The sequence below is a fragment of the Cupressus sempervirens genome, chromosome 7 (assembly GCF_028749045.1).
Source record: "Cupressus sempervirens isolate cs-2001-9-10 chromosome 7, ASM2874904v1, whole genome shotgun sequence".
In the NCBI taxonomy this organism is placed as follows: domain Eukaryota; kingdom Viridiplantae; phylum Streptophyta; class Pinopsida; order Cupressales; family Cupressaceae; genus Cupressus; species Cupressus sempervirens.
The window spans coordinates 9160372-9232460 of record NC_143124.1 but is presented as its reverse complement, the minus strand read 5'-3'; positions in this window follow the sequence as shown (position 1 = coordinate 9232460).

Here is a 72089-nt window from a genome sequence, read left to right as displayed (position 1 = left end):
GATTAAATTGTCCTCTAAGGCTTTCTACTTTGGCTCTTCTTACATTGTCATCTCCTCCATAGATATCTTTCAGTTTGTTTCACATTTCAAAAGTAGTTTTGAAATCCTTTACCTCATCAAATTTAGCATAACTGGAGCAGATGCAATGCTAATCATCATGATATTATGATTCTTCTTTTCAGCAATATCTTAAATTGATAATGTTCTAGTGGGAATTTTGTATTTAACATCAAGATATTTGCAACCTAAATCACTAGTGGTAGCTAGATGTAACCTCATTAGTCCTTGCCATGCTGGTTAATTGTCTTTGTTCATCTTGGGAATCTCTCTTTTGTAAGACATCCTAATCTTTAGATTAGGTCCTCGAAACCTTCTCTGCAAGCACCAAAATCTCTGATACTAATTGTTGGAAATATAAGAGGAGTAACTGAGAGGGGAGGGGTGAATCAGTTACTACAAAAATAAATCACAGATCCCTTAGATGTCAGTACAAAATGCAAACAAATAACTAAATACTGTTAAAGCTCAGTAAACACACAGAATGTTGTAACTCGGTAATAACTGGATTAGTTCAGTAAATGATTAACAAACAAGCCTTTAGATGTTATCTGTTATTACTATTACTTTAACTTAGTTGAAAACACATAAAAGAAAATAGCATGAACACATTTGATACCAGGATTTAATGTGGAAACCCAATTTGGAAAAAACCACCAATTACAACTAGTTACTGTTTTCACTCTTCTGAAGTGAACCCTATTAGGAGCCAATTTTGTTAAAGGTTACAAAACAAACTATTTTGTGTGACCTTGTTAAAGTATTTAGTCATGCTTTAGGAGTGGCCTTGTTAGAGGTATTGAGAGCAATTCAATGGAATTGCCACCTTATTAGAGTATTTTAAAATAGTTGTTACACCAACTCTCTTACGAGATTTAGATCACTACTACAATGGTTAGAGAGGAACAATGAGATAACCTGATTTGAGTGCAACTAAATTGCTGATTTTAGATCTCTGTTTTGGCTTACACTTGATCCTTCCTGATTGAATATAGCTTTTCTGCTCCACAAGGATATTATGCTTATCCTTCAAATTCGCTTCCTCTACTCATCATTAAATCTTCAATCACATCTTCATGAATTACACACTTTGAAATCACAACTTGACCTTATACTTATATCTTTCACTTTGTCAAGTTGGCTTAAACACAACTTAGAATATTAAATATTCATCACCTTAGTTGGCTGGAATCAATAGATAAATCAATTAAGGTTAATATGCCAAAATAAGAAAATCATTCATTAGCCAACACAACTCAGTAGAAACTAACTCAAAAATGATTTCTTTTGTTAACAAATAGAAGCTTGGTTAACACTGCAAACTTGCGAAAATCATTTGGGAACAGAGTTAGCTCAGTTAGCACTGGTTCCATCTAACTTTCCTTCATTAACCAAGTGAGCTCGGTTAACACTCACTTTTTGCTTTTTACTTTGACACCTGAGATAACTTGGTAGACACTACCTTCTAAACTAGGCAAACATAGGAACGCTCGGCAAACACTAAGAATTGTCTTCACTACCTGAGTGAGCTCAGCATATACTAACTTATAATGATATGACATTTGTGTAACATCAAAGACAACACATAATTAATTAATTGTATCCAACAAGAGGGATGATTCATTCATTTGGAAGAGGAGTGAGTGTGGAGAGTAGTTGAAGAGCAAGTTTTTCCTGAATTTGTGGACAAATTGCCAAATTTGAGGTAGTTTATAGCAGGATTATGATGGAGTTGTGAGTGTATGGATATAAAACCGAAAGTGAGGTAGTTTACACTTGGGTCTTGGATAATGTTGGAGCCGAGCTAGTAGCTATGACTTGAAAAACAAGGAGATTGCTTAGTGGGCTTGTGAGCACAAGTTTGGATCTTCCTTGGAGATTTCTACCAAAGTGTGATCTAGACTAGCTAGAGTTTGGATTGGATCTTGAGGGATCTTACAGTGTTGTTATTGTAATTTCTTTGTATTTGGTTGTAACCGGTAAGGCCTTACAACCCTACACATTACATGTAATCAATTATATCTACGAATAAATTATTATGATTTGGGATCATATGTTGCTTCTTGTTATTTTGTTTCTACTATGTGGTTATTTTTTGGGGGCTAGGACATCTCCTTTGGGGATTCTTCGACCTTGCACTGTGTCAGGTGGTATGAAAGCGAAGGTTGTTCCTAAGCATTTAGACCAAATTCGTAGATCTGGAATAGAGTGATGAGGGCAATGACGATGATGAACTCCCTCACCCTCTAGGTATTTATTTTGTATCCCATGGATAGGTGTTTATACTACTGGTATGCAATATGCCTAGATTTTTTAGTCCCTTCAAATTCTCCTTAAGGAGATACACGAGATTAAGGATAAGATGAGCCTAGTGATGGCTAAGGGTATCCTCACTAGAAATAGTCTCATTTATTTTCTTGGATTTCATATTCAATTTGCCTATATAGGCATACACCCATCTACTAGTTAATTAAGGACACCAAAAACCTATAGGATACCCCCGTCTACAACCATAGGTATAATAGGAGCCTAATATAGTAGCGTTGTCATAGTAGAGATTGGAAAAAGAAAATAAATCTAGGCCCAAACCCAAGTGCTTTAAGCATCATAAGAATAAAGGGTCATTCAATAAAATCATAAGCCTTTTAAAAAATAATTTTAACAAAAAGGGCATTTTTTTAGCATGAAAAGTTCATCCCATATCCTCCTAGACAATAATAATGTTTCGAGGATGAATTGTGACTTGATAAATTCAGTCTTCTTAGGTCAAAAAGTGTGAGGAAGAATATGTTTGACTTTTAGAGACAAGACTTTGATCTTGTAAGAGATATTGGGCCTCTAACAATAGATGTCCTTTAGACCCCCTTCCTTAGGGGTGAACTTAATATTTCCTTTCTTGATAATTGTTCCAAAGACTGAACATGTAAGGCCTCAACATAGACCTTATGAAGTTTGAGACCAACACAAGAGCATAAGGCTTTGTAAAATTCACAAGGAAAGCCATCAAAACTAGGAGTCTTATCATTAGCCAAAGAAATAACAAATGTTTTGACATCATTAAGGGTTAGCATCTAATCCTACAAGATTATTTAACAATCTAAAAGACAGGAATAAATAGGTATAAGGAAATTGATGTAAATAGCATCAATGGAGTAAACGACTCAGTGTGATACATGTTTATCCATTCAAAATTCATAAAATAATTTCATTATATCTAGGAATCTCATGAGGAAAAACAAAGCACTTTCCAACACAAAAACATCAACCCTTCTCCATTTGCATATCCTGATTACTATATCTGATTCCATTAATCATAACTTCTTTTCTAAAACTCTTCTTGCAAAACCCTCTAGTGGAATTTTTCAAAATTATATCTATTAAAACATATCCAAAGCTGAGCCAAAAATAATAAATTATTTACAGGTTATAGTCTTTTCATGTAGACCCGTTTTCTCTGTCATAAATCAAAAGTAAAACCAGTAACCCTGCCCAGGGCATCTAATAACTTCCTTAAAAAAATCAAAATGAAACCAAACAAATTATCAAGAAACCTTATATGATTCTAGTTTTTGAATTTATAATCCATTAATTTTTCTAATTCATAAATCATTCTATAAGCACAAATCATTGTCTGCAACTTCAATAGAGATCCTTAAAAACTAGTCTTCATTAAAATGAACATAACTTACACATATCTAAATAAAAATGACTCAAACAAATTGAAAATGAAATATAGTTCATATACCCTTCTAGTGAATATGACTAGATTTTTATTTTTTATCTAAATCTGTCCATACCAAACATTTAAATCCGACCATAGTTGGGCATCCTCAAATATGAAAATAACCACTTTTACCAAAACTAGCATAACTTCTTCAAAACTTAACAAAATTGCTCCAAACCAAAAAGAGAAAGAATATTATTCATCCTAATATTCAAATGTTTAGAATATACATGGGTTCTAGGATGTAAATGGCCATACGAGACCTATAACCAACACAAAAATAGTTAACACCAATCAAAATGACAAGTTCTTAAGAACCCAATTGTTCCAAAATGATCTCCTCTTCTTCTCATTCATTCCTTTCTATTTGGAATGATAAATAAAATTATTTTAAAATGGTTGTGGTTGTTTACAACTTCCCGACCGCATTTTAAACCAACCCAGAATATTCTTTTAACCCTTGTACATTTTTCAATGCTTCCTTAAGGACTCCCATTACAATGCAAAATTATTTTTTCTAGTTTTTAATACATCATAATGCAAAGTTAAGCATTTTAATCATTTCTTTAACATGGCTTATATGAAATTCTAAATGACTTAAATATTAAAATATTATGAAATTCATCATAATGTCTGAAGGGTTCAGATGCTCCTGCATCATACTCCTTGGCTTAAAAAATTTCCATGTCCCATGGAAATGTGTAGAGGAGAGTTCTACAAAAAAAATCTTTCACTTCCTTGTGTTTACCATTGGTTCCATGCTTCTATTGTGTACTCTATCTTTTTCAAATGACTCCCATCAATGGAGTGAAGACTAGCTGCTAGCCATCATGCTTCATGCTATATTCTTCATTACACAACCTTATTATCATCTTAACCATACAAGATGCTAGAAGATGCTTCCCACCCTTCTCTTAGTGGTTGCTCTCATGCACCTTCTAACTAGCTACAACTTAATGGAGATAGTATCAAGATCCCGACTTGAGATCTTCACATATGCAATCGCAACTACGTCCTTCTTGCAACTGTGATGAATTCACATCCCACTAGTTATATCTCTACCCACAAAAACACCAGATGTTTCACTGGCTCTGATACCAATCTGATGTAAATGGCATCAATTTAGTAAACCAATTAGCGGGATACATTTTTATCCCTTAAAAATTCATAAAATAATTTCATTATATCGAGGAATCTCATGAGGCAAAATAAAACACTTTCCAACACAAAACATCAACCCTATTCCATTTGCATATCCTGATTACCATATCTGATTCCATTAATCATAACTTCTTTTCTAAAACTCTTCTTGCAAAACACCTCTAATGGAATTTTTCCAAATTATGCCTATTAAAAAATATCCAAAGCTGAGCCAAAAATAATAAATCCATTACACTTATAGTCTTTGCATATAGACCCATTTTCTCTGTGATAAATCAAAAGTAAAACCAGTAACCCTGCTTAGGGCATCTAGTAAATTCCTCAAAATGACTCCAAATGAAACTAAACTAATTATCAATCAACCTTATATGATTCTAGTTTTTGAATCTATAAGCCATTAATTTTTCAAAGTCATAAATCATTCTATAAGCATAAATCATTGTCTGCAACTTCAACAAAGATCCTTAAAAACCTATCTTCATTAAAATGAACATAACTTACACATATCTAAATGAAAATGACTCAAAAAAATTGGAAATGAAAGCTAGTTCATACACCATTCCAATGAATATAGCTAGATTTTTTGTTTCATCCAAATGTGTCTGTACCAAACATTTCAATCCGTTTGTAGTTGGGCATCCTTAAATCTGAAAATAACCACTTTTACCAAAACTAGCATAACTTCTTCAAAACTTAACAAAATTGCTCCAAACTAAAAAGAGAAAGAATATTATTCATCCTACTATTCAAATGTATAGAATATACATGGGTTCCAGGCTGTAAATGGTCATACAAGACCTGGAACCAACACAATGGAGTAAATAGCATCAATGGAGTAAACCAATTAGTGGGATACATGTTTATTCCTTCAAAATTCAAAAAATATTTTCATTATATCGAGGAATCTCATGAGGCAAAAAAAATCACTTTCCAACACAAAAACATCAACCCTTCTCCATTTGCATATCCTGATTACTATATCTGATAACGTTAATCATAACTTCTTTTCTAAAACTCTTCTTGCAAAACCCTCTAGTGGAATTTTTATAAATTATACTTATTAAAACATATCCAAAGATGAACCAAAAATAATAAATCCATTACACGTTATAGTCTCTGCATGTAGACCCATTTTCTCTGTCATAGATTAGAAGTAAAACTAGTAACCCTGCCTAGGGCATCTAATAACTTCCTCAAAACGATTCCAAATGAAACCAAACTAATTATCAATAAACCTTATATGAGTATTTTTTTTGAATCTATAAGCCATTAATTTTTCCAATTCATAAATCATTCTACAAGCACAAATCATTGTTTGCAAATTCAACAGAGATCCTTAAAAATCAATCTTCTTTAAAATGAACATAACTTACACATATCTAAATGAAAATGACTCAAACCAATTGGAAATGAAAGCTAGTTCATATACCCTTCCAATGAATATAGCTATATTTTTTGTTTCATCCAAATGTGTCCATACCAAACATTTAAATCTGAGTAAGTTGGGCATTCTCAAATCTTAAAATAACCACTTTTACCAAAACTAGCATAACTTCTTCAAAACTTAACAAAATTGCTCCAAACCAAAAAGAGAAAGAATTTTATTCATCCTACTATTCAAATGTATAGAATATACATGGGTTCTAGGCTAAAAATTTTTGTTCAAGGCCTGGAACCAACACAAAAATAGTTAACACCAATCAAAATGACAAGTTCTTAAAAACCAAATTGTTTCAAAATGATCTCCTCTTCTGCTTATTCATTCCTTTCCATTTGGAATGAACAATACAATGATTTAAAAGTGGTTGTGGTGGTTTACCACTTTCCAACCATGTTTTAAACCAACCCATTACATTCTTTTAACCCTTGTACATTTTTCAATGCTTCTTTAAGAAAAGAACCAAGATTTGTAGCTGACACAGTTGAATTCTTGAAGTAATCAAAATGTGTTGATGATAGGGATTGATGAGCTACATTATTTAATAAATAGAAAGTATTAGTTGAGTTATCAAAGGCTAAGATTTGAGGAGATGGCTAAATTCATTGAATTTTTTGAATCTAATCGCAACCCTAAGATCTATGGTTATGTTTAAAAGAAAAAAGGTCAAAGCTACCTATATAAGGAGGCATATGAGATGTTTTCAGTTGTTGTTGGATTGGAATTTGTGAAGAGCAGCGGAGAATATACTTGTGAAGGAGAAGTGTGAAGTTTGTGATGTGGGAGATTGCTTGAAGAGTTTCAAAGCATATCTGAGTTGTTGAGAGAGACAGAGTCCAATCTATGGACTAGTATTGAGCTAAATGGAGATCTAAATTTGCAAAGTGAGTTGTATATTATTAGATCAAACCTAGCTATTACTTTTGAATTACTGTGGCAATAGTAAAATTCTTTTGATTAAGGTTGACCTAACAAACACTTGTAAATCCTTTAACAAGGTGACATTCTAAGGAAATTTTCTAAAGACCTCTAACAAGGCTACTCCTAATAGGGTGATTAAATCCTTTAACAAGGTCACACCTAATAGTATATTTTGTAACCTTTAACAAGATTGGATCCTAATAGAGCTCACTTTAGAAGAGTGAAAATTTGTAGCATGTTACTAGGTGGTTTTTTTCCAAATTGGGTTTCCACATTAAATACTGGTGTCAAACATTTGTGTGAATACTTGTTATGTGTGTATGCTACTTACTATTTTAAGTTGGAAGCTTATTATTAATTGTGATATTATTTTTCTATTCGACACTTACTAAACAAAAAGAAGGACAAAATGAATAAATAAGTTGAATGGTGATGAACAATTTTATTTGATATGTTATTCATGACTTTGATTGAGTTTTTTAGAGTTGTAAAAGTTGATTTTATGCATCTAGACCTGGGGTAACTGATAAATATTTTAAAAATTGCTATTAGAACATTGGTGCTTGTGAGAAAGTTTGAAGAACTTAAAGGTAAAGATCAAAATGTTTAAGAGAGAGGTACCCAAGTTGAGCAAGGAGAACTTCTTAGCATGTAAAAGGCTAATGAAGTTGCATCTATCTAGTAGTGGAGACTCTACACTTTACTATCTAGAGAATGAGTACATTGAGGTTCCTATATCTATTACAGTTGAGACATTGAAAGAGAAGCAAGAGCGTAACCAAATGATGGTTGAACTCGCATCCTCCTTGAGCTATTCTAAATTTGAAGAACTAAAAGAATGTGAAAATGTAAACAAGTGTGGGATAAGTTGGCATTGATCCATGGAGGAGACACAAATGTGTTGAGAGCCAAGGCATAAAGTTTAAGAGGAAATTTTATGACATGAAGATGAAGGAAGGTGAGAATGTGGCACAATATATTGGAAGAGTCAAAGATGTAGGGAATAAAATCAGGAGTGTTGGTGGTATCATATCTGAGGAAACAATGATCAACAAGGTATTGATAACTTTACTTCCTATCTATGCTATTAGAGTTTCTGCAATACAAGAACTTAGTGTTGGAAATGTAATGCAAGCTGGGGGGAATCAAGAACCACTTAAAACTCCATTCACTTAATCCACTTTGTTATTGTTGTCTAATCTACTTTCATGCATAGAACATAAAGCAACAAAGTAACAACATCATAACACAATATTTGTTAACCTAGAAACCCTCCAGGTAGAAGGTAAAACTAGGGTGGGGATGACACCCATAATGCTTCACTACTTTAGTAATAAAGTTGGTCTATTAAGGCTTACAATTGATCACTTCTGGTGATGTATTTAGTTAAGAGTAATAAAGACTGCTAGGTCCACCTTGTGAAATGATTTATACAATACAATTATGTATTCTATTAGGAGTTGCTATAAAGGACTACTAGGTTTGCCCTGTTCAAGGATTTAGGATTGATGCACCTGTTAGGATGAATCAGTGGATTGATCTCTAGTATGCAACTTTGTTTGTTGATGAAGATCATTTGAAGTAAACCGATCACCTAACTATGATAGATGAGTCTCTACCTTTCCTTATGCTACTTTTAGCCTTCTATGTACTCTGCTCTTTCATACTGGCTTGTACATAATGTTATTCTATGTTTTGGTTACATTCTTGGACAATCAAAATACCTTATACTTATATCCATCCAAATAATTACATTATAGGTCAGCTACAACTTCAATAGTTCCAAAAACAATTACCACATCAACTAAGTGCTATAACTTGGGTCCAATGGCTTACTCGGGTGATATTATAAACACTCGGGCAACATTGTCACCTTGGCTAACTGTAGCACTTGGTTGATACTAATCACTCAAAAAACACTGTTGGCTCGGTTCACACTACTCTGCCTGATAAACAAGAATACTTTGCTGACTCGGTTTACACTGGAGCTCGATAGATATTATCAACTCTATTGACACTATAACTCGGTTGACACTTCTTTCTGCATGCTTCGGTGTTGTTAGCTTGGTTCATTCATGAGCTTGGTTAACACTTCTGTCTAGTAGCTCGATCACTACAGACTTCTCATTACTTCCCATAATGACTAATTGTTTTGGCACTAATTGACAATATGTCTTTCCATGAGGTTAACAATCTCCCCCTTTGACATTAGTGACAAAAACACTTATCGTGCACAAGATCTAAAATCAAAATTCTTCAGTCAAACTCCCCCTTAGAGTGTGCTCTATTATGTAGCTAGGTTTGTACTGAGGACTCTACAACTTAGTTTGAACTGAAAGCTTTATTTTTTATTTTCCAAAATTGTTTTTGTTTATCTTCTTTTTACATATCTTTTTGTAGTACACATTTTCTTGTTCCTATACATATCTTATGCTCTAAGAATTCACAACTATAACAAGTATTGGGTAATTTCAAATAAAACATATTCTAGGTGAAGTGTTCACCACCCGCCTAAATATCAGTTGTCTCCATGAGATCTTGAGATAAATCAACGTAAAAAAAAAAACCGTCTTTTGGGAAGAGCATGAAATAAATGGTTCGATTCCATGCAACCCACCCTACCAAGGCTTTAAGCAACATTTTGCAGGAACAACCAATAAGGCAAAGGAAGATCTAGAATCTCTATTGAAATGAGGACCTTAAGCCTTTTTTCATCTGAGATAGTGAAGTCTCGTGACATGGCTGGAAAACAAACAAGGATGACCTAACAAACTAGGGTCACAAAGAAACCCTTGGTGATATAATTTTGGATGACATCAAGCCAAATCCAATGAGGGGTCCAAGCTTTGGCCACTTTCTTATGAAGCATGCTTTCAAGTAGAACCCTCCCCACAAAATATGCAATCAAAGAAAATTTCTCAAGCCAATCCTAAGCATCATAAAAATCTTGTAAATGAGCATCAACTTTCAGGAAAAGTCATACCTTATGAAACACCTTCAAATTAAACTTGTGAGGCTACTTGTTTAGAGGAGCCATGATTGTTCATTGCTAAACTCCAACACCAACATCGATTGCCATGCCAAATTTGGTCAAAGACATATTAAAACTTGAAATCTTGCTATAAATGTGAAATGAAGACACATAGGCTCAAGGATTTAGAGCAATAGTACAATAGACAATAAAACCCTATGAAAGCTCATTCCCACAATTTCATATAACCATCATTTTGAGTATTTTGGTCTTGAAGAATCTCACCAAAAAATGAGTAATATTATAAGTATATCTTAAACTATAATTTTTTAATTTTTAATTTTCATTTTGACTATAGAAAGTTAATAATACAAATTTATTTTCATCTCACTTTTTAAATTATATTTATCTTAATTTAATATAATTGGTCCAATAAATACCATTCATTTCGTATGACATATTTAAATAAATTTGAAATAGTGAAATAGAGAAAATATGAGATTGGCTAAAAGAATGAATATTTGCATATTTTTGTTTTGCGGGGAGGAATAATAATGCATCTAATACATTCAATTTCCTTTATTAGTCTATTAATAAGCATATAGAATTAAAAATAAAAGAGCAACAAATGATAAATACGAGATATAATATCTCACAAGTCAAGTTATTATATCACTATTAGGCTATAACTATGTAATTTTGAGTCATACTCGTTAAACCATACAAAAAAGCCAAAGACAAATGCTTCACTTGTATGAACATTAAATAAATAGAAGAAAACTAAATGTGAGAAAATGAATTTTGTTTGAAAGAATTTTAAGTGAATGAGTCTGACTTACATAATAGGCATAACAATATTACAATTAAGCAACAATAGCATATTTTATATTTTTTAAATTGAAATAATAATAATGATAATGAATACCATTTCACCAAGGTCTTACATGTCATTATCTCATATATGAGAGGTGCCTTAGTTTAATGACTTTCTTTTTACATATTAAGGAAAAAAATTGATTGTCAATTGTTTTTTAGTTTTAAAATAATTAACAAATTATTTTAATTTACATTTTTAAAAATTAAATTCCTGCCTGATTTCACTTTTTCTTTTTATTGCTCTTACTTTGTTTTTTTTTCAAATTTTTTTATTGAAATAAGAATCTAAGAATTAGAAAGCGATTACAATTAGCGTATCATTACCTCATAAATCCAACGTCATCTGACGACATGTGCCGAATAAAATCTGCAAAATGTCGTAAAATCAAAGATTTCTATTTCTCTCCCTAACCGTGCACGTGTCAACCATTCAGCGATCTCTTTTTCAATTGTCCGTATCATACTTTTTGACAAGTTGCCTTGATGATGATTTTCAGAAATCCGATCTGGTCAAGTTGCATGGAAAGTAGCGAATTATCTGGTGACACTTGTCAGAAAAATGTTCGATTAAGAAGCACTTCATCCTTTCGGTTGTTCAAGGCAACGTGTATGCCGCATCTAAGATGTAACGTTAAAAATTATTATTAGCTAATTAAAAATTAAAATACAATGAATATACTCTTTTTAATTATTTTATTAGAAAATAAATTTTAAAATTTAAAGGAAAAAATTAAAATGAGTTGTTTTTAAAATTGAAAGTATATACTTTTACATTATATTTTCATTTGATATTTATAAGATATTTGTCTTCCATCAAATTTTATAAATATTTAAATGTAATAATGTTTGGAATAAAAAAAAATACTTTCAAATAATATCATATAATATGAAAAGATTATTTTTAATTTAGAAAGAGACATAATTGATATATTATATTTTTCTTTTATTTAGAAAGAGACATAATTAATCTATAACAAGTTTTCACATCAATGACCACACTTAACTCATATTTGTTTTTAAAAAATACTGAAAAAGAAATGAGGTGAAGAATGAAGAGAGAACACCGGAAAAAATTGTCTTCAATGTGATGGCATGGAGTGTGATGGAGTTAAAATTATCTTATAGGTAGAGGCAATAGAAGATGATTAAGTCCACAAGGTAGAGATGAGATTATAATATGGGTTGATTGGTGAAGATTGTCTCTAATTAGAAGGCAGAACAAAATTATTCAAGAGGCAAGATTTAGATTTTTTACTAACTATTACATCTATTAATTATCATTTATTTTAATGATATTACTAAAAAAATGTCAAATATAAATCTCTTAAAAAACTAATTTTAATAAAAATTATATATATATATATATATATGACATAAAATAACCTTTCCCTTACCAATTGTGGATTTTGGGGATTTTTATTTTTTACTTAGGAACATATTATTATGATAAAGCAAAATTCATTACTTATAACTTCAATTATTAAGGAATGGTGTTTTATTAAAAAAAAAAAATCTAGATGTTAGGTAAATAGATAAATTTAAGTTATTTAATTAATTATTATTAGATTAGTATAATATAGGCTTAATTGATAAGTGATTATTTGCTAGTCAAGTTGAGACATTAATAATTTAATAATAAGATTAGTATGAATCTTATGTCTTTCATGTACTCAATTTTATTTGACTTAGGGAAAATTAGGTTTATGATATATAAATAAGTTAAATTAAAATTCAAGTATTAAAGTGTATTTAAATTTAAATTTCTATTAAATCGAATTTGAATTTAGAGTTGCATCTTGGCCTTATTATATTGACCATATTAGTGAATTCCTTGTGATACAACCTCACATTAGATAGTTTAAAGATTTTCTATTAATTAATTCATAATGAGATATGCTCAACTGAAATGCTTTGTAACTTGAGATGAAAATAGACAAATTATATAATATTTCTACCTTGTTAAAAATGAAAATAAATGAATCAATAATACACAATCCTACACAATTTGAAAATTTGATACACATTACAAATAGCATATATACCTTAAAAATAAAATAAAACTTGAAAAACTCAAATCCTAAAGATACTATTTAAAATCTAATAAAAACCGACAGCCTGCCGACACATGTCGTGAGCTAATTCGTATCTGCATTGCAACTCCCAGAAATTTGGCTCTGAATATCAACTCGAATAAAAATTCGTACGGAGACTACCACGTGGAACGTTTAAAATTATATTCGGGAACATGTCAGCAGAAGGTCTCGTGGGTATATTAAAATATCAATCGATAATGTTATAAATTCAATACTCATGAAGAAATGTAGAGAGAGCGTACAAACAAAACAAAACATGTAAATTAGTCTATGGAAAAATTAATGTTTTCTATTTTATAATAATTATAATATAATAATTATAACAAGAGACGCAATGCGTCATAGTTTCTGCCTAATGCATAATGGTTGTAGTTGTAGATGAGTGAGGATCTAAATTAAGATTATGAATGCATTAATTTTTGCGTAGAAATGCACTTGTGATCTGATAGGATTGCTCATATTTTATAGTCAAAATAAAATCATGGTTATAGTAAAAAATTAAAATATATTATATTTTAATTAATGAAACTAAGAATTTAATTTTTATATTAAAACTCACATTTCTATAAGAAAAAATGAAATGTATTTAAATATAAAAATATTTTATAAGTAAAACTAATTGTTTAATTTTACACAATTAGAGAAAGTTTACTATTTAATATTTTGAATTTCTAAATTTTTCATAAAATTAAGTAATTTTTAATTATGAAATAATATCTATATAATTTAATATGTACATTTGTAAATAATAAATAGATGTAATACATATAAATTTGATGTTGATGAATAAATATGATGTAATAAATAGAAAATAAAATATAACTATTTAATTTTAATACATAGTTTATAAAAACCTAATAATAATTTATATATCTTTTAAAATTGAATTATTTCTATTTTGTGGTTATTTCTTTAGTATATTTTTTGATATAGAATATAATTATTAATTTAATATTAAAATATATATTTAAGTTTTAAATGTATTTAAACTAAATAAATGATAAATTGTTTAAATAAACAATATTAATAATAATAAATAATATAATTTAAAAATTGTAACAATTATCAATTATACATATTACAAATACTATTATAAAATATAATTAAAAAATAATATTGTTTGATTTATTTTTATAAAAGTAAAATAATAGTAATAATTTAACTACTTTTGTTAAAAAAGAAAAGATTTAAAAAAATAAGAAATTCAAATACAAAGATATAACATATTGAAATTATATTAAAAAGACACACACACACACACACACACACACACACACACACACACACACACACACACACACACACACACACACACAAATATATATAACTTATGTATTATATGAAGTTTTAGGAACAAGTTATATCAAATAGTCAAAAATAAACATCAATGTAAAACTAATACTTAATATATTTAAAATAAGAAATTAAAAATATTTAACAGATTGTGATAATCAATATTGATTAGACATATTGTGTGAGGTGGAAGATAAAATGATTGAAAAAATAAAATCTTATCAACTTGTCACAAATGTGGAAAAGATAAAGTTATAATTAATACATTCATTAATGCAAGATGAAGTTTTTTTTATTGAATAATGCAAAAAAAATAATATACAGAAAGTCAATCAAAAGTTCATAAAGTGGACAACATGATCAGCAACTAATCGGCTCTAAAGAGCTACAACCAATCAGCAACTAACCGGCTCTAAAGAGCTATGACCAAACAAAGAACATTACAGCTGAATGTTAACACAACCAGCTCAAAAGAGCTACAACCGAACAACGAACATTACAGCTTGAATGTTAACATTCGTTGAAGCTCCTTTGAGCAAAAGGCATCTCTTTTAAAAAGCTGTAGCAGCTGGTATTCAATCCTGTCAAGCTGGTTACTAATCTTCAACTGGGCCTTGGGTCCTCCCTGCAAAAGTTTACACAAAAAAATTATTTGGAAAATGATGTCAGAGTAAAATTGAAAAATTTCTCCTTCAAGATGCGTTGTAGAATTAGAAAATACAGCCCTACATCTGCACTTCCAAATGTTAAGTAAAATGATCTGCCACAAAGAGTCGCCCACAATATTACTTTTAAGATTAATACCAAAAATAGCTTCCTTCCAACTTAAAGAATGTTCGAAGATCGCTGGAAGAAAGGTGAAGACAGCACTCCACTTTTTCTTAGCCCATATACAATCCCAAAAGAGATGTTTCATATCTTCCTCTCGCAAACAAAATGGGCATTTAGCAGGTTGGGTCAGCAAACATCTCAGCCTACTACCAACTGGCAATTTGAAATGTAAAACTTTTCAGGCCAAGAGTTGAGCATTAGCCTCAGCTTTAGACAGCAAGTTCTGGGCACTCAAATTACTCCAAGTGGTTTCATTGAATTTGCAATTCCATTTATTATTAAGTCGTGGATTTAAAGGCATTGGCGGCACAAGATTTAAATAGATTTTCCTGAGGGGGAGGTGGCCAAATTGATGAGTAGACAGCCATAACCAGTCCTTTGAAAAGTTGCATTCCAATGGAGTGCAGATTTTCATGGCAAGCTCAATAGGGACTAGTGATTTAACAAATATAATAAAGTCTTTGAACCTGCTGTGCAAAAGAAAACTATGTTTAATGGTTGTCCAAGACGCCCAATCAAGAGAATTGAAGTCCCACAAATATTTGAACTTACGAACTCCTTTCTTAAAAAGATAATGAGCATGTTTATGAAAAGCTACAGCAAGAGGTTGTTTATGATATTGAACCAATTTGTTCCACCAAATAGAAGAATCGCTGAAATTGAAACCATGCTGTAAGGAATGATTTCTCCAATTCAAAAACTTGCAAACTGACTGCCAAGCTTTCCAGATAGACTGCAAAGGAAGGGAAGCTTTAATTTGAAAGAAAGGGGCCAATAGAATTTTATCCACCCATCTAACTGATTGCCATCTATTATAAGAAAATGCTTGAGAAATACGGAACTGAACCAACTTCTTCCAAGGTTCCTCCCCATCAATAATTCTAATTATCCACTTGGCAGCTAGGCAAACCCCTTGAGTTTGAGGGTCCAATAAGCCCAAGCCACCCTTAGATTTAGGTTGAATACAATGCAACCATGAGGTAACTGTATAACCAGCATTACCACTCCATTTAGACCATAGAAAGCCTCGAATAAGTTTAGTAAGATCATTATAGCATTTTTTGGATGGCATCTAGCATGAAGAATAATAGACATGAGAAGCCAAAAAAATACGATTAACCACTTGGATCTTGCCAGCTAGAGATAAGTACTTATTTTCCCACACATACAACTTGGCCAATCTCTCGTTATTTGGGCATTCCCTTTGGACTGGGCGTCTCTTTGGCTGATATGTGGAAATGGTTTCTTAATGCAAGATGAAGTTGTTAGAAAATATTTGTATTTTTGGTTGAAGAAAATTAATTTTCTCCCCCACCAAAAATAGTATGGACCAATAGAATGGATGAAAAATCTGATTTATAAAATAATAAAAAATTAGAAAAAGATATAAACATTTGAAATCTCATATAATCTTTTAAATTCTTAGATTTGATTGGTTAGTGTTAATGTCATATTTGGATTGATATGAAAGCATAAGTATTTCTGCCTTGGCAGTAACTAATTATAATAACAAATGTAGTTTGTTGAAAAAATCAACTTAAGAGATCTGAAATGTTCCACAAAATATTCACTCAATCAAATTCGGAATGAAAATCTAATTTTAAAACCTTTTTAAAATTTCCTTTATACACATAATTTATCCAACTGGGAAGTAAATGCAATGGTACATTTTGTACAAACTTTTCTGAAACATAAACTTTTTAGGAGATGACTATATACTTCCCAAGAAAAAGAGAAAAAGAAAAATAACAATGGTGAATCGGTGATATTATCTCGTGACACTTGTCAAACAATGTTGGAGTTGCGGAGATTTGGGGGAATCGGGATGGATGTTTTTTCTTTCTGTTGTTGAAGCCAAATCAACCAATATAACTTTTATAATTTACAAAATAAAACATATTTAAAAACTTTTAAAAAGGAAAGAATTGAAGAAATAAATGTTAAAATTGAAAATATCAGTTCTTACATTATATTTTCATTGGACATTCATAAAAAAATATTTAAATATTTGTGTTGCATTCAATCATATAAAAATCTCATTTAAATGTAATAATGTTTTGGAAAAAGGATATTTTAAATAATATCATATAATATTAAAAGATTATGAAAAATTAGTTCATTTAAGCTTTGTGAAGAATATGAAGTGGAATGGAGGAAACGGGGAGCAGATGGCATTTTCAGCATGTAACAACCAAATGTTGAGCCAGGGCATCTAAGCCCTACCTTGTTCTTGACTTCTCTGTGTGTGCGAGGGGGGGGGGGGGGGGTTGATTGATCAATTTCGTGGGGGGTGTTTTTTGCTGCAGCTGCTTTCTAATGCCCTGGCCTCCTCACGATTGGCCTCTTTTCTACGGGTGAGGACCTCTTCTAATTAGTGGTGACTAGGGCCAGTTTTTCCTTGCAGGGTCTTGGGACTTTGGATGACTATGTCTCAAGGCGAGCCATCTAGGGCTATGTCCGCCATGGATTTTCGTGTTGTAGTAGGCTTGAAATCATCAAGACAAGATGTGAGGTTTTTTGAAAATGCCCTCTTTTCTCTAAATATAGGATCTATGGAATCGAATTCATCTAGTGGATCTCAGATCTCAAAGATTAATGGCTACGTTGAGCATTGCAAAGAGAGACCTGAACTGGTAATCCTGTTTGAGATGATTGCTAAGGATATTGAATATTATTCAAAGCACTCTCTGTATTACAAATTTTTGGGACTGAGAGTGTCTCTTCAACTTTTGGAAACTTGGGATTGGAGGATTTGGATGGAGGTCACGCTGCTTGCAAATAATTTTTTCATGGTCACATTTATCTACTTGGTTGATTGCAATAAGTTTTTTTTTTTTTTTTGGGGGGGGGGGGGGGGGGGGGGTGGGGGGCTATTTTCACAACCAAGTTAGGTTGTTCGTCAAGCCATGGCATACAGCCTTTAATCCCTCTGAGGAGCTTCCAAATCATGTTCCAGTGTGGGTTCGATTACCTAGATTTCCAATTGAATGCTGTCGTGAGAATCTTCTGCACATGCTTGCTTCGATGCTTGGAAAGCAGTGGGGTCTTTTACACAAACCCTAGGTAAGAAAGGAATGACTTTTGCTCGAATTTGTGTGGAACTTTATTTGAGCAAACCTTTGCCAAATGTTGTGGATATGTGTACAGGCTCACATTCTTGGGTGCAACAATTGGATTACGAGACCCTTCCTTTTCAGTGTCACCTCTGTCATGAATATGGTCACCTGTTGTAAATTCCCAAAGGCTAAGACTATGGAGCCATAGCCTCTGCTTCCTCCTTATAACACTCATGGTGCTAATAAAGGGAAGAATCCTATTTTTGGTGAGGGAAAGGATGCTGAGGGTTTTGTTCTAGTTAGGGCTCGTAACCAAAATAGAGGTCATAAGAGAACTTTAATAGAGAGACAAGATGAGGATACTTTTAATAGGTTTGAGGTCCTAGATGACTTGGGTCAGCAAGAAGTTAATCCAAGATTATTTAGTGTGGCTTTGAGTGTGGTGGGTTATGGCCTGGAGCATAACACTCCCATTACTCCTTCTGCTCCACAAGAGGAATCTGCCATGCCTATGGTCACGGATGTGCAAACTAGGGCCTAGATGATGTCAGGTCCAAATGTTGAACTGGGATAGGGAGATGGAGTTATTTCTCTTCCTACACATATTGTTGCTTTAGATATGGCTAATAATGGCAAGTCTTCTCCTCAACTGGGCATTCTGCAAAAGGATGACAAGAAGGAGGTTTCAAAGAAAAGCACTAAAATTAGAAGAAAGAAAGATTTGGAAAAGATTAAAATGATAGGAGAGACTTTCGGTGGAGTCAAGGTCTATTAAGACCTTGGATTCTCATTTTTCAACTCCTTTGAAATGGTCATTATATCATGGAATGTAAGGGGCTTGAACAACGACCCTAGACAAAAATTTGTTCGAGAGATGGTAAGAAGTCATTCTCTTGATGTTCTTTTTCTTTAGCAGACCAAGATATCTGTTGAATGCATATGGGTTTGGCGCCTAAATTGTGGAAGAATGGTCAATGCAAGTGCATTGGGGCTCGAGAAGCTTCGAGGGGTGTGGCTTGTCTCTGGAACCCTCAGAATATTTAACCCTTGTGGTGGTTATCCTTCAAGTCCTCCTTATCCATGGTTTATTTGTGTCTTGAGTTGGGAGAGTCTATTCTTTTCTCTAATGTCTATGCTCCTGTTGAGTTCCAAGGTAAACTTCTTGTATGGAATAATATCCACTTCATTCATAGCCTATTTCCTTATTTGCCATGGATCATTGCTGGTGACTTTAATGCTATTATTGATTTATCTGAAAAATGGGGTGGTAATGCAAGACTTGAGCCCTCTTCATTGTTACTCCAGGATAATATATCAGCTCTCAACTTTGTGGGTATCAAACCTAGCAATGGTCAATTTCCTTGGAACAACAGAAGGGTGGGAGATAGTTGCATTGTTGAATGATTAGATCATTTCATAGTTCTTGCTTTTGGGTTAGGAAATTGTTATGAGATATGAGACTGGACAGGTTCGGATCACTGGCCTATAAATCTAGTTATTTCTTCTTTCCAGTTGCCTCAGAAGCCATCCTTCAAATTCCAACTCATGTGGCTATAGGACCCTAACCTTTATAGATATGTTGTTGAATGGTGGAGGGATAGTACGTCGGCTTATGGTACAGCGATGTATAATTTTGCTAAGCTCCTTCAATATGTTAAGTATCAGCTTAAACGGTGGAATCAACAATGATTTGGAAACATTTACCATGTGAAGCATGCTGCACAAGTTGAGTTGAATGATATTAAAGATAACATATTTCCACAATCCATGATAATGAGATTCCTGCTTCTGGGTAAGATTGCGTGAGAGTTTTTTGCATCAACATTTCGGATCATACTCAATGATCCATCATTAGGATGAGAGTGCTAAGAATAGATCATCCTAATGATGGATCATTGAGTATGATCTGAAATGTTGATGCAAAAAACTCTGACAAAATCTTACCCAGAAGCAGGAAACTCATTTGATGATATTACCAGGTTGATTAGGGAGGATGGGGTGTCTGAGAATTTGTTGTGGGAGGAGGTTAAGGCATTAAAAACTCTGGAGGAGTGGCAGCTAAGAGAGGAAATCTATTAGAAACAAAAAGCTCGGATTGAGTGGCTTTAGGAGGGAGATAAGAATACTACCTTTTTCTTCAATTTAGTTAAGGCCAGACGACATAGTAATTCTATATCAACTTTGGTGACTGACAAGGGAGAGGTTCTTTCTTCTACTCGGGATATCTCAAATGAAGCTATACAATATTTTGCTTCTTTATTTAGGGAGGACTCACAAGGGGACTTAGCTGAAGAGGCTCAGGTCCTCTCTTGTATTCCTTCTTTGGTTTCTTAGGAGATGAAGTAGCATCTTATGATTGTCATTTCTTTAGAGGAGTTAGAAAATATTGTTAAAGCTATTTGTCAATGGTATTTCTCTTGTTAAAGCTATTTGTAAGTATATTGGTAGTCTTGAAAATATTGCTCACTCTAAATATGTTAATATCGCTATTCATTATCCCTTTTCATCTTTTAAGTCCATCTTTGGTATTTATCCATCAAAACTAACTCCTTCAAATCTTCCATCCATTTTTAGTCTACATTCCTCCATCAAAGCTAAAGCCATCAAAACTTCCATCTGTATTGGGTCCTTATGTTCCCCATCTCTTATACCTTTCACTCCTATCTCTCTGTCCATTGTTCCCATCATACCACAAGGTCAACAAAGGCATTCATCCTTGACAAGTTTCCATCCATCCATCTATCCAAACCCACCATATCAACCTTATTAATCCACAAACCCCAAGTCTTTTGGAAGTAATTGGATGTACAATATAAGAATAAATACAATAACCTATTTACAAATAAACATCATTGTCTCCTATCTAATCGACAAGAGACTACAAATGTCCACTAAACAAGGAGAAAAATGAAAACAATTATGGGTTCCTAAATCCATCATTGAAGAAATGTGTCCTAAAGCATCCAAAGGAAAGAAAAATCAAAAGCTATGTACGCCAAAAATATCATATTATCTTATATATCAAAACCTCAAGCTCTTTCATTCATGATGTCTCCATCATTCCACCACCCTTCAAGGTGTGCATCAATTTTGATCTTTCCCACTTTTCCATTTACCCTTGCACAATCCTTTCAACATCCTATTCACTATCCTACACTTACCTTCTACCCTTCCATTCACTATTCTTCCACCAACTATCCATCCTCCTTCTATCCATCCAAAGAATAAACCCTTATCATCCATATACATTTTCTATCAGCTCCCTTCCATCACCATATCAACATCTTTGAGGATAATTTTTAGTAGCCTTGGCCTATCATAACACATCCTCTCAAGAGGAGCATTATAAAGAGAAAAATGCTTAAATTCTTTCCAAAAAGACAAAAAAAAAAAAAAACTTTCCTCAAAACATGTATTGAAGAAGCTATTGAGGTTTTTTAGTACATAATCATTGAGCTCAATTTTGAAGGGCTAAATGACTCCAAAATAAGGTCAAACCCTAGCTAACTCTGCTTACATTGTTAGGGCATTATAGATCAGGAGCTGTCATGAGCTGTCATTTCTAAAAAAAGAACATATAATAGCTAATTGGAGCTGATTTGCAAAAGTTACGGCCTTCGAAAGTTGGAGTACCAAAAATTAGAATTTGTGATTTTTTTGATCCAACCCTATGTAATAAATATAAAAAATAATAGTTATTTGGGGTTCGATTGGCCTCAAGGGTTAGGGCTAAATGTCTATAACCTTCCTAGGAAGTGGAAAATTGCCTATATAAGGAAGGTTTGTAGTGTTGTCTAGGGAAATTATGGGAGGTAGTTTGTAGCTTTTTCTTGAAGAATATTGTAAATAAAGTTCCCATTTGGCTTTTCATATTGTATTTTGAAAAACTTTAATTCCATACTTGTGGAGATAATAAGAAGCCCATTTTGTGTTTTTGCAAAATTTATGTTCTTCCTCTATTTTTCTTGTGTGTTTGTGTTATTAAGGGGAGCACCCTTCATCAATAATACATTACAAATACTTGAATAAAAAACATAAGAAGCACAAGAATCATAGATTATAATATTTTAATGTGTTGTGATATTTTCTTTAAGGTTAAGACCATGAAAGATGTGAGAATTCTCAAAAAATGAAATATTGCATTTCTTGCACCTTTTCTACACCTACACACATAGGGATGGGAAATGGTATTTGTTTTTTATACCTAGGTTTTGTTAAGTCAAACCCCCACTTTTGTATTTCCACCTACATAGACAATTAGATACGATTGAATAAAAGACATGTAATAGAAACAGTCCCCTTTATGGAGGAAAACCCCTATTATGAAAAATAAAATATTAGACAAGGTAAGATAAATGATATCACATTATCCATGCAAGAGAGCATTTCAAACAATTTTGGTTCCCCTCTTCAAATAATAGAGATATTTGGAAGATGGAAATGAATCTTGGTTGATGCTATGAAAGTCAAGAGATTAACTAATTTTGGAAGAGGTTTTTTGCGAGATGGAAAGAAATGAAGAAAAGATGGGAGAGAATGAGGATTTCTTATTGAAAGAGAAAGAGATAAAGACAATGTAAGAAAAAATTAGGGTTTTTAATTAAACAAGGAAGAATATGATTGTTATTTCTTGCAATAGGTGGGAGGAATTGTACAAACGTGTTTGCATGCTAGGGCATGCATCAATGTTTTTTGTAGGGAATGTGCCTATTTGAATCTCATAATTTATTAGGAAAGTCAAGTGACATGTATACATATACATGTTGTGCTACTTTAATCTCATCCCAAATTCCTACCAAAGACTACTAGTGCTACATCCTTTCCATCCATGAAGTTAGAATTGTGAAATCTTGATCATGAGTTTTATTATAAATGCACTAGGTATAATGCATGTGTTAAATTAGCACAAGGCAAAAAATTCAACATTGTATTATGCCCCCACTTTAGAGAGTTGTTTGTCTAAAATATCAACTACATTGAATTAGATAAAAAGATACAAAATATGAAGTACATAAAAGTGTATTAATTACCTCCAAAAATGATGGTGTATAGGTCAGAAAGATCAACTTAGAGGTGACCACAAGCAATTAATCTGGTGCCTAGAAAAAATCACAATATAAAGAATGAAGATATAGGTACTACAAAATAAAAAATGTGTTAGCTCCAAAATAAAAATAAGTTACTTCAAACATAATAATGTTTAAGAAAGTGCCCACAAGTCAAAAAGAAAAAGTTGATAAAGATTTGTGCACCAATTTCAACTTGTGCAAACAATACTATTAATGTTGCATACTCATTTGAGGTCATATAGATCCCTACCTAGAAACATGATCATCCACAACCAAAATTCGTAGATCTGGAATAGAGTGATGAGGGCAATGACGATGATGAACTCCCTCACCCTCTAGGTATTTATTTTGTATCCCATGGATAGGTGTTTATATTACTGGTGTGTAATATGCATAGATTTTTTAGTCCCTTCAAATTCTCCTTAAGGAGATACACGAGATTAGGGATAAGATGAGCCTAGTGATGGCTAAGGGTATCCTCACTAGAAATAGTCTCATTTATTTTTTTGGATTTCATGTTCAATTGCCTATATAGGCATACACCCATCTACTAGTTAATTAAGGACACCAAAAACCTATAGGATACCCCCGTCTACAACCATAGGTATAATAGGGGCCCAATATAGTAGGGTTGCCATAGTAGAGATTGGAAAAGAAAAATAAATCTAGGCCCGAACCCAAGTGCTTTAAGCATCATAAGAATAAAGGGTCATTCAATACAATCATAAGCCTTTGAAAAAATAATTTTAACAAAAAGGGCATTTTTTTAGCACGAAAAGTTCATCCCATATCGTCCTAGACAATAATACTGTTTCGAGGATAAATGCGACTTGATAAATTCAGTCTTCTTAGGTCAAAAAGTGTGAGGAAGAATATGTTTGATTTTGAGAGACAAGACTTTGATCTTGTAAGAGATATTGGGCCTCTAACAATAGATGTCCTTTAGACCCCCTTCCTTAGGGGTGAACTTAATATTTCCTTTTTTGATAATTTTTCCAAAGACTGAACATGTAAGGCCTCAACATAGATCTTATGAAGTTTGAGACCAACACAAGAACATAAGGCTTTGTAAAATTCACAAGGAAAGCCATCAAAACTAGGAGCCTTATCATTAGCCAAAGAAATAAAAAATGTTTTGACATAATTGAGGGTTAGCATCTAATCCTACAAGATTATTTGACAATCTAAAAGACAGGAAGAAATAGGTATAAGGAAATTGATGTAAATAGCATCAATGGAGTAAACCACCCAGTGTGATACATGTTTATCCATTAAAAATTCATAAAATAATTTCATTATATCTAGGAATCTCATGAGGAAAAACAAAGCACTTTCCAACACAAAAACATCAACCTTTCTCCATTTGCATATCCTGATTACTATATCTGATTCCATTAATCATAACTTCTTTTCTAAAACTCTTCTTGCAAAACCCTCTAGTGGAATTTTTCCAAATTATACCTATTAAAACATATCCAAATCTGAGCCAAAAATAATAAATCCTTTACATGTTATAGTCTTTGCATGTAGACCCATTTTCTCTATCATAAATCAAAAGTAAAACCAGTAACCCTGCCTAGGGCATCTAATAACTTCCTTAAACAACTCCAAATGAAACCAAACCAATTATCAAGAAACCTTATATGATTCTAGTTTTTGAATCTATAATCCATTAATTTTTCTATTTCATAAATCATTCTATAAGCACAAATCATTGTCTGCAACTTCAATAGAGATCCTTTAAAACCAGTCTTCATTAAAATGAACATAACTTACACATATCTAAATAAAAATGACTCAAACAAATTGAAAATGAAAGCTAGTTCATATAACCTTCTAGTGAATATGACTAGATTTTTTGTTTTTATCTAAATGTGTCTGTACCAAACATTTAAATCCAACTATAGTTGGGCATCCTCAAATATGAAAATAACCACTTTTACCAAAACTAGCATAACTTCTTCAAAACTTAACAAAATTGCTCCAAACCAAAAAGAGAAAGAAGATTATTCATCCTAATATTCAAATGTTTAGAATATACATGGGTTCTAGGCTGTAAATGGCCATACAATACCTATAACCAACAAAAAAATAGTTAACACCAATCAAAATGACAAGTTCTTAAGAACCCAATTGTTCTTGAAATGATCTCCTCTTCTTCTCATTCATTCCTTTCTATTTGGAATGAATAATACAATTATTTTAAAATGGTTGTGGTTGTTTACAACTTCTCAACCACATTTTAAACCAACCCAGAATATTCTTTTAACCCTTGTACATTTTTCAATGCTTCCTTAAGGACTCCCATTACAATGCAAATCTATTTTTTCTAGTTTTTAATACATCATAATGCAAAGTTAAGCATTTTAATCATTTCTTTAACATGGTTTATAGGAAATTCTAAATGACTTAAATAGTAAAATATTATGCAATTCATCATAATGTTTGAAGGGTTTAGATGCTCCCGCATCATACTCCTTGGCTTAAAAAATTTCCATGTCCCATGGAAATGTGTAGAGGAGAGTTCTACAAACAAATCTTTCGCTTCCTTGTGTTTTTCATTGGGTCCATGTTTCTGTTGTGTACTCTATCTTTTTCAAACGACTCCCATCAATGGAGTGAAGACTGGTTGCTAGCCATCATGCTTCATGCTGCATTCTTCATTACACTAGAACCTATTGTTGTCTTAACCATACAAGATGCTAGAAGATGCTTCCCACCCTTCTCTTAGTGGTTGCTCTCATGCACCTTCTAACTAGCTGCAACTTGATGGAGATAGTATCAAGATCTAGGCTTGAGATCTTCACATATGCAATCGCAACTACGTCCTTCTTGCAACTGTGATGAATTCACATCCCACTAGTTATATCTCTACCCACAAAAACACCAAATGTTTCACTGGCTCTGATACCAATATGATGTAAATAGCATCAATGGAGTAAACCAATTAGCAGGATACATTTTTATCCCTTCAAAATTCATAAAATAATTTCATTATATCGAGGAATCTCATGAGGCAAAATAAAACACTTTCCAACACAAAACATCAACCCTATTCCATTTGCATATCCTGATTACCATATCTGATTCCATTAATCATAAATTCTTTTCTAAAACTCTTCTTGCAAAACCCTCTAGTGGTATTTTTCCAAATTATGCCTATTAAAACATATCCAAAGCTGAGCCAAAAATAATAAATCCATTACACTTATAGTCTTTGCATGTAGACCCATTTTCTCTGTGATAAATCAAAAGGAAAACTAGTAACCCTGCTTAGGGCATCTAGTAAATTCCTCAAAATGACTCCAAATGAAACCAAACCAATTATCAATCAACCTTATATGATTCTAGTTTTTGAATCTATAAGCCATTAATTTTTCAAATTCATAAATCATTCTATAAGCACAAATCATTGTCTGCAACTTCAACAAAGATCATTAAAAACCTATCTTCATTAAAATGAACATAACTTACACATATCTAAATAAAAATGACTCAAACAAATTGGAAATGAAAGCTAGTTCATACACCATTCCAATGAATATAGCTAGATTTTTTGTTTCATCCAAATGTGTCTGTACCAAACATTTCAATCTGTCTGTAGTTGGGCATCCTCAAATCTGAAAATAACCACTTTTACCAAAACTAGCATAACTTCTTCAAAAATCAACAAAATTGCTCCAAACCAAAAAGGGAAAGAAGATTATTCATCCTACTATTCAAATGTATAGAATATACATGGGTTCCAGGCTGTAAATGGTCATACAAGACCTGGAACCAACACAATGGAGTAAATAGCATCAATGGAGTAAACCAATTAGTGGGATACATGTTTATTCCTTCAAAATTCATAAAATATTTTCATTATATCAAGGAATCTCATGAGGCAAAACAAAGCACTTTCCAACACAAAAACATCAACCCTTCTCCATTTGCATATCCTAATTACTATATCTGATTCCATTAATCATAACTTTTTTTCTAGAACTCTCCTTGCAAAAACCTCTAGTGGATTTTTTATAAATTATACTTATTAAAACATATCCAAAGATGAACCAAAAATAATAAATCCATTACACATTATAGTCTCTGCATGTAGACCCATTTTCTCTGTCATAGATCAGAAGTAAAACTAGTAACCCTGCCTAGGGCATCTAATAACTTCCTCAAAACGATTCCAAATGAAACCAAACTAATTATAAATCAACCTTATATGAGTCTAGTTTTTGAATCTATAAGCCATTAATTTTTCCAATTCATAAATTTTTCTACAAGCACAAATCATTGTTTGCAACTTCAACAAAGATCCTTAAAAATCAATCTTCTTTAAAATGAACATAACTTACATATATATAAATGAAAATGACTCAAACCAATTGGAAATGAAAGCTAGTTCATATACCCTTCCAATGAATATAGCTAGATTTTTTTTTTCATCCAAATGTGTCCATACCAAACATTTAAATCTGAGTAAGTTAGGCATTCTCAAATCTTAAAATAACCACTTTTACCAAAACTAGCATAACTTCTTCAAAACTTAACAAAATTGCTCCAAACCAAAAAGAGAAAGTATATTATTCATCCTAATATTCAAATGTATAGAATATACATGGTTTCTAGGCTATAAATTTTCGTTCAAGGCCTGGAACCAACACAAAAATAGGTAACACCAATCAAAATGACAAGTTCTTAAAAACCAAATTGTTTCAAAATGATCTCCTCTTCTTCTCATTCATTCCTGTCCATTTGGAATGAACAATACAATGATTTAAAAGTGGTTATGGTGATTTACAACTTTCCAACCACATTTTAAACCAACCCATTACATTCTTTTAACCCTTGTACATTTTTCAATGCTTCTTTAAGAAAAGAACCAAGATTTGTAGCCGACACAGTTGAATTCTTGAAGTAATCAAAATGTGTTGATGATACGGATTGATGAGCTACATTATTTAATAAATATAAAGTATTAGTTGAGTGATAAAAGGCTAAGATTTGAGGAGATGGCTAAATTCATTGAATTTTTTGAATCTAATCGCAACCCTAAGATCTATGGTTATGTTTAAAAGAAAAAAGGTCAAAGCTACCTATATAAGGAGGCATATGAAATGTTTTCAGTTGTTGTTGGATTGGAGTTTGTGAAGAGAAGTGGATAACATACTTGTGAAGGATAAGTGTGAAGTTTGTGATGTGGGAGATTGCTTGAAGAGTTTCAAAGCATATCTCAGTTGAGAGAGACAGAATCCAATCAATGGACTAGTATTGAGCTAAATGGAGATCTAAATTTGAAAAGTGAGTTGTATGTTATTAGATCAAACCTAGCTATTACTTTTGAATTATTGTGGCAATAGTAAAATTCTTTTGATTAAGGTTGACCTAACAAACACTTGTAAATCCTTTAACAAGGTGACATTCTACGGAAATTTTCTAAAGGCCTCTAACAAGGCTACTCCTAATAGGGTGATTAAATCCTTTAACAAGGTCACCCCTAATAGTATATTTTGTAACCTTTAACAAGATTGGCTCCTAATAGAGCTCACTTTAGAAGAGTGAAAATTGGTAGCATGTTACGTTGTGGTTTTTATCCAAATTGGGTTTCCACATTAAATACTGGTGTCAAACATTTGTGTGGATACTTGTTATGTGTGTATGCTACTTACTATTTTAAGTTTGAATTTTATTATTAATTGTGATATTATTTTTCTAGTCGACACTTACTAAACAAAAAGAAGGACTGAATAAATAAATAAGTTGAATGGTGATGAACAATTTTATTTGATATGTTATTCATGACTTTGAGTTTTTTAGAGTTGTAAAAGTTGATTTTATGCATCTAGACCTGGGGTAATTGATAAATATTCTAAAAATTGCTATTAGAACATTGGTGCTTGTGAGAAAGTTTGAAGAACTTAAAGGTAAAGATCAAAATGTTTAAGAGAGAGGTACCCAAGTTGAGCAAGGAGAACTTCTTAGCATGTAAAAGGCTAATGAAGTTGCATCTATCTAGTAGTGGAGACTCTACACTTTACTATCTAGAGAATGAGTACATTGAGGTTCCTAATGTAGAACCAGAATCAGTATGCAAAGAACATTAACAAATGAAGTAAACATTCACAAACCAAAAACTAAATTCACATATATGCTTAGACAAAGGAAGAAAACAAGAAGTGCAAACCTCACAAGAAAAAGCACTCCATGCTTTTTCGATTCTGTAGATGTGTCCTTTTGCTGTGGATGTATGCTCAAGATGCTCAAAAGTTGCTTCAATGGAGATGGGTAATGGAAAATTGGTAGCTTTGTGAGCTCTCAATTTGGCATTATAAGGGTAATATTGATGGCTTTGGTTCTCAAAATAGCATGGTAACTTTAGCTCAAAGATTGTTGATGAAATGGCTTGGGATGGGATTCAATTTATAGGCTAAGGGGTAGAGGGATGGAGGGATTAGATGTAAGGATGGATGGAGGCTTAAGGAGGGCTAAGATGCACTCAAAGGGGAGCACATGGATTGTGCTTGTTTAGCACCAATGGGAAGGTGACACTTGTCACAAGGAGGATGAGTGTGAGAGGGTAGGGTAAAGGGTTGGTTAAAGTCATGATGAGTGGGGTTGAGTATGTAAGAGGGATGTAAGAGGAATGAGTGTGGAAGAGGGAAGAGTGTGGAAGATGGGTGTAAGAGTCATGAGTGGGCTTGTAAGAGTCTTTATGTTTTGTAAGAGCACTCATGACTTAGTGGTTGGGTTTTTTTGAGGGGAGACTTTGGTTTGGATTAGGAAAGTCTTAAACTTGTTTAAGGAATGTGACAACATTAGGGGGTGGATTAGGCTTGGGTTTAGGATTAGATTAGGGATGTTAGAGATGTGCAAGTGGATGGCATTAATGAGGGTGGGTGAGTTAGTGGCTAAGCTTGGTTAGTATGGGTGGATGGGGTGGATTAGGCTAAATGGAGGATTAGAAATAGGTTAGGGGTTTTTGAATTTGAGGATTTCATTTATCAAATAGATTTATTTAATAAATGGGGATTTTTGGAATTAGATAGAAGAATAGGATTTAATTGATAAATAATAGATTGTTTGATTTATCAATTAGGACTATAGATGATTAATTAAATTAATCAACTAGGGGATGACAAAGGATTAATTAAATAAGAATTTAATTAATGATGCCTTTAGAGATGGCTAAATTAGATTACCAAAGCAGTGTAATCAAATTTAGGTGTCTACACCTATATCTATTACAGTTGAGACATTGAAAGAGAAGCAAGAGCGTAACCAAATGATGGTTGAACTCACATCCTCCTTGAGCTATTCTAAATTTGAAGAACTAAAAGAATGTGAAAATGTAAATAAGTGTGGGATAAGTTGGCATTGATCCATGGAGGAGACACAAATGTGTTGAGAGCCAAGGCATAAAGTTTAAGAGGAAATTTTATGACATGAAGATGAAGGAAGGTGAGAATGTGGCACAATATATTGGAAGAGTCAAAGATGTAGGGAATAAAATCAAGAGTGCTGGTGTTATCATATCTGAGGAAATAATGATCAACAAGGTATTGATAACTTTACTTCCTATCTATGCTATTAGAGTTTCTGCAATACAAGAACTTAGTGTTGGAAATGTAATGCAAGCTAGGGGGAATCAAGAACCACTTAAAACTCCATTCACTTAATCCACTTTTTTATTGTTTTTTAATCTACTTTCATGCATAGAACATAAAGCAATAAAGTAACAACATCATAACACAATATTTGGTAACCTAGAAACCCTCCAGGTAGAAGGTAAAACTAGGGTGGGGATGACACCCATAATGCTTCACTACTTTAGTAATAAAGTTGATCTATTAAGGCTTACAATTGATCACTTTTGGTGATGTATTTAGTTAAGAGTAATAAAGACTGCTAGGTCCACCTTGTGAAATGATTTATACAATACAATTAAGTATGTATTCTATTAGGAGTTGCTATAAAGGACTATTAGGTCTACCTTGTTCAAGGATTTAGGATTGATGCACCTGTTAGGATGAATTAGTGGATTGATCTCTGGTATGCAACTTTGTTTGTCGATGAAGATCATTTGAAGTAAACCGATCACCTAACTATGATAGATGAGTCTCTACCTTTCCTTATGCTACTTTTAGCCTTCTAAGTACTTTGCTCTTTCATATTCGCTTGTACGTAATGTTCTTCTATGTTTTGGTTACACTCTTGGACAATCAAAATACCTTATACTTATATCCATCCAAATAATTACATTATAGGTCAGCTACAACTTCAATAGTTCCAAAAAAAATTACCACATCAACTAAGTGTTGTAACTTGGGTCGAATGGCTTACTCGGGTGATATTATAAACACTCAGGCAACATTGTCACCTTGGCTAACTATAGCACTTGGTTGATACTGGATGCTCGGTTGATACTAATCACTCAAAAAACACTGTTGGCTCGGTTCACACTAGTCTGCCTGATAAACAAGAATACTTTGCTAACTCGGTTTACACTGGAGCTCGATAGATATTATCAACTCTATTGACACTATAACTCGGTTGACACTTCTTTCTGCATGCTTGGATGTTGTTAGCTTGGTTCATTCATGAGCTTGGTTAACACTTCTGTCTAGTAGCTCGATCACTACAGACTTCTCATAATGACTAATTGTTTTGGCACTAATTGACAATATGTCTTTCCATGAGGTTAACAATCTCCCCCTTTGACATTAGTGACAAAAACACTTATCGTGCACAAGATTTGAAATCAAAATTCTTTAGTCAAACTCCCCCTTAGAGTGCGCTCTATTATGTAGCTGGGTTTGTATTGAGGACTCTACAACTCAGTTTGAACTGAAAGCTTTGTTTTTTATTTTCCAAAATTGTTTTTGTTTATCTTCTTTTTACATATCTTTTTGTAGTACACATTTTATTGTTCCTATACATATCTTATGCTCTAAGAATTCACAACTATAACAAGTATTGGGTAATTTCAAATAAAACATATTCTAGGTGAAGTGTTCATCACCCGCCTAAATATCAGTTGTCTCCATAAGATCTTGAGATAAATCAACGTAAAAAAAAACCCTCTTTTGGGAAGAGCATGAAATAAATGGTTCGATTCCATGCAACCCACACTACCAAGGCTTTAAGCAACATTTTGCAGGAACAACCAATAAGGCAAAGGAATATCTAGAATCTCTATTGAAATGAGGACCTTAAGCCTTTTTTCATCAGAGATAGTGAAGTCTCGTGACATGGTTGAAAAATAAACAAGGATGACCTAACAAACTAGGGTCACAAAGAAACCCTTGGTGATATAATTTTGGATGACATCAAGCCAAATCCAATGAGGGGTCCAAGCTTTGGCCACTTTCTTATGAAGCATGCTTTCAAGTAGAACCCTCCCCACAAAATATGCAATCAAAGAAAATTTCTCAAGCCAATCCTAAGCATCATAAAAATCTTGTAAATGAGCATCAACTTTCAGGAAAAGTCATACCTTATGAAACACCTTCAAATTAAACTTGTGAGGCTACTTGTTTAGAGGAGCCATGATTGTTCATTGCTAAACTCCAACACCAACATTGATTGCCAAGCCAAATTTGGTCAAAGACATACTAAAACCTGAAATCTTGCTATAAATGTGAAATGAAGACACATAGACTCAAGGATTCAGAGCAATAGTACGGCAAACAATAAAACCCTAGCAAAGCTCATTCCACAATTTCATATAACCATCATTTTGGTCTTGAAGAATCTCACAAAAAAATGAGTAATATTATATCTTAAACTATAATTTTTTTATTTTTATTTTTCATTTTGACTATAGAAAGTTAACAAGTGCCACATAGTGGCATGTACTTGTCGTAAAATAATTGTAATAGAAATAATTGTTGAATATTATAATAATTAATCATAGATAAAAAAAAAAAAAAGAGGAAAAATAGTTTGCAGATTAAAAATAAATAAATAAAATAAAATAGAGGAATAATAATATTTCTTTCATTATATAATATATAATTTTAATATTATAAAATAGATTATAAAACAACAGATTTTAAAATAATATTTTAATTTTAATTAAATTTGGATTGAGTTGTGATGTTTTTTGTAAAATAAGAAAATATTATAAATGAATTTAAGAAATAGATTATATTCATTAAATGGAAAAGTTGAAATAGAGAAATAAAATTTCAAAATATAATATAATTTGTGTCATTGAGAAGAATTAAATATCTTAATTAAAATAAAGCACATAATAATTGAAACATTGATGAAAAAACTAGATAAATAGTTTGTAAAATATTTAAATTTGATTTTAAGATTATAATCCTAAAATCTTGTCTAAAAAAATGAATGTATGGCTCCGAAAAAAGGGGTCTTATAAGACCAAATTGATTGAGCCAATCATAATTTAGATAAGTCATTTATATAATATTTCTAATTAATAAATATTTATGAAAACTTTAGAAATATGTAATTAAGAAACACATGTTTATCTATGATTGATTGATCGATGAGTGCAAAACTATTGATTAATTGAGTTGAACTGAATGCATTAGTACATTGCCTACAGCAAGTACAATAATACAAATTTATTTTCATCTCACTTTTTAAATTGTATTTATCTTAATTTAATATAATTGATCCAATTAATACCATTCATTTCATATGACATATTTAAATAAATTTGAAATAGTGAAAATATGAGACTGGCTAAAAGAATGAATATTTACATATTTTTAATTTGCGAGGAGGAATACTAATGCATCTAATACATTCAATTTCCTTTATTAGTCTATTAATAAGCATATAGAATTAAAAATAAATGAGCAACAACTGATAAATACGAGATATATTATCTCACAAGTCAAGTTATTATATCACTATTAGGCTATAACTATGTAATTTTGATTCATACTCATTAGACCATGCAAAAAAAGCCAAAGACAAATGCTTCACTTGTATGAACATTAAATAAATAGAAGAAAACTAAATGTGAGAAAATGAATTTTGTTTGAAAGAATTTTAAGTGAATGAGTCTGGCTTACATAATAGGCATAACAATATTACAATTAAGCAACAATAGCATATTTTATATTTTTAAAATAAAAATAATAATAATGATAATGAATAGTATTTCACCAAGGTCTTACATGTCATTATGTCATATATGAGAGGTGGCTTAGTTTAATAACTTTCCTTTTACATTTTAAGAAAAAAATTAACAAATTATTTTAATTTACATTTTTAAAATTAAATTCCAGCCTGATTTCACTTTTTCTTTTTATCACTCTTACTTTGTTGTCATTGCCTCATAAATCCAACGTCATCTGACGACATGTGCCGAATAAAATCTGCAAAATGTCGTAAAATCAAAGATTTCTATTTCTCTCCCTAACCGTGCACGTCATTTTTAGTAAAAATTATCAAATGGTGCACGTGTCAACCATTCAGCGATTCCTTTTTCAATTGTCCGTAGCATACTTTTTGTCAAGTTGCCTTGATGATTATTTTAAGAAATCCGATCTGGTCAAGTTGCATGGAATGTAGCGAATTATCTGGTGACACTTGTCAGAAAACTGTTCGATTAAGAAGCACTTTATCCTTTCGGGTATTGAAAGCAACGTGTATGCCGCATCTAAGATGTAACGTTAAAATTTATTATTAGCTAATTAAAAATTAAAATACAATGAATATACTCTTTTTAATTATTTTATTAGAAAATAAAAGATAAAATTCTAAAGGAAAAATTAAAATGAGTTGTTTTTTAAATTGAAAGCATATTTTTTTACATTATATTTTCATTTGGTATTCATAAAATATTTGTCTTGCATCAAATTGTATAAATATTTAAATGTAATAATGTTTGAAATAAAAAAATACTTTTAAATAATGTCATATAATATGAAAAGATTATGTTTAATTTAGAAGGAGACATAATTGATATATTATATTTTTCCTTTATTTAGAAAGAGACATAATTAATCTATTATATTCTCCTTCAATTATATCATGGACTTGTGTTTCTAGATCTAGTGGACATCAATAACAAGTTTTCACATCAATGACCACACTTAACTCATATTTGTTTTTTTTTTCTTTTTTTCTTTTTAACGAAAAAGAAATGAGGTGAAGAATGAAGAGAGAACATGGGAAAAAATTGTCTGAAGTGTGATGTTAGGGAGTGTGATGAAGTTGAAAGTATCTTATAGGTAGAAGCAATAGAAGATGATTAAGTCCATAAGGTAGAGATTTTAACATAAGAAGTTGGGAAAGAAAACTAAAGTCAAGACAATATTAATTTTTATTAATTATTATAATTAATTATTATTAGAGTGGACTCAAATTCAAGATTTAGACTCCTTCCTAACTATTATTATAATTAATTATTATTAGAGTGGACTCAAATCCAAGATTTAGACTTTGTTCTAACTATTTTATATAGATAGATAGATAGATGGATAGAGTCTTTCCCTCGCCAATTTGAGATTTTAGGATTTTTTTAAACTTAGGATCATATTATTATGATAAATGAAAATTCATTACTTATAACTTTATTTATGTATATTGTTTTACTTATTAAGGAATGATGCTTTATTAAAAAATACTATTAGATGTTGTTAGGTAAATAGATAAATTTAAGTTATTTAATGATTTATTATTAGATTAGAATAATATAGGCATAAATTGTGGTAGTTAATTGATAAGTGATTGTTTGCTAGAATTTATAGTCAAATTGAGACATTAATAATTTAATAATAAGATTAGTATGATCAATAATTATAAGATGTTTGTTAATTTAAATTCATAAATAAATCTTACACTATTATATTTAACAAGTAGTATGTATCTTATGTGTCTTTCATGTACTGAATTTTATTTGACTTAGAGAAAATGAGTTTTGCGATATAGAATTAAGTTCAGTTAAAATTTAAGTATTGAAGTATATTTAAATTTGAATTTCAGTGTTGCATATTGGCCTTATTATATTGGCCATATTAGTAAACTCGTTGTGATCCAACCTCAATTGAAATACTTTGCAACTTAAAATAAAAATAGATAAATTATATCATTATTCTACCTTGTAAAAAACTAAAGTAAATAAATCAATAATACAGCATATATATACCTTAAAATAAAACTTCAAAAACTCAATTCCTAAAGATACTATTTTAGAATCTAATAAAATGAACTGCTCTAAACAATCCAAACGAAAAATCTAAAATTAGATGATTTGAAGCCTTTAAAAAGTACCGAAAATGTATCAGACTTAAAAAAAATCCGTTCAATAGGACAACCAAAAACCAAAAACCTGCTGACACATGTCGAGAGATAATTCGTCATCTACATTGCAACTTGCAGAAATTTGGTTCTGAATATCAACTTGAATAAAGATTCGTATGGAGACTGCCACGTGGAACGTTTTAAATTATATTCGGGAACACGTCTCGTGGATATAGTTTTTTAATATCGATACCATAATATGCTTGTATTTTGTATTTTGATGATTGCATATTTATATTAATTTAGTAAATTGGTAAAAAAATTGACACTCAACCATTTTCGGAAAAAATTGAATTCTCATGAAAAAATCATATGATGACAGCGTCAAATTCCAGGCCGGGTCCGAACATTGAATGGAGTAACTTATTCCTAACACGTGTCACTTTGCAGACCAATTGAAAATGCACGGCTTCCAGAAAAATAAGATTTTACGACATTTTGCAGATTTTATTCGGCACGTGTCATCAGATGAGGTAATGTTATGCTCATTGCAATATAACAAACTATTAAATTTTATTTTTGGCAATTTACTTTGAGCTTGCATCAGCAATAAAGAGGCGAGGGGGTTCTTTTTTTAATTGTTTATTTTATTTTTGCAAGACTTGTTTAAATCCTTCAATAATCATGTTGAGTTGTTGGACCATATTTAATTTAATGGTTTTAAAGCAATCCTTCAATAATCATGTTGGCCCATAAGACTCCCCTTTCTAATTCTATACAGTAAAACTTTAGGAGCAACTGCAAGGGAGAAGGTATGAATAAATTATTTAATGCGATTTATTTCTTCAAATCAAACACACCAAAAATATGTTTGTCAAAATCGCATTAAAAAATTTAAAAACTTGTCAAACAATGTTGGAGTAGTGGACTGTTACTCAAATATTTTACAGAGAGTTTAATTATATTAATTATTCAGTAAGAGAGAGAGATTAGTCTTATTGAAAAATCAAATTTTCTCTCTCCCCGTACTTTTCTCTCTCCATGTACTAAAATCTTTAGAGAGAAGTACGGGTTAAGGTTTTGGTTTGAGTTTCCACTCTCTCTCCTCCCATTTTTCTCTCTCCACGTACTAAAACTTTTAGAGAGAAGTACAGGTTAAGGTTTTGGTTTGAGTTTCCACTCTCTCCTCCCATTTTTCTCTCTCCACGTACTAAAACACTCTCTCTCCCTGTACTCAAACTTTCTAACCTAATTCTAACCCGAACTTAATTTCCAACTTCCAATAAATTGCCGGCTAGAAGTAAAGATTGAAAGATGCAAACTAAAACTGGTTACTGACAAAGGTTTTGGAAATCATTACACAACAAGAATGTGCAGAGGAATCATCGAGAAGTTGAGATTATTGAAAAGAGAGTGTGAAGCAGCACGTACCTTAACTCCAGCCCGCTCATCTTTGATACTTCCAAAACACTCAATGGAGAAGATTCAAAGCCTTGGTGAGTGGCGCCATGATAAAGTTTCGAGCTCTGGCCCGCGTGGACATTACTGTGTTAGAGAATTGGTAACTTATGCTTGCAACGAGTTTGGGTTTCGAATGTATGAAGATCGCCTTGAACATTGGCATAGGAGGAATAAAAAAAATGCATGGACTGTCAGACCAGCCATTCTTGATCTTCCCAGCCGCAGTACATTGAATGGTCTTTGTTGATTGATCACTCATGTCTTTGAACATTGGCATGGTAAAGATGGAGTATGGTAACCATTTGACAGAATATCCCAACTTCAAATTGCAACATTGAGGGTCTCGATAACGTGTAAGCCTTCACAAGCAAAGCCGCAGATGTGACCAATGCTTGTGGGGAATCAAGTTCCGATTACACAAGTGTGTGAAGATGATGCAGCTTTGTACATTAAAGAAATGGAACCACAAACTAATGAATTGTTGCAGCCCTATCTACGCATGTGCAATAGTAGAAAGGAAGTTCATGGCCTCTGATGTACCGACTTCTGTGGCAAAATGGCGCCAAACTTTTGCACAGTATATGTTGTACCAAAAGGAAAACTTTCTTCCCTAAGATCAGCTGATTTTCCAACACAAAGCATCGGCACCAGAGAAAATTCAACAAATAATCACAATCTTGAAGATCCAAACGTAAGAGACAGCATATCTCTACTAAATGAAAGCGAACCAAAAGAAAAGGCAGAGTCAAAAGCTTTGAAGCCCACATTTCTACATTCAAGATCATCAAATCATGAAGGGCACCAGAACGTTTTGATCCAAAATCTGGTCATAATGCATAGCCATACAAATGAAGATAAAAATGCCAGCCGCCTGTTATGAAGCCACCCAAATAGGCAGAGCACATGGATTTATAATCAAAACAGGTTTGAATAGAAGTGTTACAACCGAAAGCCACTTTGAGCCTATCATATGAGAGAGAAGTGAGTATGATCCTAAGAAATGAGATCGTAGCCGGAGGAGTCGAATATTATGGACAGTGGTGGTATTACACCAAAGGTTTGAAGGAATGACCATACTATCCATGTGGATAATAAACTCAGTGTCCATAGAAGAAAATCCAAAGTAGAGTTCGGTTATCTGTTATAGTTGAAAGCATCCTGGTTGACACTTATTCAGAATATAGAAGCACATAAGGAGTGCATCCATTATTTATGTTCTACGCCCAAGTGAACATTATGCACAAGCATAGAAAGCATGGAAGCTGCTCAATTGGATGTTTGAAGATGTAAATGCAAAATAAGGAACCGTAAACATTGCACATGATTTGTTTGACGAAATGCCTCTAACCGCATCATGATGTACCGACATGATTCAGAAATGTTATGTGAGGAAATGATAAGGGGGTATCGTGCATCATCTTCCAGCTCGCGACTAATAGAGAACAGATGCCATGGCAAGAAAGTTTAAGCTTGTGGAGAGAAATTGCACCTTGTTCCAGCTTGTGGCCACTACATCACATTCGAAAACCATTGGTCCAAATCTTCAAATATCCATAGCCTAAACATTCAACGATTGTTTTTGGAACATTGACATGATAAAATTGAGCTTGTAAACTGTCTAACAAAATACCCCAAAGCATCAACTCAGCATAGGTAGCAACAACGAGATATGCACAATACAAAATAGTTAAATAAGGCATTTGATCGCATATGCAGGGCTTTCAAGAAGTTTAATATGTTATCTCAAAAGCAAGTGAGCAAAGAAGAGGTAAAGATTTGGCTTCCATACTACATGATCAACCAAAAGCCATGGATAATTCCGAAATCAATTATCTTAAATCAGGTCTCCCATTGGTTTTTAAACTATCACAGGCGCATAAATTTTTAATTGGGAAGCTATGAACAAAGACCGAGTGCACGTGGGTGAATTACAAGAAAATTAGTTCCTCTTATCACATGGACAAGATGGGAACTTCTAAATATAGCTCTAGTCTCTCCTCAAGAGTATGCCAGAGATCACTTTAATATGATCCAATTGCTCTAAATCTCTTGAAGACTACTTTGAGTTCAATGGAAAGGTTTGAGGAAATTTGCAGGCGGATACTTGGATTTGAAGGTGCAGTTTCCATTAAGTTGAAGATCTTATGATCCATCATTGTCACATGAGCAATATCTTATTCTTCATGCGATGTAATGGTTCTAATTTTCTATCTCTAGCAATAGCGACTTTTATCATTTTGCATTAATTTTTTTTTGTGAGGTTAATTAACCTCCCCAAAATTACGTTTTTTGGAGGTGGTTATTAACCACGAAGAAGTAGTTATTAACCTCTATGTCTATATAAGGGTGCTTTTGAGCTTTGTAAAAGGACTTTTTGGCTTTAGAAGAAGGGAACACTATGCAGCAATTTCGATTAGAAGATGATATTTGGAAAGTATGTACAGATTTGTCTTTATAATTAAAAATTCCTCTTAAGTTCTTGGTGCAAGAAAGTAAAGGAACATGCAATTTGAGTTCTCTGATTCTAAATCTGAATTGTTTAGAATGTTGATTCTCTTTGTAGTGAGCATTCTCATGGTATGGTGTAGATGTTTATGAATCTGTGGGTCAACATTGTGCTAGTAATAATTTTTCAAGCATGGATCTTGATTGTTGTTATTAGCAGTTTTAATTTAGTAGTTTGGGAAAGCCTTGAAGTCGTGTGGTGCATTCATCATCATGAGCTTTCTCCCCTTTCAATTTTAATTTTATATCTATTTGAAAAGCTTCAAATTATATCATACGAGGGAGCCGCCCCTCTAAATGCAGAGGAAGGCCGCATATCAAGGGCCTATCCAACTGTTGTGAATGGTTTGCCATACACTCAGTTGGGAAATTTCTACAGTGACAAATCTGTTTACCAACAGATTTTTGGCGACTCTACTGGGGAGACTGAACAGAAAGATTGACAGTCGCCTGTAATGAAGGACAATGGTGCTTTCGCGTGAGAACATTTTTCGTGTTCTCCAACTGAACCTTGGCTTCCAAGACACCCACGAGGATATTATGTCAGACTTGAACACTCTAGCCTGAGGTGTAGACGAAGTGCTCAACAATACCATCTAGTGAATCAAGTTCTTGAAGAAGAAGACGAGTTTGGGGAAATCTTGCAAAGAGCTCCTATCGCTCACAATGTTGTAATTGTTGAAAGAATAGTAGTTATTCGAGAAGAAATAGGCAGAATCTTGGTCATATCCAAAACCAAGTGAACAATAATCAATAACATATTTGATAAAAGGTACCTTCCCTGGAATGAAGGTTGGTGACTCTATTTTAAAGATTGATTATCAGCGACTCTATTTGAAGGCAAAAATTTAGGATCATGGTTTGGTATAGGGGAAAAGTTGAAAGTGACAGTGATAGCGATAGTGATGATGAATACTTTCAATATCCTAAAAAACAAATTCCTGATGAGCCTCTACAAGTTAGCTTTTTGAAGAATTTCTATGGTGGTAGAAGGTTAGACCCTAAAATGGTTCATCCCCACTTACTTCAAATTTTTCAGAAGATCGAAGAAGATGATAGAAAAGAATATGGGTTTCTTTCTCATTATCAAGAATCCTTCTTAGAAAGAAATTCAGCATATAAAGATAAAGAAGGCTTTACTGAAAAATGTCTTTCATCTAAATCAGTGATGAAGAATAATAAAATTATCTCTCATGCGCCTCTGCCTGAACAAAATCAGATTTTTGTTGATCCTACACAAGCTAGCTTTTTGAAGAGTTTCTATGGTGGACGGAAACTAGATCCAGGCGAGACTCATCCATCTTTGCTCTAGACATTGCAAAAGATTGAACAAGAAGATGGTAAAGATTATCAATTTTTCTCTCACAAGCCCAAATCATCCTTGGAAACAAGTTCTACATGTAATTATAAAGAAGAGCTTGATAAGAAAAGTGATTCATGTCAATCGAAGATGGATAGTGGTGATCAAAAAGGTGTCTCCATGATTGTACCTATTACTCATCGAAGTCATACTTCCATTGATCCCAATCAGGTTGAATTTTTAAAAGCCTTCTATGGAAATGCATGCCTGGATCCTAACAACGTACATCCTTCTTTACTTCAAACACTGCGAGAACTTGAGAAAGAAGACCCATGCAAGAATTATTTTCTTGATAAAAGAACATCACCTGATCCAAATGTTAGAAAGGATTCATCTAAATCTGCTTGCATGAAAGAAGACAAAGGTTCAATGTTTAATCAAGGAGATGATCGAGAGATGGTGCCTATAGAAGAAAAAGAGTCTAGTAATGTATCAATGCATCATTGTGAAAATTTTCAAACCCAAGAGAAACTATTCAATCATCTCGGTCCTAATGAGAAAGAAAAAGAAATATCAAAAGTGAATTTTGAAGATGAAGAAAATGTGGATCAAAGTGAACTTTGTACTGCTTTTATTCCTACTTGGTGCCTGGATGCTTCAAATAATGACTTCCTATGTGGATAAAATCTTCCCAATCATCTTTCAATGATCATTCAAGATGATGAATCTATTGATGACATCCACACTTTAGATGTTATGGGACAATCTGAAATCACTACCATTGATAGAGGTAAAGGTAGCCATGAACTTCAACAAATATCTGCTTTCCTTGAGGAAATGGAGACCTTTACATTTGATGATATTGATGAAATTGTGATTAAACAATTGGTTGATGAAAAAGTTAAAAATCAGCTTCTAGGAGAAGAAGATGAACCATATAATCATAATTCTTTATCATGCATGCCAACTTTCACACTTCATGAAAGATGTCTTGGACAAGAAATGATGATTCAAAAGGGGATAGATATCATCGAATGTATTGAAGATGAAAGCTATATGGACATGAAGACAAGTTCCTCTATTCCAATGGAAATACAATTGAAATCCTATGGATCATTCAAAGTTCAAGGAAATCCTCTTTTTGAGTCTTTTCATCAAATAGGAAATTCTATGCCAAAGAACTTCTATGAGATGAATAATCATGATGAAGAAAGTAATGAGCTAGTAGCGGATCTCATGGAGGAATCCTGTGAAGAAATATCTCGTGATGTATTTACTCCAAGATTGTGCTCAAAATCTTTGGATAGTAAATTTCTCTATGAAGAAAATGTTTACTCAAATCCTTTATTCATAGAGAAAGGCATTTCTGTTGATGATTCTCAAGTTGGTATTCGAAGACATGGTTTGATGGCGATACCTCCTCAAGTTGCTTCACATCATAGATTATATGAAAGAAATACAATATGAGGTTTGATATCTTTGAGTCTTAATCACCAAAAGGATCTTCAGAAGGAGGATTTTGATATTAATGGAAGGGAAATTGAAGTGACGACCAATCATGTTGATGATGGTATCAATGTAACTCAAGAGAAACTGAGGATTCAAGATGATCTTTTGGAAGATAAGGAAGAAGAAATGGATCATGAGAAGATTCAATATAACACAGATGTGCATCTAAGTTGGAATAATTTTACAGAAGATTCAACCAAGATCATGGTAATGGAAAAAGAAGAGGGTTCGCCAAGCATAGGAAAAGATCAGAAATGCATTCAAAAACTTGAGAATCTTATACTCCAACTCTTTGAAAATGAAGTTATCAATGACATGCAACAGGAAGCAGGATTGATTTTGAAGTCTGAGATTTTTGATGAAGCCTGGTTATTTGGATATATTCTTTCATCAAGAGATGTGAGGCATGCTACAAATCTCAGAGTTAGAATTCAAGTAGCACACTTATGTTCGAACCCATGGAAGCTTAAGAATTGTCACATGTTAGCACGCCATGGTATCTATTTCCCCCAGCCAGTGAATGGATTTGCATGATTATACTTTGAGTTAGTGGAGGTAGGGACACCTACCTTATACATATCTTAGCTAAGAGTTTTTGTTGTGCCTTCTTTTCTTTTCAATTCGGTTGTGTTCCCATATTTGTTGTGCTTAGTCCCTTTTTCCTAGATTTATCTCCTTTTGGTGTGACTCTATGCCCTTGTGATAAAGCACTATCATTTCTTAACTCTGGGTTCATTCTGCGTCCTATACAGTCCTTGTCCCCAGTTAGAGCCAGCTGTTACTCAAATATTTTACAGAGAGTTTAATTATATTAATTATTCAGTAAGAGAGAGAGATTAGTCTTATTGAAAAATCAATTTTTCTCTCTCCCCGTACTTTTCTCTCTCCACGTACTAAAATCTTTAGAGAGAAGTACGGGTTAAGGTTTTGGTTTGAGTTTCCACTCTCTCTCCTCCCATTTTTCTCTCTCCACGTACTAAAACTTTTAGAGAGAAGTACGGGTTAAGGTTTTGGTTTGAGTTTCCACTCTCTCTCCTCCCATTTTTCTCTCTCCACGTACTAAAACACTCTCTCTCCCTGTACTCAAACTTTCTAACCTAATTCTAACCCGAACTTAATTTCCAACTTCCAATTAATTGTCGGCTAGAAGTAAAGATTGAAAGATGCAAACTAAAACTGGTTCCTGACAAAGGTTTTGGAAATCATTACACACCAAGAATGTGCAGAGAAATCACCGGGAAGTTGAGATTATTGAAAAGAGAGTGTGAAGCAGCACGTACCTTAACTCCAACCCGCTCATCTTTGATACTTCCAAAACACTCAATGGAGAAGATTCAAAGCCTTGGTGAGTGGCGCCATGATCAAGTTTCGAGCTCTGGCCCACGTGGACATTACTGTGTTAGAGAATTGGTAACTTATGCTTGCAACGAGTTTGGGTTTTGAATGTATGAAGATCGCCTTGAACATTGGCATAGGAGGAATAAAAAAAATGCATGGACTGTCAGACCAGCCATTCTTGATCTTCCCAGCCGCAGTACATTGAATGGTCTTTGTTGATTGATCACTCATGTCTTTGAACATTGGCATGGTAAAGATGGAGTATGGTAACCATTTGACAGAATACCCCAACTTCAAATTGCAACATTGAGGGTCTCGATAACGTGTAAGCCTTCACAAGCAAAGCCGTAGATGTGACCAATGCTTGTAGGGAATCAAGTTCCGATTACAGAAGTGTGTGAAGACGATGCAGCTTTGTACATTAAAGAAATGGAACCACAAACTAATGAATTGTTGTAGCCCTATCTATGCATGTGCAATAGTAGAAAGGAAGTTCATGGCCTCTGATGTACCGACTTCTGTGGCAAAATGGCGCCAAACTTTTGCACAGTATATGTTGTACCAAAAGGAAAACTTTCTTCCCTAAGATCAGCTGATTTTCCAACACAAAGCATTGACACCAGAGAAAATTCAACAAATAATCACAATCTTGAAGATCCAAACGTAAGAGACAGCATATTTCTACCAAATGGAAGCGAACCAAAAGAAAAGGCAGAGTCAGAAGCTTTGAAGCCCACATTTCTACATTCAAGATCATCAAATCATGAAGGGCACCAGAACGTTTCGATCCAAAATCTGGTCATAATGCATAGCCATACAAATGAAGATAAAAATGCCAGCCGCCTGTTATGAAGCCGCCTAAATAGGTAGAGCAGGTGGATTTATAATCAAAACAGGTTTGAATAGAAGTGTTACAACCGAAAGCCACTTTGAGCCTATCATATGAGAGAGAAGTGAGTATGATCCTAAGAAATGAGATTGTAGTCGGAGGAGTCGAATATTATGGATAGTGGTGGTATTACACCAAAGGTTTGAAGGAATGACCATACTATCCATGTGGATAATAAACTCAGTGTCCATAGAAGAAAATCCAAAGTAGAGTTCGATTATCTGTTATAGTTGAAAGCATCCTAGTTGACACTTATTCAGAATATAGAAGCACATAAGGAGCGCATCCATTATTTATGTTCTACGCCCAAGTGAACATTATGCACAAGCATAGAAAGCATGGAAGCTTCTCGACTGGATGTTTGAAGATGTAAATGCAAAATAAGGAACCGTAAACATTGCACATGATTTGTTTGACGAAATGCCTCTAACCGCATCATGATGTACCGACATGATTCAGAAACGTTATGTGAGGAAATGATAAAGGGGGTATCATGCATCATATTCCAGCCTGCGACTAATAGAGAACAGATGCCATGGCAAGAAACTTTAAGCTTGTGAAGAGAAATTGCACCTTGTTCCAGCTTGTGGCCACTACATCACATTCAAAAACCATTGGTCCAAATCTTCAAATATCCATAGCCTAAACATTCAACGATTGTTTTTGGAACATTGACATGATAAAATTGAGCTTGTAAACTGTCTAACAAAATACCCCAAAGCATCAACTCAGCATAGGCAGCAACAATGGGATATGCACAATACAAAATAGTTAAATAAGGCATCTGATCGCATATGCAGGGCTTTCAAGAAGTTTAATATGTTATCTCGAAAGCAAGTGAGCAAAGAAGAGGTAAAGATTTGGCTTCCATACTACATGATCAACCAAAAGCCATGGATAATTTCGAAATCAATTATCTTAAATCAAGTCTCCCATTGGTTTTTAAACTATCACAGGCGCATAAATTTTTAATTGGGAAGCTATGAACAAAGACCGAGTGCACGTGGATGAATTATAAGAAAATTAGTTCCTCTTATCACATGGACAAGATGGGAACTTATAAATATAGCTCTAGTCTCTCCTCAAGAGTATGCCAGAGATCACTTTAATATGATCCAATTGCTCTAAATCTCTTGAAGACTACTTTGAGTTCAATGGAAAGGTTTGAGGAAATTTGCAGGCAGATACTTGGATTTGAAGGTGCAGTTTCCATTAAGTTGAAGATCTTATGATCCATCATTGTCACATGAGCAATATCTTATTCTTCATGCAATGTAATGGTTCTAATTTTCTATCTCTAGCAATAGCGACTTTTATCATTTTGCATTAATTTTTTTTTGTGAGGTTAATTAACCTCCCCAAAATTACGTATTTTGGAGGTAGTTATTAACCACAAAGAAGTAGTTATTAACCTCTATGTCTATATAAGGGTGCTTTTGAGCTTTGTAAAAGGACTTTTTGGCTTTAGAAGAAGGGAATGCTATGCAGCAATTTCGATTAGAAGATGATATTTGGAAAGTATGTACAGATTTGTCTTTATAATTAAAAATTCCTCTTAAGTTCTTGGTGCAAGAAAGTAAAGGAACATGCAATTTGAGTTCTCTGATTCTAAATCTGAATTGTTTAGAATGTTGATTCTCTTTGTAGTGAGCATTCTCACGATATGGTGTAGATGTTTATGAATCTGTGGGTCAACATTGTGCTAGTAATAATTTTTCAAGCGTAGATCTTGATTGTTGTTATTAGCAGTTTTAATTTAGTAGTTTGGGAAAGCCTTGAAGTCGTGTGGTGCATTCATCATCATGAGCTTTCTCCCCTTTCAATTTTAATTTTATATCTATTTGAAAAGCTTCAAATTATATCATACGAGGGAGCTGCCCCTCTAAATGCAGAGGAAGGCCGCATATCAAGGGCCTATCCAACTGTTGTGAACGGTTTGCCATACACTCTGTCGGGCAATTTCTACAGTGACAAATCTGTTTACCAACATGGACATAATGGGCACTACAGAGATTTGGGGGAATATGGATGGCTGTTTTTTCTTTCAGTTGTTGAAGCCAAATCAAGGAGTATAACTTTTATAATTTACAAAATAAAATAGATTTAAACAAAAATTGAAAAGGAAAGAATTGAAAAAATTATTGTTATAATTGAAAATATCAGTTCTTACATTATATTTCCATTGGACATTCATAAAAAAAATATTTAAATATTTGTGTTGCATTCCATCACATAAAAATCTAATTTAAATGTAATAATGTTTTGGACAAAAATATTTGAAACAATATCATATAATATTACAATATTATATTTTGATTTAGAAAGAGTCAAAATATCATCATGAATATTTCTAAATATAGACTTCAATTTGTTCAATGTGTTTTTGGTGTCAAGCTAACAAACTCTCGATGTTTTGAATGATTCAGACTATGATAACTATATGCACAATAACTTGTGGAATGTGAAGGATAGTAAAAGGGAGATCAATTATAAGAGATGGGTTGTTGAGCATACTAACATGTTAAACTAAAATGCCATTTATGACATATGAGTTGAAGTATATAAGAGAAAAGTTGAAACAAGTCAAGATGCTAAGCATTGTCAAGTAATTGTTTTACTAGGCTAATGAAGTAGAAAATTAAGGAAATTAAGGATAGTCGAGCAAACAGTATTCGCTGAGTGATAGTAGTGACCAAGAAAGATAATGGAAATTATAGAAGTGATCAAGCGTAGTGAAGGTCGAGTGAACTAGTGTAATATGAGTGAGATAGAACATTGACAATCGAGAAGAATACAGTGATGATCGAGTGCATGCAATTAATCGTTAATGAAAGGATCAAGCTTTGAGGCCGACATAGTTGAATTTTTAGATCAATCAAAATCCATGTATTTAATGCATTAATTGGGTTTTTTAAGCAATCTAAGGAAAGAATTTAATGGGAACTTTCTAGAAGTTTCAAGAAAGAAGGAGAATGACAAAATGATGGACATATTCATTGAATATGATCAAACTGCAAGATCTACGGTTGTGTTTAAGAGGAAAAAGATTGTAGCTACCTATTTAAGGAGGCACAAGAGATATTTTATGGTTGTTGGTTTGTTGTTGATTGGTGAATTTGCGAAGGAAAGTGAAGAACCAAGTTGCAGAGGTAAATCCAAAAATTACTGAAAGAGTGATTCCTTGAAGCGTTTCCAAGAAGATCAGAGATGGAGAATATGATGAAGTCCAATTAATGAACTAGAAATGAGCCAGATGGAGATTTGAACAAGCAAAGTCAGCTGTATTTTATCAGATCAGAATAGTTGTTACTTTCTAACCATTGTGGCAGTAAAATCCTTTAATCAAGGTTGACCTAACAATCATATTGCAAACCCTTTAATCAGGTGACATTCTAAGTAGATGTTCTAAAGAGATCTAACTCACTCCTAATAGGGTGATTAAATCCTTCATAGGCTTACACCTAACAGTGTGTTTTGTAACTTTTAACAGGGTTGGCTCTTAACTGAGCTCACCTCAGAAGAGTGAAAATGGTAGCATGTTACTTGGTGATTTTTTCCAAATTGGATTTCCATGTTGAATATTGGTGTCATATTTGTGTGAATGTTGTTTTATGTTTCATGATATTTACTGTTATAAGTTTTTGGTATTCGGCTAACACTAAAGCATAGAGTTATGTGTTGAAATGAATAAGTTGGAATACTGATGATTTGGTATATTGAGTGAGTGGATTTATGAGATTGAATAAGTTGTTTGAAATTGTTAAATGTTGAATTGGTATATCTGGACCTGAGGATAACTGATTCACCTCCCCTCTCAATTATTCTAATCATTCTAACACCTCCCTCCCTCAAATTTTTATTTTTATTTTCCATTTGAGGACACTGACAAATACATTCTCCTCTTCTAATCAAAGTCCTCTTGTATTTTTATTTATTTCTCTTGCACTTTTAATCTCTTCGGCATCCTCTATCTTTCATTATCAATACTTTTGCATTAGTAGAATCATTTTACATCAAAATCATGGATTTACTATCTCACACACACACACACACACACACACACACACACACACACAGGGAAGAGTGATCAACTTCTTTGATCATACTTGATGTAGTTATGCTTGGAGTCTTTGGAGTCCTTGGAGTCCTTCTTACCTTTATGTTTTTTTCTTTTCTTCTCATTGTTGATTTCCTTATTTGGACACCTAGCAGCAATGTGACCAACTTCTTCACAATAAAAGAAGATCAGAGGAACTTTACCTTTGTACTTTCCTTTGCCTTTGGAATACTTCTTTGCAAGCACGACTTCAACAACTTCAAGATCACTATCTAAACTTTCTTTTGATGTTCCATCTTCTTCACCTCCTGATTGATTAGATTTTGACTTTTTTCCCTTTTCTTTGAGTGTGAGTTTGACTTTAAATGCATATTCAATATTTTTTGAAGTAGGATTATAGTTATCATAGTTATCTAATTCAAAAGCTATCAATATTCCAACTAGAGCATCCAAGCCTAATTTGTTATTTGGATCACATCGCTTTTCTTGAATAGTAGACAATCTAATTTTGCATAAATAGGAAGAAGAGTTCTGAGCACTTCACTTACAATAGTTTCCTCCTTAATGTCCCATTCAGATGCTTTGATTGCACTTACACTGGCCTTGATTCTATCCACATATTTTATAATGTTTTCATTTCCTCTCATTCTTATTTGATCAAATTGTCCTCTAAGGCTTTCTGCTTTGGCTCTTCTTACATTGTCATCTCCTCCATAGATATCTTTCAGTTTGTTTCACATTTCAAAAGTAGTTTTGCAATCCTTTACCTCATCAAATTTAGCATAACTAGAGTAGATGCAATGCATTACATCATGATATTATGATTCTTCTTTTCAGCAATATCTTCAACTGATAATGTTCTAGTGGGAATTTTGTATTCAACATCAAGATATTTGCAACCTAAATCATTAGTGGTAGCTAGATGTAACCTCATTAGTCCTTGCCATGTTGCAAAATTGTCTCTGTTCATCTTGGGAATCTCTCTTTTGTAAGCCATCTTGATCTTTAGCCTAGGTCCTTGAAACCTTCTCTACAAGCACCAAAATCTATGATACTAATTGTTGGAAATATAAGAGGAGTAACTGAGATGGGAGGGTGAATCAGTTACTACAAAAATAAATTCTAGATCCCTTAGATGTTAGTACAAAATGCAAAAAAAAAACTAAATACTATTGAAGCTCGGTAAACACACAAAATGTTGTAACTCGGTAATAACTGGATTAGCTTGGTAAATGATTAACAAATAAGCCTTTAGATGTTATCTATGATTACTATTACTTTAACTTATTTGAAAATACATAAAAGAAAATAGCATGAACACATTTGACACCAAGATTTAATGTGGAAACCCAATTTGGGAAGAACCACCAATTACAACTAGTTATTGTTTTCACTCTTCTGGAGTGAACCCTGTTAGGAGCCAATCTTGTTAAAGGTTACAAAACACACTATTTTGTGTGACCCTGTTAAAGCATTTAATCACCCTGTTAGGAGTGGCCTTGTTAGAGGTATTGAGAACAATTCAATGGAATTGCCACCTTATTAGAGTATTTGAAAATAGTTGTTACACCAACTCTCTTAGGAGATTTAGATCACTACTATAATGGTTAGAGAGGAATAATGAGATAACCTAATTTGAGTGCAACTGAATTGCTGATTTTAGATCTCTATTTTGGCTTACACTTGATCCTTCCTGATTGAATATAGCTTTTTTGCTCCACAAGGATATTATGCTTATCCTTCAAATTTGCTTCCTCTTCTCATCATTAAATCTTCAATCACATATTCATGAATTACACACTTTGAAATCACAACTTGAGCTTATACTTATATCTTTCACTTTGTCAAGTTGGCTTAAACACAACTTAGAATATTAAATATTCATCAACTTAGTTGGCTGGAATCAATAGATAAATCAATTAAGGTTAATATGCCAAAATAAGAAAATCCTTCATTAGCCGATGCAACTCAGTAGAAACTAACTCAGAAATGATTTCTTTTTTTAACCAATAAAAGCTCGGTTAACACTGCAAACTTGCAAAAATCCTTTGGCAATAGAGTGAGCTCAGTTAGCATTGGTTCCATCTAACTTTTCTTCATTAACCAAGTGAGCTCGGTTAACGCTCACTTTTTTCTTTTTCCTTTGACACCTAAGATAATTCGATCGACACTACCTTCTGAACTAGGCAAACACAAGAATGCTTAGCAAACATTGAGAATTGTCTTCACTACTCGAGTGAGCTCAACATATACTGACTAATAATGATATGACATTTGTGTAACATCAAAGACAACACATAATTAATTAATTGTATCCAATAGGAGGGATGATTCATACATTTGGAAGAGGAGTGAGTGTGGAGAGTAGTTGAAGAGCAAGTTTTTCTTGAATTTGTGGACAAAATGCCAAATTTGAGGTAGTTTATAGCAAGATTATGATGGAGTTGTGAGTATAAGGATAGAACACAGAATGTGAGGCAGTTTACACTTGGATCTTGGATAATATTGGAGCCGAACTAGTAGCTACGACTTGAAAAACAAGGAGATTTCTTAGTGGGCTTGCAAGCACAAGTTTGGATCTTCCTTGGAGATTTCTACCAAAGTGTGATCTAGACTAGCTAGGGTTTGGATTGGATCTTGAGGGATCTTATAGTGCTATTATTGTAATTGCTTTGTATTTGGCTATAACCAGGAAGCCCTCACAACCCTACACATTACATGTAATCAATTATATCTATGAATAAATTATTATGATTTGGTATCAGGTGTTGCTTCTTGTTATTTTGTTTCTACTATGTGGTTATTTGCTGGGGGCTAGGACATCTCCTTTGGGGATTCTTCGACCTTGCACTATGTCAAGTGGTATGAAAGTGAAGGTTGTTCCTAAACATGTAGACAAATCACCAATGTTGAGGCAGTTGGCACCAAGACTTGGGTTGGAGAAGTAGATCTGAGAAGATCTTGATTTGGTGGTGGATTTTTCTTTCTGGAGTCTTAGATCTCTTGGTTGTGAGGTGGTAGATTGTTGTTTTGACTTGCAATTGTAGAGGCCTTATAGATGGATCAATGGATGCAAATATGGAAGGTTGATCTTTTTGAGGCATGATCATAGAGAGTTTGTGGATTGTAGATCCATGGTCCTTGGCTTGTGATGTGGATTCTAATTGTTCATACAAGGTGGCAGGTTGCAATTTGACTTGTATACAATTTAGTTTTGTCACAAGGAGCATGGGAAGGATTTTTTGTAGAGGGTTTATGAAAATCTTGGGAGATGGCTCCGAGTGAATTGGACCATGAGATGATTGTGAATCTCTGTGATGTGTTGGAAATGGGATTTTTTGAGATGTCTACTCAGGTTGAAACTAGTTTGGCTAATCAAACTAAGAAGGTAGTTGTTTAGTTTGAAACTAGTTTAGTTGATCAAGATAAGGACAGGATGGGGCAGGCATTTTGTATATGTTAGTGGAGCTAGAGTCTACCGATCTAGAAGAGAGTTGTCTAGTCGGTTAAGAGACTTGTTTGTGAGTGAAGATGGCATAGCAAGGTTAGGGTGGAAGAGGTTAGTTTTGTTGATTAGTTTCTGGAGGCTGATATAGAACTTGTAGAGTAGTTGGAGGTTGTTGTTGAAGATATTCCTAGCCTTGTTGATACTGGAATAGACATTGGTTTTCATGATCATTCAATTCAGTCTGACATGGAAATTGTAGAGCACTTGGTTGTGGATGATCGAGTTATTGTTGGTGGTGACTTGTATGTTGTAGAGCATATTTTTGTGAGTAATGAGATTGTTGGTGTTGTGAGTTTTGCATTTGTTGATGGAGATCCACATGTTGTTTCTGATGCAGAGTGTGTTGTTGTTGGTGTGGATTCACTAGTTGCTGATGTGGATGAGGATTTGTTGATGAAGCATTCTGTTCAGTTTGTTCTTGGGTGTGAGCATGCTAATTGGGTTGCTGATATGCATTTGATTCTGATGTTTCAGTGGATGAAGCATAGATGGTTGATTTTTAGATTTTTTCTATTGACTTTGATGAAGTGGAAGCCTTTGGTGCATATGAAGAAGATTGCAGATCTTTCTTTGGGCATCAAAGTATGGGACATACTTTTCTATTTATCTAGGGAGTTTGATGCAAGAGAATCAAGCTTGGATTTTGGCGGAGTTACAATTTTCATGGTTAGGGATGTGTTGGAGACACATTGGGGAACCTTTTCCTATGTGTGCATAGAGATTGGAGTTATCATGTTAAAGTTTGAGCTATTTTTACCTTATTGTTGGAGCTGCATTTTTTGGTTTTTGGGTGCTTGTTGTAGGCCATGTAACTAAATTTGTGCAATGAATGAGAGGATTCAAATTTCAAGTATTGAAGAGAGCTTAGAGTACTATCTCTAGTTAAAAGTGGAATTCCTAATTCTTTATCAGTTGAGAGATATGGAAATTTTCCTGGAGTATCGAGTTCTGGTAGTTTGTGCTATAGGTTTCTATGCATGACTTTCAGGATGGATGCACAAATATCCTTAATGAATAAAACTTTGTGCATTTTAGGGGTTGTAGAGGACCTAAAGTACTACCTTTAATTTTAAGAATAAGTTCTAATTCAATCGAGGCTAGGATATATTGTGATTTTTCTTGGGTGTCAATTTGTGGACATTTAATCACCATCGGAGGCTGACTTGTAGCTCTTCAAGTATTTAATGTTAGTTTTATTTAATTTTTAATTGCTAGACAACCTTGTGGCTTAGTTGGGTATAAGTAGGGGGTCTTATGGAGTCTTTTATTCATTCATGGAGGGATGATTCATTCATTTGGAAGAGGAGTGTGAAGAGTAGTTGAAGAGCAAGTTTTTCCTAAGTTTGTGGACAGAGCACCGAATGTGAGGTAGTTTACACTTGGATCTTGGATAAAGTTGGAGCAGAGCTAGTAGCTACGGCTTGGAAAATAAGGAGATTGCTTTGTGGGTTTGCAAGTACAAGTTTAGATCTTCCTTGGAGGTTTCTACCAGAATGTGATCTAGACTAGCTAGGGTATGGATTGGATCTCGAGGGATCTTGCAGAACTGTTATTGCAATTGCTTTATATTCGGTCATAACTGGGAAGGCTTTACAGTTTGACACATTGCATACAATCATTTATATCTATGAATAAATTATTATGATTTGGTATTAGATGTTGCTTCTTGTTATTTTTTTTCTACTGTGTGGTTATTTATTGGGGGCTAGGTCATCTCCTTTGGGGATTCTCCGGCCTTGCATTGCGTCAATACTTACTTGATCATACTTACTTGTCTCATGATTTGATTGCATAAGATCATGGATATAAATGAAGAATATTGAAAGATAAATAATTGTATACTTGATTTCAATTGACCTATGAAGTGTGTGCTTAAACCTATATAAATAGAATTGATCTTAATTGATATCCCCTTTTGGAAGTATCTTAGGACGATGTTGTTAAATACAAAATATTATACGTGTAGTGTTAAATCTTTGGAAAACATGCTGACATTCTATTATTATAACTTGAGATTGTTGGCCTTGGAATTGTGAAGTTTTGGTTATAAAGCTAAATACTAGATTGTGCCTATGATCTAAGCCAAAGGATGATACCTCAAGTACTATCTTGTCTAAGATGTGAATCTTTCTAGGAATTGGGATAAACACTTTCTATTAAAAGACACAACATAACTAAGGTGTAGATTCAATATAGGGGTCTATGAGTAAACCCAAAGAGCCAAACGATGTATAAAGTCAAGATACCAATGATACCTATGTAAAGTAGCATAAAGAATAGAAATAAAAGAATACATATGCACCTCTTGTCAAGTAACTCCTTTTTTATTGAAGAAGAATTGAACTCAACACTAATTAGATATCAAAGAAATCAACTCTGACATTAAACGAAATGCCCATTTTGTAAAAGCAATCTATAATTTGATAGCTGAATTGAATATATTACAATGAATCAACTAGAGATCTTATAAGTTTTTTTATTAGAGAAATCCAAGTAATAATGAAAAAGAAATGATACAATAGAATGTTATTATAATATAAGAATCTTGATAGTAGAAAATAAAAGTTAAGAATAACTACAACAATGCATTAAAAGTAGAGCATGTTAATAAAAAACATTAGAGTGAGACAATATACTTGTGTTGGACGCAAGTTACAAAAATATCATTTGTATCCAAGAGTGTCAAGAATTAGTTACTCTATGATAATAGTCACTGTTGAAAGAGGGAATCCATTGTGCTCTTCGCTAATAGATACCAATTAGGATTATATTTGATTTATTTGATTCTCGAGCTTTGTATTGAGGTCAGACTTCTCTTTCAAGGATTTAATTAGAGGTTACCACTAAACAATAACACTAAAAAGTAAACCTTGCAAAATCACTTATGTAAATGGAAAAGCATTAGAGAAAATTGATTTACATTGAAGCAAAACCAAATACATGACAAGATACATCACTGAAAGAATTTTGATATCAATACAACTATAACAATATTCATTTTAATTTTAATTTTTTGTTAGATATGAAATAGAAGTGAAATTAATTGTTCCAAACCCCAAACTTTAATAGATAAAGTTAGATTTCTATATAGAAGAAATTTGATGAAAGAAATACCCTTTAATTTAAAAATACATAAGTATGCATTGAATACTTAAAAAAAAAATGTCTATGAACTCTTGGTCTACTAGTGAAGTTGGATGGCTTAGTGTGAACCCACCAAATATTAAATCAAGACTCCAACATCATAAAAAATGAAATTAAGATCATTGCAAAGTGCATACTCAAAGTCCAAGCCTTCATTAAAATAAAAAAATCTTTAAAAAAACTATTTAAATTTGTGGGTAAGGGCTAATCTCAAATAATAATAATAAAGCCATCTGAAACCCTTTTAAGTGTGTTTTGATTTTTTGTTGAACACTCCAATCACTAGTAGATTTGGGTTGCATTTTTGACCTAAATTTTTATGGCAGGCCAATTTGGCTTGTCAAAATCATTTTAAAAATATATATGATCCTGATAACGTTGAAATTTCAACGGTGGTTAAGTTTATCATCAAAATTTTGATCACTGTTAAGTTTATTGTCAAAATTTTGACGTTGTCTGGGAAATAAACCAAAAAAAAATTTAAAAAATTGAAACTTCATTTATTCAAGCGGCAAAGTGTGAGCGAGAGGCTTTAGAGGCATGATGAAGAGTCGTTCAAGGTAAGGATTTTCTTGGCTTTGATATTGTATAATGGATTTTTTGTTTTATCCATATCTTGCATATACTCCATTGTAGGGTTTGACTTGGTGCATCAGTACAAGACAATTCAAATGGTGAAACCCATGCTAAATAAATAACCAACACAATCAAGAATGTCTCTCATGCCCTACAATATTTAACAAAATTTAATTTTTCAGATATCTTTGAGCATGAATCAACACAGTCACTTTCTCAGAATGTTTTGTATTCACTGCTTATTAAATTTCTCTTATAGCTCATTGGTATTTAATGGTTTCTATGGAGCCCTCTATACAAATGTTTGGAACTTCGTAGATAAGATTCAAGATTTGAAACTCGAATTAGGATGATAAACATGGACCATTATGGGGTTGACCACTACCTTAATTAACTTTATCTCTATTAATATCCTCTTTTGAACCTTGAAATAATCTAGGCTCTTTCTAATTCAAGGGCATTGGTGGCCAACCTAAGTGAATGCCCTAGCTAGCAAGAAAATATTTTTTTAGCAGATGCTGCTTAAATTCTCTACGAGTCTTTTCTTTGTGCTAATGGTCCCATGATATTTATGGCTCTCTACTTATTTCTACACATTTATTTTAGGTAAATGATGAATAAAGGTAATCAAACTCTTAAAGTGTTAGCACTAAAGGAGAATGGATAGATATTGGTAAAATATGATGAATCAAGCTTTGGGTGTTGATTGCTCTATAATGGAATAGAATATGATTAGTCAATGAAGGTTGTAAGGTGAGAACAAGGTGATGTGAAAGTTTGAGAAGTCTCTTCATATTTTCATTCATGAAAAACAAATGAGAGTGACAATGCTACAAGGAAGAAAGATGGAAATGAGAATAAAATTTACTCTAAGGCTAGAGTTACCATAGCTTTCTAATGGCTTGGATAGTCCAGAAGTTTACTTTAAGTGGTTGAAAGAGGGAAATTTTGATGAGATTTATTGCCTCATGTTTTAGCAAAATTGATTTGTGAAAAAGTAGTCTATTTCAAAGTTCTTTTGGGGACTAAATGGTGAACAAGTCCCTAGGGATGTCAAAAGTTCTTGGAGAGAATAGGTATAGTCTCAACTTTTTTTGTTGTCAATAGTGAACTTAGTTGGCCTTGGTAAACCTAGTGACACTTTCAAAATCAATCTTTAACAATGTATTTTAAAATTCTTGGAGAGATTTAGTTATTTATAATAAGTGACTTAATTACATTTAATATGTATGATTAGAAATTGATTTGTTAACTCCATTTAACACTCAAAGCCTTCTCCTTTTAAGACTTCAACTTATGGTCAAACATTAACTATATTTAAAAGCTTTACAATTGACTTACACATGATGCCCCTAGCATGTAAGCTTATATTCTTAATTGACTATGCTTTGAAAATGGAATATGTTTGCATGTCAGAATCTAAAATTGTCATACAAATTTTAGACTAACAATCATAAAATCAAAGAGAAATGTATTGAGGAGAGACTTGATGTTAAATAGGATGCAACTATATCTGCCATACAACCCTTAAGGCATATTATGTAAATATTTTAATACAATTTTACAAATAACACTAGTTGCTTCTATTTTCATGAATCCAATTTCTTTGATTTATAGTTTCATGCTTTTGTTTTCATGAATCTATACAATGACCAAGAATATAGAAGCCCTAGCATACAGATTACTACATAAATTTAGCAGTGTCTATTTCAAGAAGATTCATAATAAAAGAGTTGAAAAACTCACAATTACCCAAATATATTACCTAAACAATCTAAAAAATAAGTTAACTCTTGAATCTTAGCCTTAGGCATTCCCAATCCTTCTTCTCTAAGGTCTATTTGATTGAATTTAAAATAAAAGTAGTAATCCTTTGTGCTTTCTATAAGCATTTTGAATTCCATCCTAGATCAAGTATCCCAATATCACTTGAGGCACATTTTTTCTGTGTCAATAACATAATGTGAAACCAATAATGTGAAGAACATAATGTGAAACCAGTAAGTAGATGTTGCAAATTGGGAGACAAGACAATAGAGAGGTATGAGAAATGTAGGTTGGAACAACAAGTTTGTTCCCAATCCACGGAAACTCAAACAACTAAATTAATCATACCGTTAACTTCTGAATAACAAAATATCAAAAACATGACTAGTGCCATTCAAAAGGTTATTTCTAGAATCTTTCAAGTTCAAAAAAAAAATTTCATGAAAGTTCTCACTCAATAATGTTGAAGTTGAGTTGCTTGAATCACATGCACTACTTTTTGTCATTTGGCTTAATGTCAGGATTGCCTAAAGTTTGATGCTTTGAAATAACGGTGTCTAGATTTTTTTATCCTTCATACTATGGCTCCTATCTTTAAATGTTTCGCATTGTACTTTGACTATAGTATATGGTGCAATGCATATGCTATGGATTAGTTTCAAAACTTATCGATGTATTATTTCTTATTTACTAAATTTTACATTTTTCTTAACAAGGAAGGCAAACAAAAGGAGAAATTCCCTAGAAGCCTCAAAATTGGACCCAAATACATAAGCCTAAATGTTGCTTTACATGACTTTCTTTATTTAACTTATCATTTCTAATTTTTTTTGTTGGATTAGTATCTATGTTATGAGTTTTTCTATTTTGCCCCTATCATTAACTTATTGACTTTATCTGAAATAACATCTACTTACATGCATATAGATGAATTTGATATGATAATTTTGAGGGTTTTATTATACAATGAGCTAGATTATCTAGTGATGCATCCCTTGTTATTTTTTTAGACATCCCTATCCCAGGGATAGGGGAGACAAGGGACACTTAGGGGACATCCCTAGAAATTTTGCATATTGAAAAAACTCTCTCTAAATAACATAGATTTAGCATAAGCATTCTGCATATTCTTATATTTTAAGGTTCTTTAATGTATATGCACATACTTTGTCCATAATATGATGACATTGAGACATTCAATTTTTCTTATCCCCAACAAGAGGAATATTGTTTAACATTCTTGATTTTCATCATTGTTTGTTGAACATCTATCATTGATTTATTTGATTATACATTTTTTAATCAATTCAATTTCTTTGCATAGTAGGGATGATATAGTATATGTTAACCCTTGGGTAGCATAATTTATGGTTAGGTTAAAAATTCTTGATTAGTTTGAAAGTGCTACAACACTTATTCATGCCTCCTCACCCCCACCCCCCCAATGTTTCTTGATCCTAACCCGGTCTTGCTAAAACCATCCATACCTTTACTCACATTTGTTGTAGCAACATATTTTGAGTGGAAACATACATAAATGAATAATTTTTGTTCAAAATCAATGCCAATATTTATATTGCATAATTCATTTGATTTGTTTAAATGTCATCTTTACTAAAGAGATAGTAATATTTAATTATTTTATTACTATCAATTATATACAAGATACTACTAATGCTTGTATGTTTATATTTGATATAATTTTATAGCTCGAATATTTTCTTGTGAAGAAAGTCCATGCATAACAATATGAACCTAGAACAAAATAAGGCGACAATTACTAGAATGTGGTCTTAATTCAAAAGAAATGGTGATGGAAAATGTTATTATCCTTGAAAAAATGTAAGGGCTTAAAGAATCAAAGAATTATAATCATAATAGCTCAAAGCCATTGTAGGCAACATGATCACATTGAAGGGTGAAAGGATTTTTGTCCTTTGGTGAATGTAGATTTTGAACTGGTGGAATATGGAGGTGTGAATATCGAAGTAGAAGGTAATGCTTCCATGGAAGAAGATGATCTTGAGGCAAAGAACATAATTGACGATGTTGGTATTGGTGCAGCCAATAATGTGCCAAAGAATAGGATTAAAGAAGATGTTATTGGTGCAACTGATGAAGATGATGAAGATGATGATAGTCATGCATCTAATGATAATGATGAACAGAATGTTGATATAGTTGCAATTGAAAAGGCATATGAGCCCCTATACCAAGGCTCCCAAACAACACTTCTGTCTATTATATTGTTGCTAGTAAACTTCAAGGTTATGAATGATATATCCAGTGTAGCAATCTCACGTATCCAAAGGTATAGAGTCATTTTTGTCATCTTCAATGTTAGCGTACCATTAATGTTCTTTATATTAACAATGTTTTTCCATAAGTTGATAGGTGAGTGTTTGTTACCACCATCAAACATTCTACTTTGCTCTTACTGAGAATTATCAACCATTATGAAAGATATTGGAATAGAGTATCAAACAATATATGCATGTCCCAATGATCATATTATATATCATAAACAACATGAATTTGTAACATAATGCCCTGATTGACACATTAGTATATATCAATCATATCAAATAATGAAAAAGGTGCCTCACAAGGTTCTTTGGTACATTTCCATTATTCCATGCCTGCAATGATTATTTAGGTGTACTAGCTTGGCACAATTTATGGATTACCATGCACACAATAGAAGTCAAGATGACATTATGTGAATGCCTATGGATGGTTCTACATTTAAGGACATAGAAGATAGGTGGCCATTATTTAAAGAAGATTCTCATAATTTGAAGCTTTCATTAGCACCAGATGGTGTTAATCCATTTGGATAGATGAGATTTGTTTACTCAGTCTAGCATATTTTTGTTATTAACAATAACATTCCTCCTTGGATGTCTATAAAGAGGGAGCACATAATGTTTGCAATGATTGTACTAGGTATTTTTTTATTTAATAGTCATCTAAATTAATTTATAAATACATTATCAAAATGACCATAATAATTATGTTTTGTTTATGTTCATTCAACTAGGTAAGTACCAAGTGAAAGGTATGAATGTATATATTGAGCCCTTGATTGATGAGTTGTTGGAGTTATGGAATGGGGTCACTATGTATGAAATATCTAGACCAATTGGTGAAAGGAAATTTCAATTCCATACAATGCTTGTATGGACAATACATAATGCCCCTGGACTAACACATTTTTGTGGTATATAAAATTGTTAACACATATTTTTGGTATTTAATAGTGCTAACACATTTTCATTGTATGTTTAAGTTTCGTGTGATGATTATAAATATGAATCTTATAGTATACATGTCATCCAATTATACATGATTTTGTAGGTCTTCAGATAAAGGGAAAAATTGCACATCCAATTTGTGGTCCAAAGATGAAATCTTGTCATTCAAAAAGTCTAGGAAAGCAAGTTTTCAATGAGCATAGACACTTTCTCCAAACAAATCATAAGTATCAAATTACCAAAAAACTTCTTTTCAATGGGAAAGAAGAGACAACATCAAAGCCACAAAGAATGACACCTCACATGTGGAAGATGAAATACAATCGAATGAATCGTTGAGGTAATCTCATTCCATTCGATGCAAATTTTTGTATGAAATTTAAATTTGAATATTGTCTTTTGTTTACTACTGATATAATTGATGTTCATGAAGGTTTCCAAGCCATCAATGAGAAACTTTCAAAAGGACTTAAAAGCTATCCCAGGCAATTTAGTAGGTTGTCGTACTACGAGCACCTCTCAATAGTGCATTTGTTTGATGCTATGCATATTTGAAAGAATGTGACAAAGACACTATGTAAAATATTGGATGGAAGGTGGGACAAAGAAAAATTGGTCAACATTTGCAATGAAATTGATGAATCCAATCATGCATTGAAGTTTTTCCTTGAATTAAATAAAAATGGAAACCGGATTAATATCAGTGTCATTCCTTGGTTATTAACACAACAAAAAACTGATGCTATATGTGAAGTCATTAAAAAAACTAAATTTCCCATAGGATTAGTTGCAAACATAAGTAGATTCATATCAAAGAAAGGTGATTTTGGGGCAAAGTAAAAAATGCATCATTGGCATACCTTCATCAAGGTAAGTCATGTTCTTCTCTATTTACAATAAATTTGAAAAACATCATGTACTTTTGATTGTTTTATTTTATAATATATTGAAAAGATCATTTTATTATTGTTGCAATATGTTCTACCTCTATCTCCCCCACACAACTTTGACAACATGAGTGTCAAACATGTTATATATGATCTTGGGAAATACATGAGGTTAAAAGAGTTATTTGTTAGATTTGTTGTATAGAAGTTGTTGAAAACAGATTCATACAAGTATGATAAATGTGTTTCAATCATTGTTTTGTCACTGATGTCAAACCTGCTATTTTTCTAGTAAGACAACTGCTTATATGATTTAAGTACTATTACCTATTTGATTGATGAAGAGGATTTGATCAAAAGATGTAACAATAGAACATAGAGGAAAGGTTGAGTTATGCTATAAAAGGGAGTACAAGAATTAGCTAAGATTGCAAAGTTTGGTTACACTATGCAAGTTTAGAAAAACAAGTTAAACTAAGTTTGTCTGCCAAGCTTGACTGAATGTAGGTGCTAAGCAAAGTCAGTGCAAGCTGAGTAGAAAATTATTTGGAGCCAAGTAAAAGTTTATTTTAGTGTATGCTGAACAAAACAGTGGATGCCGAGTAAAATTTAGTTGTGCTAAGCACTAGTAAACTTTAGTTCGTGTCGAGTGATTTTTTAGTGGATGCTAAGGAAAGTAGTATGTGCCAAGCATCAAAAGCAAGTTAATGTCAAGTGCCAACATTATTAGAAAGATTGTGAATTCGATGGGTCTGAGCTGACAAGTTTGTTTTCTTGGATTATGTGAACCAGATGGAAGATAAGATTTATGAGTTGGTGGCATAGAGTTCATGGTAAACCATTTTGAGGAAAATTCAAAGAGAATTGAAGGAGAAGTTTCTAAAAGTGATATGGAATGAGGGGTAGATTCAATGAATCTTACCTAATCTGTCCTAATCCTAAATTGGACAATGGAGAATGAACAATGAAAGATCTTAATTCTCTATTTATAGGGATGGCTAGTTAGAAGCAAGGGTTTTCATGAATGAGTACCTAAGGAAGACAAGGAGTCAAGGGTTTTACTTTAGCAAGTGACCTAAGTGAAGAGTCTACATTGGCATGTTAAGCAAGAAGGCTTATGGGTATGAATGCTTGAAGGTTGAACAAGCTATCAGAGTTGAAGTGTGTGAAAGCCAAGTAATGAAGGACTGAAATAGAGATCTGTAATCTACAAATGTAGTTGTAAGTTATTATCAGATCAAGTCTTACCATTACTATGTAATAATTGTATCAGTCTACAGTAAATCCTTTGGATTAAGGTTGACCTAACAATCATTTGTAAATCCTCTAACTGGGTGACATTCCAAATAAATGGTCTAAAGTCCTATAATAAGGCTCACTCCTAACAGGGTGATTGAAATCCTTTAACAGGGTCACATTTAATAGTGTGTATTGTAGACTTTAACAGGGTTAGCCTTTCATAGGGCATCACTTTAAAATAGTGAAAACAAGTAGCATGTTACTGGTGGTTTTTCCCAAATTGGGTTTCTATATAAATTATTGTGTCAAATGTGTTGTTAAATTTGTTGTGTTTCATATTTACATTTCTACAAATTAATTTGACAGTAACCTACAAGTTTTAAGTGATTGCATAATCTTATGGAGGCATGCATGATGATAAATGTTTTATGGGTTCACTAAGCTACAAAAAGTTTTATTTATACATCTGGACCTTGGATAACTGATTCACCCCCCTCTCAATTATTCTAAAGAATTCTAACAATTGGTATTAGATTCATCTTCTTAAGAGGACTACTTTGAAGGTACTAGAAGCACAAAGATCAAAATGCCAAAAAGAGATGTACCCAAGCTTAATAGAGATAACTTTCTTACATGAGTTTGATAAAGCCACACTTTAGAGGACTTGGAGATCATGCCCAATCTACTATTACTACTAAGCATTTTGATCCTGCTAGAGCCCTAACTGTTGAGGATATGAATAAGAAGAAAGAACACAACCAAGCAATGTTGGAGATTGCCTTTGCCCTAAGCTGTGTTGAATTTGATGCTATCAAAAGTCTTGAAAGTGCAAAAAAATGTGGGATGCCTTAACCACTATCTATGGAGGAGACACTATTGTTCTAAGAGCCAAAGTTGAAAGTCTCAGAGGTAAGTTTGATGATATGAGAATGCAAGAAGGTGAAAATATTGCTCAATATTGCTTAAAGATAAAAGATGTTGTTATTGCAATAAGAGGAGCTACTGGTAAAATAGATGATGATATTGTACTTAGCAAAGTTTTAAGAACACTACCTCCTATATATGCTATTAGAGTTTATGCAATACAAGAACTAAAATGTATACCAGGGAATACCCTATCTCTTGAAGGTATGATAGGTAGAATCATTGCTTTTGAGCTATCCAACTTTGATAATTACAAATTTGAAAATATTGAATCTGCTTTCAAAGCTAAGCTATCATTGAAGGAACTTGATGAGAAGAAGAAAAAGAAAAAGACAAAGTATGTGTCCAGTGACACTGATATAGATGAGGATGATGTAGAACAACTTGAAGAACTACTAGCATAGAGATTTCATAGAGGTAAAGGCAAGTTCAAAGGTAAACAACCTATCATTTGTTTCGATTACAATGAGGTTGGTCATACTACTGCCAAATGTATAGAGAAGAAGAACTACAGTGGTGGTGACAAGTACAAAAGTATAAGAGATGAAGACAACAAGGATTACAAAGACAAAAGAAAGAAGTCTTGCTACATTGCTAAAGAGAAAACAAAAGACGAATCTGATGAACATGATGATGAAGTGGTGTATGTTGCAATGAAGGATGAATCTAATGAAGATGAGGCAATTACACTTGTGTCTTGTGTGAACAAGAATGATAGATGGATCATTGATAATGGTTGTTCACATCACATGACTGGAGATAAAAGTAAGTTCATTACCTTGAATTTTTATGATGAAAATAGTGAAAGATTTAGTAATGATGCACCATGCTTGATAAAAGGAAAAGGTTTTAACAAATTCACAAAAAAAGATTTTATGTGATAATACATACTATGTCAAAAGACTTAACTATAATCTATTGAGTGTGTCACAATTGAATAATTCAAGATGTAAGGTTGAATTTTAAAACAAGATTGCAAAGATATATGATACTAATGAAAAATTGATTGGAAAGGGTGATTAGACTAGGAGTAATCTATTCTATCTTGATTTAGTGGATGCTACTTGTCCAATTGTAAAATTTGATGATGTGTGGCTATGTCACAAAAGGTTATGTCATGTTAATTTTGATAACTTGGTTAGTACCAGTAATATGAGAAAAGTTAGAGGTTTTCCTTAGTTGATAAAATCTAATAATATAATGTCCAAACAATGTTAGTTAGGCAAAATGACAAAGTCAAGTTTTAAGAGTAAAACTTATACCTCTAAAGGAATACTAGAGATTGTTCATACTGACTTGTGTGGACCAATTGAAGTACAAAGATAAAAAGGAGATAAGTACATTATGCTGCTTGTTAATGATTATTCTAAAATGATGACAATCATGTTTCTTAAATAGAAATTTTATGCTTTCAAAATGTTTAAGTGGTACTTAGCAAGAGTTGAGAAGGAAACAGGTAAGATTCTAAAATGTTTGAGATCTAACAGAGGAGAAGAATTTATATCCATTGAGTTTGAGATGTTCTATAATGATAGAGGAATCAAAAGACAAACATATGCTCCTAGAACCCCTCCACAAAATGGAATTGTAGAAAGGAGGAATATGTTTATAATGGACTATGCTAGGACACTCATGATGGAGAAAAATGTTTTCTTTGAAATACTAAAGAGAAGCAATAAGTATAGCTATCTATACCTCAAATAGTGTACAAGTCAAGGAAGGTACTCATTCAACACCTTTTGAACTATGGTATGGACACTCACCCAATGTAAACTATTTGGAAGCAAATGCTTTATTCTCAAAGATTTTAGGAATGGTAAACTAGATGAAAAAAGTGAAGAAGGTATATTCCTAGGTTATTCCACAAGAAGTAAAGCTTATAAGTGTTTAAATACTAACACTAAAAAAGTTGTGGAGAGTTCAAATGTGAAATTTGATGAATATACATAAGTATATGAGGCTAAATCTATGGGAGAACCAAAAGAATACAAATCATTTGTATACTTTTATGAAGGGATGTGTGCTAAAGAAGATGTTGCAAATCATGCTACAAACCAACATCAAGTTTCAGTGATTGTCAAGTCACATACTATGAATGTCAAGTTGCATTGAGGAACTGAGCCACATTCAGATGCTGAGTTATAGAATGAAGTTGAGGCACATTTTTATTCTAAGATTCGTATACATGTGAGAGATGTTGAACTACCTGACAGAGAAGTACATACTGACTCTAAATTTGAAAGACCAAATGAAGAAATTAGAGTTGAACCAAGATTGTCCAAATATGTCAAGTGACATCATCCTACTACACAAATCATTGGAGATAAAGATGCTAGACCAATGACAAGGAACAAGGAAAAAATTGAGAAATGATACATACTTGTTGAGCATGAAAGAACCTAAAACAATGAAAGATGACTTAGAAGATGTGGACTAGAGTAAAGCCATGGAAGAAGAGATTGAACAAATTGAGAAATACAAAACATGGACTCTAGTTCCTAGACCAAAAAACAAAAATGTGATTGGCACCAAGTGGGTATTCAAAAATAAGCTAGATTAAAATGGTAAAGTCACAAGGAACAAGACAAGATTAGTCTGCAAAAGATATGCACAAGAAGAAGGAATTGATTATCGAGAAACATTTTCTGCTATTGCTAGATTGTAAGGAGTAAGAACTTTGCTTTCTTATTCTGCATACAAACATTTCAAAGTTTATGAAATGGATGTTAAATCTGTATTTCTGAATGGCATATTAGATGAAGAAGTTTACACAGAACAACTAGAAGGATTTTTTGATATTAACAATAAGAACATGGTATGTAGACTACACAAAGCCCTATATGGTTTGAAACAAGCACCAAGGGCATGGTATGAGAAACTTCATAATTATCTTGTGAAGATTGAATTCGAAAAGACTGATGATAACAAAAATCTGTACATGAAGATAAAGAAAGGAAAATGTATTTTGTTATCCAAAATTTTTGTTGATGATATCATATTTGGAGTCCAAGATGCTTTATGTAAATCTTTTGCAAATGAAATGAAGCAAGAATTTGAAATGTCTATGTTTGGAGAGATCAAGTTCTTTGTGGGTTTACAAGTACATCAGATGAAATATTGTATATACATCACTTAGTCAAAGTATGTCAAGGAGATACTAAAAACTTTTGGATTATGGGATTCTAAACCAATAAGTACACCTATGGTGACAAGACATAAATTGTCAAAGAATGATGATTTAGCTGAGGTGAACTAAACATTATACAAGTCTATGATTGATAAATTACAATATGTAGTTCATAGAAGACCTAACATTGCATTATCTTTAGGGATAGTTGCAATATTCTCTACTAATCGCATAGAGAATCATTTGATAGATGTAAAGAGAATAATGAGTTATCTAAAAGGAACAAAGGAATATGGTCTATACTATAAGAAAAATGAGAAATTTGAATTAAGAGCTTATACTGATGCTGATTGGGCAAGAAACATTGATGATAGAAAGAGCACCAGTGGAGTAGCATTTTTCTTAGGAAAGAGGCTAGTTACATGGACTAGCAAGAAACAAAATTGTGCTTCACAATCTACTATTGAAGTTCAATATGTTGCTACTACTATAAATTGTACAAACATTATATTGATCAAACATCTACTCAAAGGTATGAAGGAAGATATCACATAACCAATGTTACTTTATTGTGATAATACAAGTTCTATAAATATATCAAAGAATATTGTGATGCACACAAAGACTAAGCACATTGCAATCAAGCATCATTACTTGAGAGAATTAGTTCAAAACAAAGAGGTGAAGATGAAATATATTAACAAAAAAGAGAAAATTACTAATATCTTCACAAAAACATTACATAAGGATGCTCATGAGTATCTAAGAGGTAAACTAGGGGTGATACCCCTATCAAACACTATCTGAGTAAGAAAAGAGTGACCTACATCAAACAAGTTGATTGACATATGTAGAAATTGATGCCATGGATTTTACTTTAGGAGCTACCTAAAGTAATCAAAGTGTTGGAACTAAAAATCAGTCACAAGCAAGGTGACACAAGAGAAACTGAAGAAGTTCATATCTACATATTAAGGTGACAAGTCTTTGGCATTGTTGTCAAAGAGGGAGAAATAAGAGATTAAACTAATCATTAAGAGAGAAATATAAACAAAGAGGGAGAAATCCTAAATGTTGACTATTAAGAAAGAAAGTGTATCTATTGATAACATCTACCTAGTAAGAGGGAGATAACTATAGAAGGGAGATATAAGAAGTAATTTAGAGGGAGTCATAAGGATAAATTGATTGTTGATTATCTATTGATCAGAACAAAATAGATTGATTTTGTAACTTATTCAAAAGATGAAAGTTGTTGATAGAGGGAGAGATTTCAATTTTACTATTTTAACCTAGTCAGTTTGGTTGATCAGTTTGGTTTGTCATCAATGCCAAAGAGGGAGATTGTTGAAAACAGATTGATACAAGTATGATAAATATGTTTCAATCATTATTTTTCTACAGATATCAAACTTGCTATTTTTTTGGTAAGACAAATGCTTATATGATTTAAGTATTATTACCTATTTGATTGATGAAGAGGATTTGATCAAAAGATGTAACAATAGAACCTAGAGGAAAGGTTGAGTTATGATATAAAAGGGAGTACAAGAATCAGATAAGATAATGATATTATAGTGCATTGATAACGTACATAAGGTTGCAAAGGTTGATTGCACTAAGAAAGTTCAGAAGAACAAGTTAAACTAAGTTCTTTTGCCAATCTTGACCAAATGCATAGTAAGTGCCAAGCAAAGTCAGCGCAAGCCGAGAAAAAAATTAGTTGGAGCCGAGTAAAAGTTTATTTTAGTGTATTTTGAACAAAATAATGGATGCTAAGTAAAGTTTAGTTGATACCAAGTTCCAATAAACTTTAGTTCATGTTGAGTGATTTTTTAATGGATGCAGAGAAAAGTAATATGTGGCAAGCATCAGAAGCAAGTTAATGTTGAGTGCCATCATTATTAGAAAGATCATGAATTCAATGGATTTGAGTTGACAAGTTTGTTTTCTTGGATTACGTGAACTAGGTGGAAGATAAGATTGATGAGCTGGTGGCACAGAATTTATGGTAAACTATTTTGAGGTGAATTCAAAGAGGATTGAAGGAGAATTTTCTAAAAATGATATAGAATGAGGGATAGATTCATTGAATCCCACCTAATCTATCCTAACCCTAAATTGGATGATGGAGAATGAATGATAAAAGATCTTAATTCTCTATTTATAGGGATGGCTAGACAAAAGTAAGGGTTGTCATGAGCAAGAACCTAAGGAATACAATGAGTCAAGAGTTTTTCTTCATCAAGTGACCCAAGTGAAGAGTCTGCATTGGCATATTAAGCAAGAAGGCTTAAGGGTATGAATACTTGAAGGGTGAACAAGCTATTAGAGCTAAAGTGTGTGAAAGCCAAGCAAAATGGAGGATTAAAACAAAGATATGCAATCTGCAAATGGAGTTGTAAGTTGTTATCAGATCAAGCCCTACTATTACTCTCTAATAATTATATTAGTCTTGGGTAAATCCTTTGGACTATGGTTGACCTAATAGTCATTTGTAAATCCTTTAATCGGGTGACATTCCAAGTGAATGGTGTAAAGTCCTCTAACAAGGCTCACTCCTAATAGGGTGTTTAAAATCCTTTAATAGGGTTACATTTAATAGTGTGTATTGTAACCTTTAATAGGGTTGGCCTTTCATAGGGCATCACTTCAAAATAGTGAAAAATAGTAGCATGTTAGTAGTAGTTTTTCCTAAATTGGGTTTCCATGTAAATCATTGTGTCAAATGTGTTTCTACATCTATTATGTTTCATGTTTACATTTCTACAAATTGATTTGATAGTAACCTACAAGTGTTAAGTGATTGCATAATCTTATGGATGCATGCATGATGATAAATTTTTTATGGGTTCACCAAGCTGTGAAAAGTTTTATTTATACATTTGGACCTTGGATAACTGATTCACCCTCCTCTTAGTTATTCTAAAGAATTTTGAAAGAAGTTTCATTAGTCTCATTAATATATATTTGTGTGATGAATATCTTCTAGGTGGTTGCCATCTAAAGAAATTCATAAAAAAAACACAAAGCAATAGAAGAGAACAATTCCTCAACTTTTGTGTGAGATGCAAAAGTGTCTACCTTCAACTTTTATCAATGCACAAGAACACTACCTCATACATCTGATTGAGGAGATTGAATTGTGTGAACTTGTACCAACTAGGTCAATGTAGATGGTTGAGAGGCACTTAAATTTTTTGAAGGGCTTGGTTTGATAGATAGCACGTCCTAAGGGTTCCATGGTTAAGGGATATATGGTCTACCTGACCATGGTGTACATTAGTAAATATCTTCCTAAGTTTGCATCAAATATCCATGTAGATTGTATTTGGTATCCCAACTCCATTAACAGATTTGAAGGTAAGCACTTGATGGGGAAATGTAGATTGAGGAAAGTGAGAGGTATTTATAAGATGTTATTGTTGTTGATTAATTCTTATCCATCATCAATATACGTTGTTTCTAACTTGTCTATTTATTTTATACAGTCTCTCATGAGTGGTATGTACTTCATTTGTATATTGCAAAAAATCTTGATCTCAATAAAATGGTCACTCATTAACATGGGAAGGTGTTGCTTTATTGGTTAAAGAAGCTCATCGTGATGGAGATCCCAATGTTATGCCAATGGTAATTGATCTAGCAAATGGTTTAAGAAGTGGAAAGGTACATATAAGTTAATATATCATGAACCATTTATTTAATATAAACTCATAGATGGATGCATTATTTTGACATATTTGAAAAATAACAGGTTAAGCACCACATAGCTATGTACTACAATGGTCATAAATTTTGCATAAAAAAGGTGGACAAGACTAAGAGAACTTGTGATTCTAGGATAGCTGTAGTCTTCAAGGTCACCAATATTCTATCTAGAAATGACATGCATCCTCAAC